Genomic DNA, 71,268 nt, shown 5'->3' with positions numbered 1-71,268 from the left:
GCACTGGATAATACAAATTTGAAAGACAAACTTGCATGGGGACAGCTTTTAGTTTCGAAAACTCACAAGAGATATATTTTCACCTCTTCTACTCAAGATGGAAAATGCCCAGTCTCCTGAGATGTATTTTTCCTAAATGCTTCATTGAAGTCCTTTAATAAGGACAATGAAAATTCACGAAAAGAGTTCCTCTAAACACCTCAGGCTGCCTTGAGCACTGTCCTCTTTCCTCCAATCCTGAGAGGCGATGGGAACCAAGGGTCAAGTCCACCTGGTTTATCAAGTCCAGAATTAGCTTCTGTCTTATTCTTTCTTCTGTATTAGGCCTGATGAACCAAGAGATCACTGGTTGATGCCCCCATCCCTGACCCCTCTGGCACCTGCCTGGTACACTCCTGCCCTCATTCCTCTGCTGGCTCAGTAGAGCAATTTTTTCGGGGCTGCTGCTCAGTCTTTCGGGCATGATCCTGGTCCCATCTCTGGATCCTGTAACCCTGTCTGCTCTTCTATTTCTAATTCTGCAGTAGTCTTGTCTCTTAAGTGAGCTCTGTCTTCTGATTCTTCCCAGTCCCCCTCTTTGCTGCCATTTGTGAGAAGAACATCATGCTTCACAAGGAGATCCTGAGTTGTGGCATGGAATAGCTTGAACTTTGTTTTTCAGTGGCTGGCGATGACTTGAGCCCTGCACTGAGAGAAGTTGCTCAATCACAATGAGTTTTTAATGTGGTGCTTTGTAATCTCACACGGCGCTCCAACAAGGTCCCAGTGGAGTTTCTTCTGTGGTGACTTATATATACTCACGGAATTTATACTCAGAAAACAGAATGAGTGTCTGAAGAATATCCCATGACACTCACAGAAACAGCAAACCTCCACTGACAATCCTTTCAGATAGAAACCAAAAAAGCAATCACATGTGTCATACCCTTGGGATTCCATGCCATGTTCACCTCACAGTGGCCTGTTCTTTTCCAGAGCTTTGGAGGGTAGTTGAGGAAAGAAAACATATTGATCATGGTTTTAAAAAGAGATAAAGCAAAAAACTAGAAAAAAAAAAAAAGAAGGCACTATACTAAAAAATGCCAGGCACATTGTGAAATAGTGCATGTTTTACAGTTGCCTTCTATGATTTATATTCTGTGGCACACGTTTCTGCTGTTGGTCAGCCTTGAAAAATGGCTCTGTTTAGACAACTGTATAGAGATGACTGGCACTTGGAGTTGCTTCAATATGAGCCCTTGAAAATGCGTAAGCAGAAGCCTTGTTAATATTATTTTTAAGCTGACTTTTGAGACATATTCCTATGGAGGCTGAAGTTTTGTGGTACGTAGATGAGGAAATGAATGGCTGTGTCAGGCTCTTACCACCTTCTCCTCCTCCTCTTCCAAGCTGGTGCACCTTGTCATTCAGCTGGGCCACACAAGCCCTGGCAATGAAACTCCAGGTTTAAAAAAAGGGAAGTGTCACTTCTCAAAGATTCCAGGCAGGACCAGTGCTCAGTAAGTTCATGAAGTGGTCTGATTTTCTTTGGTACCCTTCACCTCCTCTCTTTTTCTCTTGTTCTACCGTCTTGCTACATCCTCTAATTTCTAAGGATGTACCAGCTACCTTTGCCATGTATCTCACCAATGTTTTCCTAATATTACAAATGAGTAGCTAAGCTTATCAGAATTTCTAGATAGATATAGGAAGTTTGAGCTGAGCTTCTCCTTTCTTTGACTCTGATGGTAAAATAGGATAAGAAGTACCTATTTGCACGTACCAGGTAAAACACGAGGATTCTAAGAAATGAATGGCTCATAAACTGAATATTCAATAGGATTTTGCTACCGCACAAGGTTGCATAACCTATTGAAAGTATGAATGAAAGAGAAATGCCTTGGCTTCAACTTGGCCATTCTCCCCTTTGCCAACTTATGAAAAATGGAGCTCAACATTAGTTACTGAACACGTAACTATTATGCCTATAATTTCTCCTTCTGAAAAATAATTGTGTTGAAAAATGTAAAGATTCATTACAGTTACAACGTCTATTTAGTTAGTTGGAGTAGATTAGTAATCTATAACTACATAACAAATTACCACAAACTTAGTGGCCTGAAAGAACATTTGTTATCTCATAGTTTCTATGGATCAGGAGTCAGGCATGGCTCAACCAGGTCCTCTGTTTCTGGGTCTCACAAGGCTGTAGACAAGGTGTCATCCAGGGCTGTGGTCTCATCTGAGACTCAACTGGGGGAGGGTCTGCCTCCAAGCTCACTCACATGGCTGTTGGCAGAATTCAGTTTCTCATTGGCTGTTGGCCAGAGGCCATCCTCAGCTCTTTTCCAGGAGGGCTTCTCCAAGATGACAGCTTGCTTCATGAAAGCATGCTGGACAAGAAGTCAAGACCAACATGACAGCTTGCTTCATGAAAGCATGCTGGACAAGAAGTCAAGAGAGAGAGTGCCACAGAGATGGAAGTGACAGTCTTTTGTCACCTCATCACAGAAGTGACATCTCATCAATTTTGTCTTATTTTCCTTGTTAAAGGCAAGTCATTAGGTGCAGATGACACTTAAAATAAGGGGATATCACAAAGACGTGAAGAGAACAGGGCTTGGGTTACTGAAGACCATGTTGGAAAGATGCCTGCCACAGCAAGGTCTGCCTGCATTTCACCCCAGTTTCTTGTTCTTTAGCAGTTTTCATCTGGTCCTGGCAAGGCAGGGCAGCCTGCTCCTCGATTCCTTGGAACCCTTTCATGAGAACAGACACTCTGGGCTTTTCCTTCCTGCCTCCCTCAGTCCGGAAGTGGGTTGGGAGGCAGCAAGAAGCTAAGGAAGTGTGAGTCCAGCAGCCCCACTGCCTCAAAGGAAGCCCAGGAATGCCTCGTCACCATCAGAACAGATTCTCAGTGTTTGAGACAAACGCTACAGCCTTGGCACAGGGCTGGGGATTTTATGTACCCCAGTAATCCCCATAAAGTCCTGTGTCTTTAATTATGCAACCCACAGAAACTCTTAAAGTGGATGATTAAATAGGAGATAATTAATGACTTTCCATGGAAACCTGCTCATTTGCCAGTGGAAATCATTGGCTAGAGAGCTGCCTGAGTGTTCGTGCCAGCTAGAGAGTCTGTGTCCTAATCTTCCAAAAGGCTGGGAACCTCTTGCTTCTGAAGCCCCTGGCATCTTACCCCTGCTGCACCCAGGTTGAGCACCACTGTGTGGCTCCATGGGCTGGTCCCCTTGGGAAAGCCTGTGAGGCCTCTGGGGCTCCAGGCTGACGTTGTCACTGCTCCACTAACAGCCCAGTGGGAGGGGGATGCATTGCTGCTGCAGTACACACCAGCAAGCAGAGGCCAGAATGCAGGGCTTGCCAGGGAATTGCCTGGTTCCCCACAACCCAGAAAACCCTTGAGCAAACTTTTCACTGATAATGGCTTTGCTTTAGACTTTGGGATTGAGCCTTCACCTGTGAAAAGCTTAGCCTACTTCTCCACCAATGGAAACAATTGTGTGTGTGTGTGTGTATGTGTGTGTGTGGGACATACACACAGTGGGAGAGAGAGAGAAAGATTCAGAGACAGAGAGAGATGGAAGAGGTAGAGAGAGATAGAGATGGAGAGATAGAATCAGAGAAAGAGACAGAATCAGAGACAAAGACAGAAAGAGGCAGACATAGAAAGGCATAGAGACAGAGAGAGCAGAGACAAAAAGAGACAGTCAGAGAGAGAAAAAGGCAAAGACACAGAGACAGAGATAAAGAGAAAATAGAGAGAGAGAGATGCAGAGACAGAGAAGGAGATGGGGAGGAGAGGAGAAAAAGAGAAAAGAGAAGAGCAAGTGAGAATACAAAAGAAGATGGTTGTTACCAACCTGTGGTGTTTTATCCCAGCATTATCACTGATGCTGATAGAGGGTGAGCCAATGTTCCTGAAAACAGCCCTGGGGCGGTGCAGCCCCTCCTGTGAGTAGCTGGCTACAGTTGGCATTGCTTCAAATTAAAGGGCAATTGTGACACAACTGAATGTATCACTGTTACAATGAAAGGCAAATGCACCGAGAATCAGAAGCAAAGGCGTCTGCATATGATTCTTCTGGAGAACAGTCTATTTTTTTTACTCATAGCTATTATCCTAAATGGGGCCTCTTAGTACATGAAAGTCAAGAAACACTAAAGGTTTCACATAAGTGTGGCAAATCAACACATTACACTCTGATAGACGTTTGCCCACTGGTTCAATAACATAACTTCCTAGGCAGTTACTCCTTATTACTTTGTGGTTGATCAGCGGAGTTGTTGATTTGCAGACTTAAGTTGTGATGACATTTTTCATGTAGCTTCTGCTGAGTTTTTGCTCAGAATCTTAATTCTGGCTTAGAGGAGTCATGTTAATGCAATAAACTGAAATGCCCTTCCCTGCAGTTAAACCTGTCCACACCATTGGGCCTCTCGTGCTTTCTGCACAGCCTGTGTCCTGTGGGTTCGCTTGGTCATTGTTGCCTTCTCATAGGAGGAGTGAATGATTTGGCCTCAGCACCATCCACTATGTTGGAAGATGGAGGGAATCTGCCTCTCCTCTTGCCTCAAGCCCCCCAGGTCCTGAGCATTTGACCCTTTCTACAAGCAGAGGAAAGCTGTGCACAGAGCAGCTTCTGCAAAAACCCATTGTGCTTTTCCTCCATGTTCACTAATCACAGCTTGGCCTACTGCAATTCGGGATGAAGCCTGATCATAGGGGCTGCCAGGTAGCTTCTAGGCAGCACCCATGGTGTGGGTCCAGGGGAAGGGAGGGGAAGCTGGTCTTCAAATGGAAGCGAGATTTGAGTCTAGTTATCCCCAGTCACCCAGAGTGTCTTTACCACTAGTTATGTGCAAGGCACGAAGCTTTGTGGCAAGAGGAAAGAAGTCTCTGCCCTCAAGCAGATTTTAGAAATGGAGGAAATCCTATGTAATGGGAAGGTGCTATTCGTTATTATGCCTGGGGCAAGCTCTTCTCTGGAACTAGCACAGGGCCAGTGTCCCCAGCCAGGTGCACAAGCTTGCCAGGACTGCCGCAATCAAGTCCTGCAGACTGCGGGGCTTGGACAACTGAAATTCCTTCTTTCACCATCCTGGAGGCCAGAAGTCCCAGATCAGGGTGTCAGCAGGGTTGGTTTCTCCTGAGGCCGCTCTCCTGGGCCAGCAGATGGCCGTCTTCCCCTGGTGTCCTCTCTAATGTGTCTGTGTCCTCATTTCCTCTTCTTAGAAGGACACCAGTCATATTGGATTGAGACCACCCTAATGAGCTCATTTCACCTTAATAACCTCTTTAACGTCCTCATCTCCAGATACAGTCTCATTGTGTGGTACTTGGATTCAGGACTCCAGCATATGAATCCGGGGATAGGGTGGGATACAATTCTGCCATAATGCCAGGCTTTTTTTTAAGATAAGGAGGTTTTTACAGGCAGGGAAAAAGAAGTAATGTTCGTGGAGCAACAGATAACAGGAGCAGAGGCAGCAGGGTGGGCTGTACACAGTGTGCACAAGGGGCTGCCCTGTCCAGAGCCCGAAGCCCACTCCAGCAGAACAGGGACCTTACTGCAGCCTCTGATAAAGAAAGGTTTTCTTTTGCAACCAAATCATCTTTCAGAGGAAAGCCTTAATAAATAGGTTCAGCATAGTTTGATACCCATTTATAAGAAGATACTAAAACAAAAATTAAAGGTAAAACATTTATTATATCAACATATAATCTGTTTGTAATTTAGACTAATGACAGTCTTGAAACCTGTCATTTTTAGGCCAAAGTCAATACCAACATTAAAGAGGGGAACATGATCAATCCAGGTGTTTCCTTTAGCAGGACAATCTCAGCAGGGAGGGCCCCGCATTTCAAAGTTGTTTAGAGGATGCTTAAACCATGGGATTTGTGTCCAGTGCAGAGACCCGGTTGATAAGAACTCTACGCGTCAAATCCTTGCTTCCATGAACTCAGCTGCCTTCTGCCTGTGCTGGAACTCCCTTGCATCTTATTCTTCTCTGAGCCCTGAAAGTCTCTCATTCTAAAAGCATGTGTGTGCTAACAGCTAAGAGCTGTGAGAGATTACACGGCTCTGACATGCACAGAAAATGCATGTATTTTCGCAGGCCACAGGCCGGTCCCCGTGGGGTAGAAGCGGTCAGTGTGGCTGTGGCCCCAGCCCTATTCTTCCTAGCAGTGTCTTCTCCCCATTCTAAACTTCAGAATTGTTTTATGAGCATGGTTGCTTTGTATACCATGGGTGCGTGTATGTTGTGTGTGCTGTGTATTTGTTCTATGCACATACCACACAGCCATCTGTGCACATGCGTCATTACACACACAGTGTGTGTGGTGTCATCTATACCATGTGTGCATGTGTGTCTATGAATTCCAGGTTATCTTGGCCTCATTTCTCCAGCAGTTGAGATGACGGAGATTAAAATGTCAAAGCTCTGAGCTGACGAGTGGGTTCTCACGGTGCATATCACCTGTCTGTTTTGACAGTCTTTGGCTGTTAAGAGTGATTAATGGAAGGCATCACAGGAATGAATGTGTCTCAATTCTGTCCCATTCTTTGCAGCTAATAGCCCCAGTATATGAAAATGTTAATGTGTGGCTCCCAGGGAAGCGTCACTGATCCTAATATTGTTACTGTCGTGGTAACGTCCATGAAGCTCGTGCTGGAGCTGGAGGAGCTGGGGCCTGCAGTACAGGGTGGAGAAAAGCCTGATGCCTCTGCCTCCTTACCATGAGCCCTGCACCCCAATGTCCTCTCAGCATTTGGGTGTTTGAGAGGAGCAGGGAAGAGGGGCTCTGTGAGAAGAGCAGGGAGACAACAGGAGGCCAGGAGGGGAGTGCTCAAGGAAGAAGATGAGAGCGGGGGACAGAATAGATGTGCCAAGTATTCACCCAAACCAGAGGGCAGCAGGACATTCCGGAGCCACCTTCTTGCTCTTTGGAGATGCATTTGCATGTCTTGCCTTCCTTGGAAAATTCAAGTTGTCATGAAGTCCCCAATCCTCCTGGTACAGGACTGGCTTCACAACACCCCAGAGCGCTCGCCCCGAATGCCTGCTCACTGCGTTCACTCGCTGGAGACAGCACACAGCCTGTGGCTCACCGCGTTCACACACTCTGGAGATAGCACACAGCCTGCAGCTCACCATGTTCACACACTCTGGAGACAGCACACAGCCTGCGGCTCACCATGTTCACATGCTCTGGAGACAGCACACAGCCTGCAGGGTAACTCTATTAGGACCCTTTTCTCCTGCGATTTTCCTGAATTCCCTCTCCTGTGTTTCTCTTAATCCTCAGGTTTACTAGACAAAAAAGAGCAGGAAGAAATCCTAGGCATATGTGAAGGCAACTCCCCTCTTTTCCCTGGGTTTTCTGTGGCCTCTGCTGGAGCACTGGGTCAGGAGCAGTGTCTGCTTCTGTCTCTCAGCCCGACTGCACCCCGGCAAGAAGGGGGCAGGCAGAGGCCGTGCAGGTTACAGAAAGCATCCTCAGAGGCCCAGAGGGGCAGGTGTGGGAAAATCAAACTGTCTACCACATCAGTCACAGTTTATGAGGAAATTGTTCAACAACAACAACACCTCCAGCCCAGCTTCTCTGAGAAGGAGTGGGCTGTCTGAGGCTCATAAGGCAGGTGCTGCTGTCGTCTGAGCCGGACTCACCACTGTAAGTCAGCCTGGTGCTTAAAGGAAAGGTGAAAGCCTCCAGGATCCCCTGGGACCCATTGCAAAGGGCGCACAGAATGGAACAAATAGTGAAGACCAAAATAAAAGGACCTTAAGGGATGGGGGGGACATCAAAGTCCGTGTTGGATTGGATGTCTGAACAAAGGAGACCAAGGAGAAGCAGGAGAGTTGGAAGTCCTGGTCCCATGGGACAAGGCGGGGATGCTGGGGAGGAAGCAGCAGGGCCCATGCGTCACTGTGGGGTAGGGAGAATCAAAGGCTCAGAGGATGCAGCTTCAATACCTCCTGCTGCCAAGGACCTTCTCCTGCTCCGTGCTCCCTGCAGACTGAGGACCTCCTCCTGCTCCGTGCTCCCTGCAGACTGGGACCTCCTCCTGCTCCGTGCTCCCTGAAGACTGAGGACCTCCTCCTGCTCCGTGCTCCCTGCAGACTGAGGACCTCTTCCTGCTCCGTGCTCTCTGCAGACTGAGGACCTCCTCCTGTTCCGTGCTCACTGCAGACTGAGGGGACAGTGGGGTGGTGCTCCTTCTGTGGGGCCTCAGCCGGGATGCATCAGCACATGTGCACCCCCCTTGACAGCTATCCATCTGCTGACGCACGTGGCAATGAAAGTGGCACCCAAAGGAACCTGAAATACACCCAGCAACTCGTCAGAAAGAGAGCTCGCCTCCCAGACACGTAGGCAGAGCTCACCTCTCAGACACGTAGGCAGAGCTCACCTCTCAGACACGTAGGCAGATGTCTTCATGAGGGCATGTAAGAATTAAGCCTTCAGAGTGTGACCAACCTCAGTTTGGAGGCTGCTTCTGTTGATCTCCAGTTATGTGACCTTGAGCAAAGTCTACCAGATTCAGCTTTTCCTCTAAAAAGCAGGAAGAATGACGCTGCCACTCAGAGCTGCGGCAAGGACTCAGCCAGATGAAGCAGGTGAACGTTAGGCATAGTCTAATACAGAATGCTTGCTCAGTGTACAGGTACCCACATTTTAGGATAACAGAGGAAAAAAAGGTTCAGGTAAAATTATAAAAGCAGAAACTACTTTGCCACAAGACTATGCCTTTGAACACTTAGCTAAAAGTTGGAGGATATTTATCAAATATGTGAATGTACACAATTAACATGTTGCATATTTAATCCAGTTTCAACAAGATCGCAAGAGCTTTAAAGATTGCCAGGTCCTTATGCATGAATTTAACTTAAAACCATTTACAGTAAGAAAATAATCAGAAGTGCACAAAATGATTTATGAGAGTGTTCATTGCAGATTGATTAATACTATGCAAAGATTCGAAACAACCTAAATATCCAACAATAAGAGTTTGGATCATTTTTATTTCCTTGGTTATACTTTTCTCTCTTTCTAAAATTCCTATTAGAAATAAAGGAAGACTATTAAAATAACTCAGAAGTCTATAAAAATGACTAAGCTGTGACAAGAAGAAATGGAAGATGAGTTCATACAGTCTTCTGTAGTTGGGTCCAAAAAGTTAACTCTGTTAAAAAAAAATAAGAGAAAAATACTTTAAAATATTATTTTGTGAGAGATTTTGTTTTCACTGACCTCAGTAGGAGTTGTCAATGAGACATAAATTCCCCAGGAATATTTCTTAAAGCCTATTATCTACTCTTCATTTTTGATGACCAAGGCAGTTCATAACATATCTCAAGAATCACATCGTTTCTGGCGATAGAGTTGTAGGAGAAGGGTCGATAAGGAGCCTGAGTAGGTGGAGAAGCCAGGTAGGGGTCCTGGGACCTGTGCCATGGAGATAGCTGAAAGATGCCCCAGAAGAGAAGATACAGAGACGATGGGAAAGGTGTCTTCAAGGGCTAGAAGGGCCGTCACCAGGCTTCTCCTGTCTGGCTCCAGCGGGAAGTCTCCAGAACTAAGGGTGAAAAGTTGTGTGGAGGCGGATCTTGCTGAGCATGATGCTGGCTTCCTCAGCAGGGATCACCAGGGAGGGTGGGGCAGCAGGAGCCCAGAGGCCTTGGGTCCCTCTCCAGGAGGCGTGGGAGCATTTTTCAGGTTTACCCTTCCCTAGTCCCTGTGCTGTGTCAACTAGTGTCTAGACCCTCCATCCCCTTGACCACAGCAAATGGCCAGGGTGAGTGATGCTGATGTGCTTGCTCCCCAGCTTCCAGGCCCGGTGGGTGGCAGCTGGGTTGGGTAGAAGAAGCTACAGGAGCAGAGAGCTGCTCAGAAAAACAAAGAGGTTCTAGAACATAGACAGAAGGTCTTTATCATCTAAGGTCACTCAGCACGGGGAAAAGTTTGCTCAGAAAGAATTCGGTTAAAACATAAGCCAGTATGTTTTAGTAAATAGTAAAAAACAAAACAAAAAACAAAAAACAAAAAACAGAGTCGATTGGAAATTTGTCTAGGAAAAATAGGAAGCTAAAAATATGAAAATATATTCCTTTCTTCTAGTCAACAAAACATGCTATCGTTGTAATTATGTGCTAATTTTTAAAGTAATAAATGAACGAAGTGTTGACTAGCCATGTCATAATCTTCTGGATAAAGTTGTAAGGTAGCATTATATAGTATCCCATACTTCACATTTGAATTTCCTGACATCATCAAAAGAGAGTCTTTTTTTTAACACACAACAACAAAATCAAGAGTAGCAGCAATTTTACCAAGAGGTTCTCTAAAACTTCTTAAATCAATCTCTTCTAAGTGCATATTTTATAACTATCTTTTAAATGTCTTCTCTCCTGTTGTTCATAGGTCAAACTCTGCCATATCCTCATTTGTGAGCTGTGTCCATTTGCTTAGAACGTGAAGAGTTCTACGTCCCTTTCACTGACTTGGAATCTGCCATGTTGTGTCACGCTCTCAGCGTCTCCTTGGAACTGACTCCTGTTGCATTTGCCCTATGTTCTTGGGTGTTTGCAACTTCAGACCATCACTGACTCACCAGCCAGGGGAGACTTTGACCTCATGGATAGAAGAATGGAGGCTACATATTTTAAGCGTTAAGTTCATTAGTGAATGTTTTAATCCTTCGATGTTTCCTTGTTCTGTCTGCAGCCTCATGATGGAAGGAGCTCAGATGCTGGACATGGGGGAATCAGGACCATTTATTTCACCTGCAGGTGGGGCAGGCATTGGAGGCTCAGAGACATACAGGGCCTCAGGTGAAGGAAACCTGTTGTTGATGGAAGACAAAAGCTACCTCCAGTGGGGTTCACTCTTCCTTCTACATTTGAAACCCTTGGGACCAGATGTGTTTCAGAAATCAGAGTGGCTGCGATTTTAGAAAGGTGATAAAGTGCACACAGTGAGGATTATGCAACAAACCCGGAGAATCTGGAGTGCCCCCGAATCAAGCACATGAATTCTTCTGCAAAGAAACCTGAATATTCACATTAAGTGGAATAAATAAAGACTAAAAATAGTTCCGTGTCAGTTCAGAAGAGGATTCACCGAATGAGTGAGAATGTTCAGTGCTTAGGGTGTCGAGGTTGGGCTTCGGGGTGCGAGGCTGTGAACTGGACTGCATGTTGCATTTGAGGACCTCGAGGTAAGAGGATCCTGTGGCCTGTTCCTGTCTATGCAGCTCGTGGTGGAACTTGTGTTCCAACCCAGGTCTTCTGTCTCTGACTCCAGCGCGTTCTCTGCCACACCCAGCTCTTGGGGTCGTATTGACTAAGGTGGGTCCGTAACTGTTACTGCAGTGGGCACTCAGGGGAACCCTGGAAAGCCACAGAGAAAAGCCACTAGCACAACTGCACCTTGGGGAAAGTGCTTCGTGTGTTTGTTTCAGCTATTCAAGGAGTCCTGAGCTCCTGTACAATGAAAATGTTTCTTCATCTCTGACACTTCTGTGGGGCTTCGCATACAATGCTGAGTTACATCGCGAGTTATCAACAAACATTTCTGGAATGAATGATCCACTGAGTTGGGAGAGAAAAGCCAAGGGGGGATTTTAACACAGGGGGCTTTCTAACTGGGACTAGAAACTGGTGACTCCATGCCCCTAGGAATAAAACAAAATAGGAGAGAACTGAAATACAAGGTTACACATCAACAAGAATTCTCCATTTTAAAAAGAGAGAGAGAGATGAAAGATCTAGAGGGGCTGTGTGTCAGACTCTGATGTCTCACCTCTCAGAACGGCCTTCCTAGACTTCAGGCCCCAACTGTCTTAGCAATTCCAAGAAAAGGAACTTCGAAATGAGGACCATCCATCCAGGAAGCGTGTGTCTGGTCCCAGGTGGTCGGTCACTAGGCGTTCCTCCTCTGCCCTTAGAAACATGCCAGGGGGCGTATTTCTCACAGAGCTCCAAGGGCTGGGGTGGCTGAGGGCAGGAGGGTGGGGCCTTCATCTGCAGCATTTACTGGTTTCCACACTGTGAATACTCCCGCCAGGACCAGTGTCACTTAAACTGGCTGGCAAAATTCTTGCACATTTCACACTCAGCTCTCTCCAGTCAGCCTCACACACCACTGGGACCTCTCTAAATCTTAAGGTTTTTTGTTTGTTTGTTCTGAGACAGAGTCTCGCTCTGTCACCCAAGCTGGAGTGCAGTGGCACGATCTTGGCTCACTGCAACCTCTGCCTCCTGAATTCAAGTGATTCTCCTGCCCCGGACCCCAAGTAGTTGGGATTACAGGCGTGTGCCACCACACCCAGCTAATTTTTGTATTTTTAGTAGAGGCACGGTTTCACCATGTTGGCCAGGGTGGTCTCGAACTCCTGGTCTCAAGTGATCCCCTGCTACCTCGGCCTCACAAAGTGCTGGGATTGCAGGTGTGAGCCATAGTGCCCAGCCCTAAATCTCAAGTTTAAGGTGGCATTGCCCAAACAGGGGAGCCATCCCTGAAGCATACGTAGTATCTGAAGGAGCATGCATATCCTTCCCATACACAGTATCTAAAATGAATATGCTGGCTGAATTTGTGTCAGCAAAGACTCTGAATTCTGGACCTCTGGTCAATACTGAAGACATGCTCATGAAGGAAATGGGTGAACAAACACCAGTGATGGCAAGGACCATGCCAATCCCACCGCACGTTTCCACAGATCTTTATTTTTTAAGGCACTTACACAGCTATTAGATCATTGGACATCCTCACGTCTCTATGAAAGGAACAGAGTGGCTATTTATTATAATCATTTGCAGATAAGGACATGAGACAGAAAGACTAAATGACTTGTCTAAGATCACACAACACATTAGTTCCAATTAGGCACAGATTTCAGGTTTTCTATTTCCTGATCCTTTTCCTAATTCTGCCTCCCCCCACCCCCAGCTCCCAACAGGGCTAAATAAGTCATTCTCAAGAGTAGTTTCACTTGAATTTTAATCAGAAAACCTCTTTTACTTCCCAGACACAGTACTTTCTGGTTGCTCTGCAAGGAGGAGAGTGTCTGTGCTGGTGATCTAAGCTGCAGATCAGGCATCTAGATTTCACAGGCCATTTCAGACCCCTCCAGCAGGCCCACGAGCGGCACCCAGCAGCCAGAACGAGGTCCTCGCTCAAGGTCTCTACCGATTCCTTGTAGACTCAACTTCCGGCCCTGTGGCATAATCCAAGCCCTGCAGCAGAGAGAAAGGGGGTACATCCCTCCAACCCAGGCCCAGGACCTCCCCTCTCACCCACAGAAATGCACGTGAGTCCCAGCATCATTGCACTCGGGCCTCGGGCCAGTCCCTCTAGAGTTCTGCCTGTTATCCAAGGCCTCGACACCACAAAGCCGGGCTTCAGAGGCAGCCCAGCCTCGGTATGTTAGGCAGAAAACTGGAAATTGCGATACTTGCCTTCAGAGTAAATCTTTGGAAGCTGCAAATTATTTTTTCACTATGAAAAAGTTAACTTGTGGCCCGGCGAGGTGGCTCACACCTGTAATCCCAGCACTTTGGGAGGCTGAGGTAGGTGGATCATTTGAGGTCAGGAGTTCAAGGTCAGCCTGGCTGACCTGGAGAAACCCATTAGCCAGGCATGGTGGTGCTTGCCTGTAATCCCAGCTACTCGGGAGGCTGAGGCAGGAGAATCACTTAAGCCTGGGAGGTGGAGGTTGTGATGAGCCGAGATCGCGCCACTGCACTCCAGCCTGGTCGACAGAGTGAGACTCCATCAAAAAAAAAAATGAAGGAAGGAAGGAAGGAGGAGTGAATTTGTAAACTGAAGTCTGTGCTTGGGCAAGACCTCATATGCATGGCCTGTGCCTACCTTCTGAATCAGCAGGTGTCTCCCAGGAGCTCTGTGGGGGACACCTGACAATTCCTGTCATGGAGCTCCTAACCCAGAGACATAGAAACATTGAGAAGAGAGATGCACAATTTGGCTTTTCCTCAAGGCTGTGAATTTAGAGAAAGAAGCAAACCAAAGCCAGGAGGTCTCAGAACCCCTCATGGGAGACGTAGGCTCTGGGACTTGTGTGGCAGTAGATAAACACTGGCTCTGGGCCTGTGTCGACCAGGGTTCGAATCCTAGGTCTTTTCTCATGGTTTTGGCAGATTATCCTCTGGCAGAATCCACCCCATAAAGGGCTGTAAATGTTCCATCATGTTTTGCACATTTCATTAATTCTTAAGGCAGGCATTGATAGAAAAACAGAATGCAGACTGGCAGAATGAACGGGAGAGAGTAGCGAGAATGTTGTGATGGAGATTGAAAGTGTCTAGCAGACAGATTTGCCAAAACACTTGTGGAAAAAGAAACCAAGTTGGAAAATCAGGTGACCTGGCTGTGGAGAGGCCCTGAAGTCTGACTGGGGAGACTTCTTGCTATAGAAAGTCAGGAGCTAGAGAAGAGTTTTTGAAGATGGGCGTAAGCATCATGAATTAGGTTACTGCAGTCTACAAGAGTCACTGCAGGCTTTGCAATATGCTCAGGCTTTGCAGGTGTCGTTGAAGCATTTTCAGCGTGTACGCTGACTGATCACTTCAGATGGAGGCTTGTAACTCAGTTGTCTCACTTGTGCAGTCTCATGATAATACTTGCTAAAAATTCTGTCTCCAGTGTGCCATCTTTTCTTTATAATGGGCCCCTGCCCTAGCCCCATGAAAATCTTTATACCATTTGTGTGTGAATTTTCTCTCTCAACCATCAGTTACAGCCATTGCTAATTGGGCATCAGAGACCACAATCTAGCTGTTAGGAGAGCAGGTTCATAAAAAGAGGAGAGCAGGTTCATAATAAGAAGAGAGCAGGTTCAGAAGCAAACTTCCTGGGGTCACATCCTTTGTCCATCACTTACAAACTGAGGGCTGGGCTTGGACAAGTCAGTGGCCTCTCTCAGCATCCATTTCCTCATTTGTAAATGAGGGTCCTGACAGTGCCTCACCTGGGTTGTTGTAAGGATTGAAGCAGGTGGCACAGGTAACCCCACAGCCCCTGGCTGTCATCACCATTGTCATGAGTACCTTCAGGGTACCTTGGCCAGGCAGGGCTGGGCTTCCTAAAACTGCCTACTATTCATACAGTGGCAGAAGCCTAATTCCACCAAGGCTGAAATCAATCATTGTGTGAAGATTAGCAAATGCTGCTCTATTAATGATTTTTAACTATAATTTTCAATACACTTAGGGCTAGTGTGTACATCTAGAGTGAACCAATGAGCTGTTTTGGAGTGGTACAGATTCATACTAAAATTCAAAGATTCACAGTAAAAGTAGTAAAAGTCTGAATTTTTCTGTACCTTATTTTTTGTTGTTCAATTAAATGCCATATCTTCTACATCACCTGTTAGGGAATTTTTTCCTGGAATATTGAATGTTCTTTTTGGCAGAGAATCAATAAAATGTTTGGCATCTATGAATAAAGGGTGCATACGATGTACACCTTAGCTTCACTGCCTTTATGTATTGCGTCTGTGATCACCATTGTCTTAGCTGGGGATTACGACGCAAACATTCTAAACATTGAAGGATTACTCAGGATATCCACTGTTGTGCATATGCATATCGTGTGTAAAGCAACAGGCCTGAAGTTTGAGCAAATGTGCAATGTTAGATCCCTAACTGTGAAAACAGCACGCAGGTGTCCAGCCCACACCGAAAACCTTGAGCCCTGATCTGCTCCCAACCAATGGGGTGGCCGGGGGAGCTGTCTGGGGACTCTGGGCGCTGCAGGTTGACAATAACTTTCATCCACCTGTAATGATCTGGTTTGGTTATTGGCAATGGCCAGAACCATTGAAGAACAGCTCCTTATCTTCTTTCTTTGGTGAATATAGAGAGACCTATGACAAAATAAAGCTGTATATGACATTTTCTTTTGATACTTGAAAATAAAAATAGTTTGTGGTTCTGTTAAGATTTCTTGATCATATTGGGCAAAATACTACATTCAGTGAAGTTATTGTGTTGTGCTTGGTTCAGGCCCATGTTACCAAGAATTCCACTGTGGAGTCCAACATTCAAATTTCTGAGAGTGTGATTTTTTTTTTGGCTTGTCTTTTGGATATTAGAGATTTTCTGATGCCGAATGCTATAAATTCAGTCTCCAGTTGAAAATTTTTCTTCTTTGTAAATATTTGGTCATCAATGAAAAGAATCTGGAGCTTCGGGGACTTTAAATAAATTTCCCTAATTTATTCAACTTAACCCTAATTCCTGAGATGCTCTAGTGAGTGCTGCTCTAGTGAGTGCGGGTAATTTGGCCATGTCTTCTCTCATCTCTCTCTCCGGCACAAAGGGTACGTACAGTAAGTCGTCACTTAACTTCCCTGGGATCCAGACGGCAGTGTTTCCCAGAGAAAGGAAGAAGTGTTGAGTCTCAATGCCCTCTGGAACATTCTGGTTATTCATGAGTTAACTGACAGGTCCCATAAATAAATTATAGGTGCGTTTTTAGAGCACTTTGCTAAGAACAAGGATGGCAGAAAGGATCACAAGGCTGTCAAGTCACATTAAAGCTCGACTACTTGCCATCTCTGTGGGGAAAACGGACAAACTATACTTTTTGTCATGTATTAAAACCTATTTTACTGATTGGCTGCTTGGAAAAGAAATTTATCCATCACTGTTTCCTTCACTCGGAAGCAGCCTTCTCCCAACGGCTTGTTCTTCCTCTACTGTGTAGGGCTCAGTCAGGGACATATTTCACAGACATAAATATCATCCATTAGGGCCTTTAAAAGTGAAGATAATATCATTTTTAATGTGGATTCCATTATGGAGAAAGCTGCCCAGGATGGGGGTTCTGTCTCAGCGCCATCTGCTCGCCTCGGCTGGATTCTCGCTGCCGCTCCTAATGCGGATGCCCCACCCCTTGGAGCCCTAACCTTCAGGTCCCTCACTGTGGGAGCTGGGGTAGGAGTTTGGGCAATTGCACAAAGGAAGTGACTTAGGACATTACCGTCCAAGAAGAGGAGGAAAAAATCAATATCCATCACCATCAGATGGAAGCTTGTCACCATGGCTGTGAGGCAGGCCATTTTCCCTCAGCCCCCACTTCTCATTGCTGTGGGAAATAAACTCCCTTCCTGAGCCCATGGATGCCCCCAAATATCACAGATCCACCAGGTCTACATGAACCTCCCCTATCATCTTTTCTGCCTGTGTCTGAGGCTTTTTTCACTTGCAAATACGATAAGTATTTACCAAGCACCTACTCTCTCTCCGGCATTGTTCTCCAACCCTCACTCTATCGTTAGCTAAACCAGAACTTTTATCTGAGAAACTGTATTTTTTTCAGCTACCTCATACTGCATGTGTAGTCTGACATGTGATAGGGATGAATTTTTAAAACATTAAAATAAAAAAACACAAATTTTTAATGTATCCAACGTGGTCTACAATTCATTCATTCGATCTTTCATTTATTCCACAATATTTACAGTGTCTCCACTCTTTAAAAGCTTTTCTGCAGGAAAAAGTCTCCTTCAGATACTGATGTCAGGTCTGGGGTGGATCTGGGACCCTGGGAACTGTAGGATCATTTAGAACAGAGCGCTCAATAGGGTAGGAAGGGTCTAGGTAAGAAGTGGCCGTGGTCAAGAATTTAGCTCCTGGAAGCACAAATAGGGAGAGCATAAAAGGAACCTGAAAAGAGCTGATGGGTGTCAGAGTCCTAGACAGGTTGGATCTAAGACGCTCATTTACTGCACAGCCTGCGGCTGGGGAAGAGCAATGACCTGAGGCGCAAGAGGAGGGACAGATTGGGACTCCCAATCTGGGATCCTGGGTGATGCCAAACCAGGCCTGGAGTCTGGCTAAAAGTATAGAAAATTTCCCCAAAATATGGGCAAGAGGATCAGAAACCCACAAGCACTAGCCGAGTCCTGTGATGCTCCGGGAACTCGGCACAGCCAGGCTGGCGAGGGGGCTGAGCTCGCCTTCCCTTTTCTGTCTCTCCTCCAGCGATGTTCTCTTCCTCTTTTCCAGCCTTGGAAAATGAGAGGGTTGATTCCAAGAAAATGGAGATAGCAATCTGCATCAGACTTTGTTTTCGCCTCCGACCTTGGCCTTTCTCCAAAGATAAGGAAGAGAAGTTTCCCAAGAGCAATTCTCACCAAACAACCGGCCAAGCTGGAGATAATCCTGTCTGGTAACTTCCAGTTCTGGGCCCCTTCCCTTTGCCACCGATGCAGAAACGTGAAAACACCCGTGTCTGAAAGGGTGGATTTGAAATCTGGGAGTCCCCTGTTTATATTTTTGGGACCTGGGAAGATGTTGATCCCACTGGGGCTCTTTTTATGGTCAACCAAAAGGAAAAGCTTCACAAGCCTCAGCATGTGGCTGGATTAAAATGCTTCTCCACCGGAATCCGGTCAGGTCTTCCTGAGTGACATAGCTTACTGGTGCTTCCTGCCACGATCAAGAGTTAAGGTCACCATGAAGTGCCCATATTCTCCAACCTGGATCGGGGTTAAAGATCCATTCCTCAGGAAATCTCTCTCTTTCTGAAGAATCTTAAGGCCATTGCTTCTCTTCCAGAGGGTGGTACCCCGTGTTAGTTTAGGCTCTGTTCTGCAAGCCACAGGAATGAATTCTAACTTATTAAAAAATTGAGAAAATCAGAAAAACCAATGCTTGGGAAAGGGAGGGATTAGGGCAGCTCTAGGAATCTCTGCAGGGGGATCCTGTGGACTTCCCATTAGGTGCCACCATCAGATGTGTTGGCACTGACTGTCTTCTGTTTATTTGCACTCAATGTAAAAGTCCCATGAGAGAATTCTACTTCTTCATTTCCTCTGGTGCTCACCCAGTGGGCCTGCCACCTGATTGGGGAGGTAAGATGCTATGATCAACCCAGTGAGTTTCACATGCCTGCCCTGTGGCCAAGAGATAGGACTTGCTACCTGAATAGGGTCGGGAGGGGTTGCTAGGAAGACTAAAGACACAGCCATGGTATGGTCCACGGCTTGGCCACCTAGCACATACCACACTCTCTTCTTCGTGTTGATGTCCACGTCACCCCCACCTCCACCTGCAACGTAATGGAGTTCTGCTGCTACAACTGCAAATGTGCTCACTTTCTCACCCACGGGAGGAAAACCCAAGGTTATATACAACCCTCTCACCCACAGTTGGTGCCGTGGAGTCACAGCTCTCCAGGTGGACAATCTCGGCTGATGTGCATCCCATTGTGATCCTAGCAGGATCCTGCCTATGGAATACGTGGCACGTTTTGCCAACATCAATGCATTATATATATATGTATATATATATATGTATATATATATATGTACATACACACACACACGATGTATATATATTTATATAAAATTATGTATATATATGGGTTTTTTTGAGAGAGAGTCTTGCTCTGTCGCCCAAACTAGAGTGCAGTGGCACCATCTTTTTTCACTGCAGCCTCCGTCTCCCAGATTCAAGCAATTCTCTTGCCTCAGCCTCCTGAGTAGCTGGGATTACAGGCGTGTACCACCACGCCCAGCTAATTTTTGTATTTTCAGTAGAGACGGGGTTTCACCATATTGGTCAGGCTGGTCTTGAACTCCTGACCTCAAATGATCTCCCTGCCTTGGCCTCCCAAAGTGCTGGGATTACAGGTGTGAGCCACTGCACCCAGCCCAATACACAATATATTTTAAAATGGTAAGCAGAAAGAAGAAAAGAAGTACTTTTTAAATTATATGAAATAGCAAGGAAGGTAAAGCAAAATCAGGAAGCCTAGTGATGACAGCTGGCTTAGGCTACAGCCAGTATCAAGTGCATTCGTCCTTGTCCTTGGCTCTGTCTCTTTCCTCCTTCTGTGGACTGGGCCATTTTGCTTGGCGGGGGCTGCAGCATTTATTCCTACAGGGGCTGGGTCTTGGCCATTCTTCCTCAAGAGGGCTGCGGTGCTTTTCCACTGCTGTGATCATTGAACACGATACTCTAAGGAGAGACCTGCAAGAGTCGCCATATTTCACCATATACTTCCCATCGATTTTGATTCAGAAATTGTATGTCGCTTTGTTTGGTCAGGAATGAAATCACCCTGGTTAACCTTGCACCACATGCATCGTCCAGTGGCAGACTGAGGTCCCAATTCAGTGGGGAGAAAGAGTCGCATACCCTGGAAGATAATCTCTCTGTTGAACACCAAGCCGTCTGGAAAAGAGAGCTCATAATTCCAGGGCCGGGGGCACAATCCTGGAAGTTTTTTCAGTACTTAGCCATGAGACAACCATCGCCTCTTCCACCAACGTGACTTGTGACCAAAACAAGGCCAGAGGGGAGTAAAACCAGAACACTGGGGAGTCTTTCACTGGGGTGGCAGCCCCTCTGTTTAGTGACCTTCTCTTCCCTTTAATGGTAACCTTCAGGAAAGGAGGAATTTGATGCCAACTTCTCACCACTTGGAGAAGAAAATGGTTACCAATATGTTCCATCTCACTCAGAGCGTTTCCTCTTTAAAGCCTTCTTCAATTATGGAAAACAAAAAAAAAACAAAACAAAAGTACCTGTTTCTAGTTAAAGAAATTTCAAATACCATTGATCTGGCAGGAGAAGAATTTAGAGGCAGGGGTGAAGCTGGATGACACAGGCTGCCACTGTTTTGCCTCTGTCTGACTCCGGCTGGGCCTTCTCAGCTCTGTCTGTGTTGCTGTTTTTGCTGTTGTTATGATGTTAAACCGAGATCCACGCTGCATTGTGATTAGACAATGCAGGGGCAGTGAGTGAGGTGTATGTCTGAAGAGGTGAGTGGGGAAAGTACGTTTCATCCTTCCTCAAACAGTGTAGGGGACTTCTCACAAAAGAGCCCTGCTCCTGCATGTTGTCCTGCCGGTCATCACAGAAATCACAGATGTCTATGGCCATGACGATGACCATCTTTACACTCTCAGCACACGCCTGCATTCAGACAATTGCCTTGCACTTAGGAAGTAAATGCAGGCTGGGCGCAGTGGCTCACGCCTGTAATCTTAGCACTTTGGGAGGCCGAGTTGGGCAGATCACTTGAGGTGAGGAGTTCGAAACCAGCCTGGCCGCAGAGACGAAACCCTGTCTCTACTAAATATACAAACAAATTAGCTGGGCCTGGTGGCAGGCACCTGTAATACCAATTACTCAGGAGGCTGAGGCAGGAGAATTGCTTGAACCCAGGAGGCGGAGGTTAAAGTGAGCTGAGATCACACCACTGTACTCCAGCCTGGGCCACAGAGCCAGCCTCTGTCTCAAAATAAATAAATAAGATGCAGAGTAAAAAAAAAGAAATCAATACTCTATATAAGGCACATTAAAATGGAGCATTGGAGTAATGAAGACTCTTCTGTTAAGGAAAAAAGTAAATTTGGAACTGAATTATTGGGACTGAATAGCTGGAATGGTCTGATCCGCCAGACAATGTTCTCCCAGATAACTCTTCTCTCTGCTCGGACAGAAATGAGTGGGCCCAGTACCACAGAGGACCAGGCCAGAAGGCATCTGCCGTTTTCAGGTTCCACGTGGTAGAAAGAAGCTGTCATTAACGACCTTTGGAAATCTGTTTAAGTGGAGCTTCATTGTCCTCTGAGCTAGAACCTGAACCAAACTGGTTCCCTCCTTGCTTTGATTCCCATAAGTAATTTGAGCCCTTTCTCAGAGCCCAGGAAACCACTTTTCCACTGCCTCCTTATTCCTTCTAGGATTTCTGTGGCTTTTTATTAGTTTTAATTTGTGCAGTATTCTGAAACTTTGAAGCAATTTGAAACACGTTCTAGGTCTGCTGGAATTGACAGAGTAGGAAAATATGAAGTCAGGGATCCCCATAGGAGAAAGGGCTGGGAAGGCCAGTTGCGGTGGCTCACGCCTATAATTACAGCATTTTGGGAGGCCGTGGGGTGCGGATCACCTGAGGTCGGGAGTTCGAGACCAGCCTGATCAACATGGGGAAACCCTGTCTCTACTAAAAATACAAAATTAGCCAGGCGTGGTGGCACATGCCTGTAATCCCAGCTACTCAGGAGGCTGAGGCAGGAGAATCACTTGAACCTGGGAAGTGGAGGTTGCGGTGAGCTGAGATCGCGCCATTGCACTCCAGCCTGGGCAACAAGAGCAAAACTCCATCTCAAAAAAAAAAAAAAAAGAAAAGAAAAGAAAAGAAAACAAAGGGCTTGGGAACCAAGGCAGAGGCTATTAGGGGATCTTCCTGACACGACGCAGATTCTGCTTAGAAATGCAGGGAGAGACGAATGGCGCGCAGAGAGGGTAATGAGAACTGACAGGCTAGGCAGTGAACATACATGACACATTCTAACAGGAGAACCACTCAGGGTTGAATTCCACATGGACTGGGAACTATTTACAGAAACATTAAGCTGCATTGGTGGAAAGGACTTCTGAGGTCAAGTCGTATTAGGGAAATAAGAGCTTATTCAGCATTGACTCAGGGGCCTTCCCTTTCAGGTGTGCATGTGCCAGGGTGGATCTGTGTGGTTGGCCATTGGGTAAAGATGTAGTGTTCTTTGTTTAATGCCAGACTGAAGGCAGACTGGGGTCTGGGGGTGCAATAATGGTTAGAAGCACGGTGCTCAGGTGATGGAGGGCTCAGGCACTGAGATGGAGGGGTGATGGTGAGCGGTCCTGTGCTCAGATGTACAAGGTCATCATATACAGGTTGGGCATGGTCAGTCTGTCTTGGGCTGACTTAAACTTTGGTAGCCCTGATTTCACTCTTAACTAACTTTGGAGTTATCTTGCCCTATCAGGCACCCTGTAGTTCTACTGCTTCTTCAGGTACACAGATCTCTATAGATGGACTGTTTGAAAAAATTACCATGGGTTCCATTCACAAAATCCCATTGTTTTGAGATGGATAGGGGGTGAATGTGGGTTTGAGTCAGGAAAGCTTATAGGATGCAGTAAGGGCTGAGATGAATTTGACTGTGTGACTGCAGGTCAGCAGTGGATTCAAGAACCTTTGACTCAATGGATCTTTACATAAGGTATAAGGATTTCCACAGAAAAGACCTGGGTCTGCTCCTGAAGCCCCTCCCTCCTTGGGCAACAGGTCTCTCTTGAGCAGCCCAGCCTTCCCGGCCTCCCCCTTCCTCGGAGTGAGAGCAGTTGGGCTATGTAGGCCTCTGGAAATTGCCTTGTGTGTCCATGGACAAGATGGCTTGATGGGCCCGGGCCTTGACTGAGGCAGGGAGGATTTCTCACCAGTCTCCAGCTGTCATCCACCCCGAGCAGACATATCGTGAGCAAACCCAGACCCTGCAACAGGGCGGGCATCCTACTGGGGTGAGAGATGCCTCTCCTTGCCTATGTTTTGCTTCTCGCTTTGGGAGCTTGGCCTCATCGGTTTTGCAGCAAAGAGGCTCCCGTTTTCATCTCTTCTCCATGGAGTGAAGACATGATGGTGCCATGGTGAGGACATTGATACCTCCCGGGGTCCTGCTTCTCTCTCTCCAAATGCTCCCTTCGGGGCATCTTCCTGCCTGTTATTCCAAACCCACGAAGGTCAAGAGCTCAGAGAGACGTCTCTATGTGCCTGGCCTCTAAGCACCAGACAGCAGAAGGGAAGCTTCCCACAGCCAATGTCGTTGTCCAAGACGCCAAGTAGAGCTTTACATCCTGGGGATCAACGGAGGGCAAGTTAGGCGACGCTTTACTGAGCGGCCTGGAGACCTGCGTCGGAATCTCCCTTTGATCTTTCGGGGAGAACTGGTGTCGTGCTCTTCCCTTCCTGAGAATTGAACAAAGGCATTTGAGCATGGTATGTTTCACAGGGGAAAACAAAGACACGATTACAGACTGAAATGATCCTGGTAAACAATTATTTCATAGAATTATGAATATACAAAGATTTCCAACTCACCTCTCCTAAGACTATTAAAGTGCTGGAATTTTGAATAGTAAAACAGACAATGGGAGATATTCAGAAGTTCAAATAAATAAAAACAATCATTTTCCTTTGCAGCGGCAAATAGTTCAGTAAATATATGGGAACGGTGAGACACTCCCAGGAAAAACATTAATTAAGTAAATTCTATGGGGCTGGGGGTGGGGAAAGCAGACTCAGAGGAGGAAATCTGGGCCTCGGGGACACCTGACTCTTCTTTAAAGGCAACCCACCCCGCAGGCGGGACCAACAGGACTACGCCAGCCACAGCACCACTTTCATCTTAGAAGGTCCTGGGTTCCGCAGACCTCAGAGATCCAATGACACCGAAACTCAGAAGATGGCAGAACATTCTAGATGGGAGGGGTCTGTCAAGGGGGATAATCTTGTGTCATAAGCACCCAACTGTGGTTGGGGTTGGTCAGGGCTGTGCCAGGTGCAGAAGAGCCTATGGGGGTTGGGGCACTGCCTCAGATTTCTGTAGAACACGATCAGAATACATCCCCCTAACTTTTCTTATGTACAAAGCACTGTGCCCATGGAGGACAAACAAGAATTCCTGTTTTTTCAATTTAAGATGACATCTGCCTCTTCTTTCTTCTCATATTTGATGTTTGTCTTTTCTTTTTTTGTTAGCCCTGCCAAAGTGACTCTTCCCATCAAAAGCCAGATCCTGGGCTTCCGTCCTCTAGAAACCCCTTCCTCAGGCTGGAACCTGGCTTGCTGTTTGGAGATAAGTTGCTGATGACTAACTAATGGCCATACATTTTTCCCTTGCACATAGCACCATCTCATTCGCGGGAGCGTGCTGAGGGTCAGTAAGGAGAGGACTGGGCTGGAGCCTGCAGCCTCTGCAGGTGTGGGAACTCCCTCAGACACCTCCTCGCAGATGTGGGCCTGGCAGATGTGGCTCAGACATCTATGGTAGCCACATATGCTGTTTTACTTGTTTGTACTTTGACTCTTTTAAGCGACATCTTAGACAATTAGAAGCTACCTGTCACAAAACGCTCATTGCAGTAATCTGCCAGCCGGCGGATTTTGTTTTGGAGTCAATGAGATGATGGAGAACCTTGTGGCCATCTCTTTCCTGGAGCGGAGCCGACATTCCATAAATTCATCAGCATTTTGACCCAGTGAGTTTTTACTCCCATGATGGTAATGCTTCCCTCTCCCTCTTTCCACTTTCTGGTTGATAAGACCCTAAAAGTTCTTACTGGAATCTGCCGCTGAAGATTCCAACAAGATTTAAGCCTTGATGGATCTGAGCTTCTGAAAAGCAGGCATCCCTGTCGTTTGAGACACACTGGGAGCCTGGAGTCTGGCATCTCATGTGTGCTCCGTGGGCCTGCACTATCTGGAGCCCAAAGTACAGTCAGAGACCAGGTGAGGCTCCTTGGGGAATTCCAGAAACTCCCTTTGGTCTCACCAGAGGTGAGGCTGGGTCTGCTGAGTAGAGGTATGGGACGAATTATTAACAAATGTTTGTTGACGACCTGAGTGACAAGCTCTCTCATCATCCTGCAGCAGGCAGTGGTGTGGTGTGCAGAGCCACCTTGGACTGGCTCCTGACACCCAGTGGGGACATACACTCTAGAACGTTTACACCACAGGAATCAGCAATGTGCTACAAACCAGGGGGCTTTCTCCCGTCGAGAGAGCTGTCACCAGCACAGCACTGCGACTCTCAGAGATAGAGTCAGGGTGGAGTTCAGAGCTCAGGTCAAATGAAGCCGGCCCCTCCGGACTCTAGCAGAGGGGGTCGTTGGGATGCTCCAAAGGGCGTGGTCTGATCTAGGCAACATCCGTGTAAAAACAAGTTGTGTAATAACAGGCCTCCAGCTTATTTCTTAAATCTCAGCATCTCTTTAAGCCAGCTTCCTGAAGGTGTTAACTTCAGGATAAAAGGTGAGGGAAAAAAGTGCAGCCTTTCATCTTTTGCCTGTCAGAAGTCCTACATTCCCTCTGTGAATTAATATGTCCATGTTTGTTTTTGCTCTTTGGCCTTAAATGCATAACAAATATTTTCTAGAGACAAACCAATAGGAAAGGATTTAGAATACTGTTTGTTTTAGAACCAGGTAGCACTCAAGGACAAATAGACGTAGTGTTCCCATATATTCTTGGGAAATTCTTAGGGTTACTTAACATCCTCTAGTTACAGTTAATTAAAGCCAAATAATTCTGAACCTTCTTCCTAAATTATCTGGATATTTCAAATACACACAGTATTTGGATCTAAGCTATGTGGTACAATTCACTGGCCCACATTATTTTTCTTGTGAAGAATTAGTAAATGAACCACATGTGGATCTTTTGTGCTTTACTAGTCCTTCTATGTAATACTCTTGACTAACTTCCCACAAGACAAAAGCTTTCTGAGTCAATCTTAGTCCCCAGAGACTTGCTGTCTTGTTTTTGATTCTCCTTGTAACAATTTGGGGTTGGCTAATGGAAAACCCACTATTCTTGATTTCTGACTCCCCAGCTCACCAGCATATCAAAATAGGCCTGCACAAATAAATGTCACCATGGGGCCAGTTGCTGGCACCAAAACAGAGCCACTTGGCCATCAAGAGTCAGACCCGAGCCCCCGCTCCCCTTGCTCAGCTAGCCGGGAAACTGCAGGACACCTACCCTGTGCTGCCCCCTGAGCCAAATGGCCACGCTCCCCACTGCCCTGCTCTTCTCCAACAAGCTATGTGGAGAGGGGTGGCTGCACTCTACCTTGTCTTTAAGGAAACATTTTGATGCTTTCTCCTTAGGAAGATTAATACATGAGGCCACGGAGTACATGAGGCCATTCAGCACAAGTCCTGAAGTGGGATCAAAATGAAGTGTTTGTGGGCTGCAGTGATCTGAGGCAAAGCAAGGGTTTCCCCCAGGCCAGAGAGATGGTCCTCAGGGTGGGTGCTGCTCCCTTGACACTGCAGTGACCTGGACAGTGGCACTCCTGGGCAAGGCGATGGAACCTGCTGTCAATACTCAGGTACAAAGGACAATAGTCATCGAAATGGGGGGGACTCACTCACCTACAAGCAAGCTCTAATACACAGCTTCAGAGAAGAAGAAATCCAAGGATGCACTTGCAGTTCTCTGTGATCCTCTTTCCCCAACAAAGGAGAGTAAAGTACAGGAACAGCAGCCCTGGCCCCTGGAAAAGAGCCTAGGGCAGCAACTACAGATTCATGTGGATCAGCTGCAGAAAAGGAAAGGGTCGGGGATGTGTCACCCACAGCCAGGAGTCACCTGAACTACAGCTCAGATGTGGAGACCCAGGTGGAATCACATTGCTGTGGCTGGGGACAATTTATTGGCCATATGACAGCACTCAGTTTGATAAGTCACTTGGCATTCTTTATAGGATTCAGTACGCCATCCTCATGCTGCCAAAATAGATTAGGACAGAATCTCAAATGACATCAATTCCCTGCTATCCCCCAAGAGGTAGCAGGAAGGACGAGGAGTGCGACATCTGCCTGATAGCTCACTGCAGCGAAGCAGGAGTGAGACACAGATGCGCCTTGAGGATGAAATGTGTTGAATTTGTCCACACACCAAATGAGGGCTCAAGGCGAAGATTTAGGGACCTCTTTCGTGAAATGGGAGGAGCACTCACCTGATGTTATTAGGAGCCAACATTTTATAAAGGACCTAGTATCTTCTATAGGTGCCATAGATAGAAATTAAAGTTCTGTTACATTTCTTCGTCTGGTCTTTTTGGCTCTGCACTTTCTGAAACAGTGGCTCTTGAATTTAGCTTGCAACAAATTACCGGAAGAGCTTGTTAAAAGTATAGATACACAGGACACATCATCAAAGAAACTGACTCCATAGGTCTGGGTGGCACAGAACTCTTCACCGTTGTGGGGCTCTCAGTGAGTTTGGAGACCACCCTTTGAGAAACCCAGCTCAAACACAGGGATCTGAATGGGATGCTTCAGGGAGATGTCACAGGGCAGGCTCCCCAGGAACCAGCTCCGGAAGGGAGCCTGGTGGCTAGGAGATGGTCCACACCTGCAGGTGGGGCAGAGGGAGAAGGTGAGCGGCCTCATGGGCCCCCAGGGAAACTAAAGGCTGGAGGGCCCTTCCGAGGTGTCCAGAGCTGTGGAGCAAGGGCTGGGTAGTACGAAGACCCCAAATGGACTGATCTAGGATGTAGGCAGCTCCTGGAACTGTGGCCTTGAGTGAGGCAGTTTTGTTCTTCACCTGAGACAATTCCCAGAGGTGACTGTGAGGACTCAAGGAGCAGGGACTCCCATGGCTGGGGACACAGCACTTCACCCCAGGGCAGGGGTATCGTCGAGGTACTCTCAGTGAGGCTGTATGTGGAGGCACTGCCTCTGTCGGGTGTTCTCCCCACTAGGCCTGTCTGCCTTCCCCTCTGTCTCACTCTCCCTCCTCTTCCCTTCCTTCCTTCTCTTCAGCTTCTTTCTCTCTTTTCTCCCTAGTCTTCTAGACTCACATTTTCTTAATTTAAAATTAACCCCTTACCTTTTGTTCAGAGTTCCTCTTTGCACCATCTTCTTCTCTTGACGGCTGCAAATAAACATCCTTATCTCTCCTATGGTTTCCTCGAGCTATGAGTGATGTGTAAATTCCTTATCACTGATCATACAATGCCATAGTGCAATCATTTATTTATTTGTCTCTGGTAGGGTCCTGTTTTCTCCAGGAAAGGACGTATGCTCATTAAAATCCAGACTTAAATTCTGTATTAGGAAATCTAAAGCCTGCTCCCTTTAAGAATAAGCCAAGAATACCTGCTCCCCTGAACTGGCGCAGGACTTGGGCTGACCCGGGCAAGGCCCACCCATGTGGAGCAGGTGAACTGAGGACACCTGGGGGCAGCTCCCCTTGGCTCCTTGTGGTCCCGGGAGATCGCATTGGCACCTGTGTTTAATGAGTCACCTTATGGTAAGTCTAGCTTGAGTCATTGACAGAAATAATCTAACAAAGCATATGTGGATCTCATTAAGCAGAGGGGAGCCCTGATGGGCACTTTCGGGGAGGCTGAGAACGCGTGAATCACAGGCATGCCAAGGAAGAAGATGCAGACTCAAAGCAGAATAAAGGCAGTGACTTGTGCTGGGAAAGAGTCCCTCCCGTTCTGACTTTTCTCAGGGCATACGCCTGAGGCACCCCCCTAGTGTCCTCCACTGTCACTTTATTCTGTTCCGTCGTTCGGTCAACACAGCGTTGGAGCCCTTACTGTGATGTAGGCACTGTTCCAGGGGCTGCAAATCCGGAGGCTTCGGCACAGAGAGACTGCACCTGGGCCCAGGGATGAAGGTGGAGATGGCCCCACATGTGACCCTGTGGCTTGTGCAGAGCTCCTGCGGCAGGATTACTGGAGGAACACCTGGAGAGAGGGCTCAGGGCCCAAGCCATCACAGCTGCTTCTACTTTTTATAGTTTTCCCTAAACTGAGAGCATCCTAGGGATGAAGATAGAGTGGTTCTCACTGATATGTTTATTCTACAGATGGGGAAACACAGGCACTGGAGCTTAAGGGACTTCCTCATCACACAATTCTTTCCTACTAGGGCCGAGACAGATGTCATCATGGGTGGCATGGTGTCCCCCACAACTCTCTGCTACCTTCCTACTTAGAGATTGGAAATTCAACCTCCAGCAGTTGTTGGTGAGACAGGTCATTCCTGGGACCACAGTAGGCTTGGGTCAAAGTCAAGTTCCTACAGGAGACAGCTTGTAAGTAACTTAACTCATACAACCCTGACGGCACTTGGCATTTGCAAACTTGTGTTGTTATTATTATTATTTCTTCTTTATAAGGGTGTCCTGTATCCTAAGCTATGTCCTGAGTCCGAGGGGGGAGATGCTTTATGTTTCGACTCCTATCAAGGTTAGCACCTTCTAAGGAGTGGGTGTGCAGTGCCGATGTCCAGGCATAACTTCTGAGAGCTGAGTTGACTTGTTTCAAATCCATTCGCACAGGACGTGCCCAATGTTGTTAATGACTGTAGCACAGGGAGCGCTGCTCAGAGATCACCACACACAGCTGGAAGCAGAGCTCAGTGATACCAGGAGGAGGCCGTAAGCCAGAGAAGGCAGGTGGCCTTGAGAAGCTGGGAGGGGCAAGGAGACTTCTGCCCTGGAACCCCCAGGAACCAGTCCTGCAGCCCATATTAGACCTCCGGCCTCCAGAACTGTAGGATAAGAGACTTGTGTGGTCTTAAGCCACGAAACGTAATTCGTTACAGCAGCCGCGAGAAGCAAATATGCCATCCGTTTTAACAGAGCACGAATCATATGAAGAACCCGTTTTATTTTACAATACAGTGATCCCAGTGTTTCCGTAGTTTCTTGTAAATCACACCGCCTTCCCTGGCTGGGAAAATGGGTAGATGCTTAGATTTGGGGCCATCATTGGAAAGTGTAGGTGGATTTTATTTTTAGTTCGGGGTGGTCATGTTGCCTACAGAACCATTTAGAAGAGAAAGAAAGAGAAGCTAAGAAAAAAATGAAAATAGGAAGAAAGGAGCAGGAGAAAGAAAGAGGAAATGAAGAGAGGTGGGGAGAGAACCTGAAAATGAAGGGCCTTGGTGTGAAACAAGCGGGAGGAAAGCTTCCTTGTCCTCTGAGCGTTTGCTGATGCAGGCCGCGGTTCCCCACACTGGCCGAGGCCACACCATGTCGTGATGGCAAGTGTGGCCTTTGCAGCATGACCAAAACCTCAGACCAACACTGGACTCAGTTTCCTCCTCTATAAAATGGATCTAGTGACAGTGTATATCTCGTAGGCTTGCTGTGAGTATGAACAGCACTTAGTGGTGTGACTGGCACATAGTAAGTCAGTGGAAAACGTTGGCTATTACTTATTTAAAACAAACAAACAAACGAACAAAAAATCATGAGCTGTGATGACATTTGACTGTGCTGAGAGATTTTTGCAAAGAAGATCCTTGTAGAAGGTGGACCCACCCCAGCACCAAGGAGTATAGACCATCAGATGTAAGGAGACACGGCGCACATTCCAGCCTGGAAAGGGGCTATTCTCTTGTCACACACTTTGAATAGGTTTCAGATGAAAAAACCAAACAGCAAAGAAGCAGTGGAATGGGCATGCATTCGTGTGAGTGAGTGTGTGAGGGTGCATGCTTGACTTACTGTGGTTTCCAAAATGCCTTGTAGCAGACGCTTTACCCGTCCAATAGACAGCTTCGGCTTTGGTTTTGGTCAAACTCACCACGCTGCAAACATCTACTCCTGCTGTATTTACTCTTTCACTCTTTCCAATCCTCTGTTCATGTTGGCTGCAAGATAACACAAAAGGTTAAGTTTACAGTGATCCACAGTCGTAAAGTACTGTGCCAAAGTAACAAGATTAATACCTTTTTGACAGAGTTTAATAATATGGTTTTATAATATTTAATTTTGTTCAGCAAATATCTCTCAGTAGGAAGCCTTTTTTCCTTTACTTACCTAACATTGTTGCTTTAAAACAATTTAATTCCTATTAATTGTTTGTTCCTGGCACAAAGAACTTATTATGTAGACATGTTGTGATCTGATTCTTATAGGCCTTTGAGGGATGGATTAACTTCAAGTTAATTTGGACATCCAAACAATTTTGACAGGCAGAGCTGTCAGCCTACTGCAAATAAGGGTTGTTAGATCTGGGTGTATCTTATTTTATGGATAACTGACAGAGAGAAACATATTGTTTTGCTTCAAACAACAGGGGTTCTTTCCAGTTGGGTTTTCCGGGCATTGGAGGTGGGCATCATTAGCCCTGTTTCCTTGTCTCCCCTGTCGGTTTCTGAATACAGCTCACACCTAACTGCCCCAATTACCTCTCTAACCCCCCAAACAGCGATTTACCATCCATTAGGAAATTCCTAGTGGAGTCTTCTTGCTAATATCCTAGTGACAAAACCAATAAAAATAAATTGGTTCTGTGGAATATACTCTGATGAGGCTACAGTTCTCTTCCTACAGTGAGAAGGGGGAGGAATTCAACTTGCCCCAAAGGGCATTGTCAGCAGTTGCAAACAGCCTCTCGTAAGTGTGTAAAATGACTTTTTTGAATGATCTACACCGTGTCCTCAGAACCATTATACTTAAGGGAAAAAACGGACTCTGGACCCGTGGCTGCCTGGCGTCCTCACTCCCGCCCTAGCTCTGACACCCGCAGTGGCACTCTGTGGCTCCCCGGGGCATGGCAGGAAATAGATGCCTTACACAGCTGGCAGGAGGGGCAGCCCTGGAGACCAACAGGGAGGTGCCTGAGACCCGGCCATGGCTCTGCACTAGTAACGCTGAACCTGGTAATCAGATGGGACCTGGCTCTGCCTGTCTCTCCCTGCTCATCTTTGCTCCCCAAATCCTTTTCAACATGTAGCCCCATTGCAGAGGCCCAGCTGCGGTCATTTCAGAGGAAAACTCCAGTGAAGATATCAGGGTTAGGGAAAAAAGAGCAGAAAGAGGCCAACAGGATTTCTGAGTGACAAGACTCTAAGATTTAACTGCACTTCTAAACAGGGTGTAGGAGCACGCAGTGACCATACATCACTTTTAAATGTGTATAATAGCAGCTTATGTTGAACTCTTCCTATGAGGTACTGGCACAGTGCAGAAGGTTTCATACACATCATCTCTGTCTCCCTCAAAAAACACTATGGTTTACATTCTATTATTATCCACATTTAATTGAAGGGGCAATTTAAAAAGATCACATGAGTAGTCAGTGAGAGAACTAGTTTTTACGTGAGATATGTTTATTCCAAGAAGAATAAGTACGGAAAAGAAATGAGTAAACACATCTAGCAGTCTCTGCATGTGAGCTCCAGCCTTTGGAGGAGATCGCTGGGTCACCGTGGAGGGGATGCTGCCTGTCCCACCCAGATCCTCCAAGCAAGATACTCATCTCCAGCCTGTGGAGTCCTAGAGCTCCCCTTCTCCAGGAATTGTCCCCCAATGAAGGAGATGACTTGCCAGGGTTAGGGCCTCTCCCCAGGGGCACCCACATTCACTGACCTACTGCTACAGGGATTCAAGGCCCCATCCCACCCGGATTTGGAATAACTCTGTAGCGGGTCAACTTCTCTCTCGGCCCAGTTCTGCTTCTCTTACCTTTTTATAGGTGCTATTCCCAAGAGCTCTCCCACACCCCTGCACACCCATCTCCATCTCAGAGTCTGTTTCCTGGGGAATCTGACTGAACAATTCATGGGCGGGGCAGTCGTAGGTCACAGACTCTAAACTGGGATTTTGGAATTGGATCTCCTGCTGGCCAGCTGGAAGTGAGAATGTACCATTGGTGGTGGATGAGGTGCTGATGGCCCTGACATGCAGGGGGGCATTGCTAAAACTGCACCAGCATGAACTGGGGCGATGCACCATGGAAGAGAACCATACGTGCCACATCTCAGGCGTGTGAGAGGTGCTGGGGCAGGAGTAATGGTAAGGGGCATGGAATTGGATGACTTCTGCTGGGAGTCACAGAGGTATCAGAGGCAGCCAACGAAAGCCTGGAGGTGCAGTGTGAGTGCTGCAAGGCCTCCTGGGAAGCACACAGAGTGATAGGGTTTGGCTGTGTCCCCACACAAATCTCATCTTGAATTGTAGCTCCCATAATTCCCACATGTCACAGGTGGGACCTGGTGGGAGGTAATTTAATCACAGGGTGGGTCTTTCCCATGCTGTTCTTGTGATAGCGAATAAGTTTCATAAGATCTGATGGTTTTATAAAGGGCAGTTCCTCTACACGCACCCTCTTGCCAGTTCCCCTACACATACCCTCTTGCCTGCCTCCATGTAAGATGTGCTTTTGCTCCTCCTTAGCTTTCCACCATGATTGTGAGGCCTCACCAGTCATGTGGAACTGTGAGTCCATTAAACCTCTTTCCTTTTATTTATTTATTTAATTTATTATTATTATACTTTAGGTTTTAGGGTACATGTGCGCAATGTGCAGGTTAGTTACATATGTATACATGTGCCATGCTGGTGTGCTGCACCCACTAACTCTTCATCTAGCATTAGGTATATTTCCCAATGCTATCCCTCCCCCTCCCCCCACCCCACAACAGTCCCTAGAGTGTGATTTTCCCCTTCCTGTGTCCATGTGTTCTCATTGTTCAATTCCCACCGATGAGTGAGAATATGCGGTGTTTGGTTTTTTGTTCTTGCGATAGTTTACTGAGAATGATGATTTCCAATTTCATCCATGTCCCTACAAATGACATGAACTCATCATTTTTTTATAGCTGCATAGTATTCCATGGTGTATATGTGCCACATTTTCTTAATCCAGTCTATCATAGTTGGACATTTGGGTTGGTTCCAAGTCTTTGCTATTGTGAATAATGCTGCAATAAACATACGTGTGCATGTGTCTTTATAGCAGCATGATTTATAGTCCTTTGGGTATATACCCAGTAATGGGATGGCTGGGTCAAATGGTAAACCTCTTTCCTTTATAAGTTACCCAGTCTTTATTAGCAGCGTGAGAACAGACTAATATAGAGAATCTCATCTCCCTCCAATTGCACAGCATCCCCTAGGAACCCTCCCTCTTTTTCTCCTAGGCCCTGGACCAGTAGCTAGGATCTGGGCTCAGCATATCCTGGCCGTGAAGGTTCTGGGCCTCGGAAGGGAAGAAGCGCATGACCCAGCAGCACAGCCGAGAGCTGAGTCAGCAGGGCCAACAGAGGCTGGAAGAGATGTGGACATGGATCCCTGGGGGCCGGATCAAAGGGAAATTCAGGATCTGAAGTTGGGCAAGGAAGAGTCTGGCAAAGATAAACCATGTTGATAAACCCCTCCCTGCACTGATCAAAAAATAAATTCCCAGGATCAGGAATAAAAGAAAGATTATCGCTACAGATCCTAGGGAATTAAGGGGATAAAGAGGGAATATTATGAAAAGGTTTATGCCAACAAACTTAACAACACTTAGATGGTAGGAACAAGTTCCCTGAAAAACTATAAATGCCCATAGGGAATGTATTGGGGAGCGGACGTAGGAATCTCCGAGAAGCTCCTTGGTGACCGTTCTCAGTAGGTCTGCCCTGGCAGAAAGAAGCCCATCATGGAGCTAGACGTGCTGATAGCAACGATGCAACCAGGAGCAACAGAGGCCAAACGGCAGCACTCAGGCATTTTTGTTACTAGCGGCCCATTTGGAGGGGTAGCTCAGGGCCTGAACTACAGAGAGTGGTTTTAGAGAAACATGTACATTTTCAAAGAAATGTAGTATTTAAGGCTGGGTGTGGTGGCTCGTGCCTTAAATCCCAGCACTTTGGGAGGCAGAGACAGGAGGATCACCCGAGGTCAGGAGTCTGAGACCAGCCTGGCCAACATGGGGAAACCCCATTCCTACTAAAAATACAAATATTAGCCGGGCATGGTGGCAGGCACCTGTAATCCCAGCTACTCGGGAGGCTGAGGCAGGAGAATCGCTTGAACCTGGGAGGTGGAGCTTGCAGTGAGCTGAGATTGCACCACTGCACTCCAGCCTGGGCAACAAGAGTGAAACTCCATCTCAAAAATAAAAAATAAAAAAAAAGAGTATTTAAATAGAAAATAAATGGGGAGCCAAGGAGGTGCCACACAGTTTGTGCTATCAGAAGAAATCCAGGGTGGCTGGGTGCAGGTCCTCCAAGCAAGCATCATAGCTTCTCTCCTCATTTCTGGGCCTGAGCCCATGGACAGAAGAAGAGGGTGGGGTCCCTGAAAGAGGCCTCCCGTAACCCAGCAGATGTTCCTAACAATGATTCCAACACATCCCATAGGGCTCTGCAGCCATTTGCCCAGGCGGTCACACCCTGAGGAAAGAGGAATAGCAAGGATGTGACAACTTCCAGCGGGCACAGCCAGGGGAGATGTTTTGCCCCCAGGGACTGAAGCGTCATCTGTGTTAGAATAGGGGGTGGAGATCAGGCAACACGTGGCGTCCTGGCCGAGGACTGGCTCACCTGGACCCCGGGTCCACAGGCCTGCCTCAAAGACATATTCCCAGCCCCAATGTACAAGGGGACCAGGCACAGTTGGCCATTTCGCTTCCCCTCTAAGGAACTTCAAGTGGAAGACTCAAAAATGTCCAATGACCCCCTGACCCCGGCCATGCAGTAAATAAAGACAGTATCGTTTCCCAGTGGAGATGGTGAAAATCAGTGCCACTCGTAAAGATGGCAAGGTTGAGAGCATAGTGGCCCCAGCCTATCTCCATTTAATTCCCCAGTCCCTTCCCTGCAAAACCAGACAGAGGCTGGAAGCTGACAGTAGACGACCCTGACCACAGGCCTGGCTGAATAGTGGCCCCATTGCAGCTCCTGGGCCACAGGCGGTATCATGACAAGATAAAGGGTGCAAAAATTTCCATGCCTGCTGCAGCGTAAAATGTTAGGCAGTTCAATGGCCAAGGACATGCTGAGTGTCCCATTTAAAGTAAAGAATAAACACTCCATCCTGCCACAAGGAAGCAGGTGCAGTGCGTAGTAGGCCTCCTTGGATTCCACAGGCAGCATAGACTGTACCTGTGAGCGGTGCTCCCCCCACCAGTTTTCTGTGGATCCCAGAGCAGGAAACAGCTATTCCACATGCCCAGGCTGTGGCACAAGCAACCCAGCACTTGGCAGCTCCCATGGCATTAGAGATGTCATTGCTGGGAGAAGATGCAATGGGAGAATCTCAGGCAATCCTCTAGGATTCCAAGAAGGCCATGCCCTCTGCAGCAGAGAATTACATGCCTGTTGACAAACAGCTCCTGGTGTTCTACTTGGTTCCAGTGGAAACAGAGCACCTGGCCATGACACAGAGTGACCTCACAGAGACAACTGCAGGTCACAGACCCACCAGATCAAAGATTCGCATGAGCCCAGCAATCCATCATGTGGATTGTGCATATGAAGAACCACAGGGCACAAGCAGGCTGCACAGGCAGGGAGCCAGGGTCCTGGGACTTTCGAGACTGTTCCAACACCACCACTCCCTCATCCCATGCTTAGCGCCACGTGGAGGGTCACGTACAACCAGCTGGTGGGGAGGAAACGCCTGAGCACTCGCTTTATGAATGAGTTGCTTTGATCCCAATATGTAGGTTCCACCCAAAAGTATCCGAGCACTGCACTTGGGTCTTCTGCCTGAGTGATGTTGCATGATCTGGCCAGGAATGTCCTCCCAGTGGGCGAGGCTGCAGGGAGTCCATGGCCGTCCACTTGATGTGGAACAAGAAGTGGCTCAAAGTAAGAATAAATTTTGAGAAAATGAAAAGACACTGGGCAATGGCAAACAGTCTGGCTGGCTAGTCAGGGGCTTGGAAGGGGAGAAGCCGGAATACTGGGGACAAGGAAATCTTGGCTTGTGGCTGGACATATGGAGTGGGCACAAAGTGCAAGTATCTTTGTGTGGAATATTAGTATTCAACAAACAACACCCATCAGGGAAGAGGTACTAAAACCTAAAGAAGACACAAAACCACAATGCTGGCCCAATGGCACCTGAACAGGGGAATGCTATTGGCAAGGGTGGGAGTCATGCATGGGCCCCAGGCTTCTAGTACAGCCAACACACCACATCAGCAACAGAAACCCATGCTTCACCCCCCAAAAAGGCTCCATATCTTGAGGACACTTACCAGCCACTCAGTGGCAAGTTGACTGCACTGGATTCCTTCTGGAGGAGAGGGGCAGTTATTCATCTGGACTGGGATGGACACACATTACAGATATAGGATAAGACTGCCTTCTCTACCTGCAGGCTAACATAAGGCTGGATCCGCTAACACAAAACATGCCATCATATCTCCTTGGATGAAAGCCACATCTCACCAAAGAAAGTCGGCGGGAGGCACAAGATCATGGCAGCCACTGGTCCATCCCAGTGCCATCAACCTGATGGAGAACTCGTTGGCTTGAAGATGAATCCCTGGGGCATCTGTTGGAACTCTGCCCAGCTTTGATGGTAAATGGGCAAGCACAGCAGTTACATCCTAAGAAGAGCATGATTATCACAGGTGGGAATATGGTTTTCTCCACATCGATAAGCCACCCAGGGCAGCAGGGGTGCTGGCCAGGGCTGAGGGCTGCCATGCGTGTGTGGAGTTGCCTCAAGACCACTGCAGTAGCAAAGGTCAGAACTTCTGGGGGCTGATTCTTGGTGAACCTATCTTATGATACATGATTGGAGCTGCTTTTGAAAAATTAGAAATACCATTTCTGGAATTGTTATTTTATTTATTTATTTATTTATTTATTTATTTATTTATTTATTTGAGATGGAGTGTCTCTGTCACCCAGAGCTGGAGTGCAGTGGTGTGATCTTGGCTCACTGCAACCTCTGCCTCTCGGGTTCAAGTGATTCTCCTGCTTCAGCCTCTGGAGAAGCTGGGACTACAGGCGCCTGCCACCATGCCCGGCCAATTTTTGTATTTTTAATAGAGACAGGGTTTCACCATGTTGGTCAGGCTGGTCTTGAATCCCTGACGTCAGGTGATCCACCTGCCTCGGCTTCCCAAAGTGCTGGGATTACAGGATGATTTTATTTTTGGTTTATTATAGGCAAACCTCAAAATTCCTGACTGTGTCTCTGCCCAGATACTTAATCTGTAAATCTGAGTAGAGAAGTTCCTGGCCCTAAGTCTTTTTCCTGGGAAACTCCCAACTTACCTAGAATATCCACTGGACAGACTCTTGTCTCAATTCCTGTGTTGTTCATCCCGGACACACTAATATTCACACAATTTGGATTCATTCATTCACCAACTTAAAGCAGCAAAGGTGCTCGCTGCAGCTGAGTGACGAACGGGACGATTGGCACCAGAGGCATAAGCCAAGCAATTCTTTCTTCTCTTGGGGCACAAAAAGTAAGTTGCGACCTCCAATGGCCATCCATTTGATAATTAACATAGTCAGAACTATGCGATTTAAAAATATGGCTACGCCACTAATTGTGTAACATTAGCTAACAACACCACTGGTAATGCAACTACGATGATCTATAACACAGAAGACCTCGTATGGAGTCGCATTTTATGGTTGATGAAAGGCTTTTAAATAATTATCTCCATGGTTTTCAAAATGTACCCCTGAATATCCAAGGGGTGAATATGCAGGAGAGTCTTGGAGTTTGGAAGTGTGGGTGGACTACAGGGACAGGTTCCGAGGATTCCACCTTAAATCTACCTGAGTGTCTCTGCTATTACCTGCTTCCTATGTGGGGATTCCTTATAAGATTTCCTCTAAAGAGAGCCAGTTTCCTGATGACTCCAACATTCAAGATTTTGGGTGGACTGAGCATGAAACTTCTACCACTGCCAGGGCCCAGGGTGGGATATGAGCCCCTTTTGTCTAAAGAGTCTCTTGAGTGTTCTGTCCCCCAAGTGACTTCTGAAAGTTCTAGTGTTTTTCAGTGAATGTGAACAACGACTTTGCCAAAAATCTTTCATGATATCCTTGCACAGCTAGGTTTTATGTGGCCATTATCTCTGATGCTGCATTGTGGGCATGTGTGCCCTCGATTGCTGAAGCAGGAGACACAGCCAGTGGGGTGAGTGGAGGAGAATGTGGTTCAGCAAAGTGACATTTACAGGGATCTTACAGGGAGTTTTTGGAATTGTATAATATCTTGTTGCTTAAATCAAACTCCTTTATTTTTCATAGAAAATACCACATGCATTGAAGAAAATTCTATCACTGGATAGTTTTTAGCAGTGACTATTAATTAGAAGTGGTTATTATTGCAGTAATGCCTCTAAGCACATAAATGCTCTTTGTTAGTAATATTAATAATAGTCCTAATAGTATCAATCATCCATTCAGTGCTTAGATGTGCCAGGCACTGTTCTAACTGCCACTTTATAATAATTTAATCTTCATGGCAGCTCTCTGAGATAAGTGCTATTAAAAGTGCTATGTTGTAGGTAAGGAAACTGAGGCATGGGAGTAATTGCCTGAAGACACAGGGCTAGGAAGTGGTAGAGTCTGGAACCGACTCCAGGTGGTCTGACTAGACTCTGCTCACAATCGTAATACGGCAAGCAATTCTGCTCATATTCAGTGGCCCATTTCTTCTTATCTGAAGAACAATGAATTCCAGGATAAAAGAAGAGAATGTTGGTCTCCCTGGTTTAACTATCTGTGCATCTCCTTTAAAGGGGAATTATAAGCAAAAGAATATATTTGATAAAAATCAAGTTTCAGATGTTGCTGATGTTGCTTTGTCAAAGCCCAGCACCCCCTGGGGACTGCAGTGTTGCTGGAGGGCACCCCAGGGCTCAGTGCCCAGGGAGGCAAGCCCACAGCTGAGCAGCCTGCTGCTGGGAGTCACACGTGTAGAGTGACATGAAGGACTTCAGGCTCAGACACACACATGACACTCGTGGGTTGAGTGGAGCTGTGCTATGCTGACTGGCTTACTGTAGATAGTGCAGGATGCCCCCACTTCTTGTGTGGTCTCCAACTTATATTTGGAATATTCATAGTAAACAGTACCAAGCCATGCTGTTGGTACTGCATTTAAGTAGTCCAAAGTTTCCTCAAGTCCCTCACCCCTATTCCACTGCATCAGTAGCCAATGCATTGGTGATCCCAACTCTGTTCCAGGACTTTGTGTGTTACGATGTCAACCTTTATGTTTTCTTCATTAGACTGTGAGCTACTCAAGGCAGAGACTCACTCATGAGGCTTATGTCTTTCTCAGTGGAGAGTCCAAGCCAGTGTAGATACTCAGTAAATATTTCCAGAGTGTCTTAGTCTATTTGGGCAGCTATAACAAAATACTGTTTGTTGTGTAGCTCATAAGCAACAGAAATTTATTTTTCACAGTTCTGGAGGCTTGGATGTCCAAGGTCAAGGCAGACGTGGTGTCTGGTGAGGGCCTGCTTTCTGGCTCATAGACAGCACCTTCTCCCTGTGTCCTTACATGATGGCAGGGGTGAGGAATCTCCATGGAGTCTTTATAAAGGCACTAATCACATTCATGAGGGCCCCACCCTCATGACCTAATCCTCTCTCAAAGGCCCCATCTCCTAACAGCATCACGTTGGTGATTAGGTGTCAACTTAGGAATTTGGGGGAGACAAAAACATTCAGACCATAGCACTGAGTAAAATGAATTAATGAGTGAAAGTTCAGTAGAGAAAGAGATCCTTGGAATTTAGGGAAAATAACTTTATGGATGAGGAATATGAGTTCTAAAATAAATTAATATAGTGGTGTTTGAGCCAAGGCTTCCCTTTGGGAAGGAAGGTCTACTTTCTACTTAAAGGTTTCTTCAACTATCATAGACTACAAGGATATCCCTTTTTAAAATTCCTACATCAATTTAAGAGGGAGCTCCTAAGATTGGCTGCTGAATACCAACTCAAGTTAACAAGAAGAGGTCTCAAGCCCTGGTGGGAAGGATTTTCCCTTCTAGATATGGTGGAATAGCTGGTTTTAGGCTATCCTCCCACTAAGGACAACTATACAATATGCACATACTAAACATCTGTGGGCAGGCATCAGGAAATAGTTAAGATAGACAAGGCTAAACAGCCAACATCCTCAAAGAATCCACATAAAATTGAGGTGAGCACTCAGCTGGTCTGAGTGCAGTGGTGTTTACACCTAATTGATCACAACCAGCTACAGATTTCTTTGTTCCTTCTCCACTCCCACAGCTTCACTTGACTAGCCTTAAAAAGATAAACTAAAATTGAGGTGAGCCCAACATTTCCCAGCACTATTTCTCCTCAGAAAATTTGACAATTATTAATACAAAACATTGTATCTGTTAGGGTTAGGGTTAGGGTTAGGGTTGTTAGGGTTAGGGTTAGGATTAAGCAGACACTGAAACAAAATTGGGAGTGCACGCAATTGTTTTGAGGATGATTCCCATGAAATACAAAAGATAGAGGAAGCAGAATAGGACCAGGATGCATGTATGAATCCCATAAAATTAAGTGGGGTGGGAGTAAGAAGGATTTGGACAGGGAGAGCTGCAGGCCTGACAAATTCTTGGCCAATCCTAAAGGGAGCACAAGAGAAAAGATTTCCCTGTAGAGGAATCCTGCATTAGGTAGAAATGGCAGGTCATCAGCAGAGGACTTGGAAGGAAGAGCGTGATGGTAGACTGAAAGCTGAAGTGGATCCCGGAGACATTGAACTAGGGCCTGTCAACTAAATGCATTCATTTTGGATGACTTGCAAGTCCTTCTTTTGAAAGGAGATCCAAGAAGCCCACCTCCATGGCTGCCACAGAGGTGACAAAAAGATCTAATGTGTAACTAACTAGAGTCTAAGAAGGATAGAAAAGAGAGATTAGGGGAATAAGCGTATTTGAAGAGAGATTGGCCAAGAATTTTCCAAAATTGATGGATGGCAACAAGTCACAGATTCATGAAGCCCTAAAAAATATTAGCAGGAAAAAAATAAAGACAATCACACTCTGTACATCAGAGTCAAAGTGCTGAAAAAATGGGACAAAAATAACTCTTAATAGAAAGCAGAGAAAATAAGTATTGCTTTCAAACAAGCAATAAGATTAGAAATCGCTGACATTTCAATGGAAATGATGGAACCAGGAAGACATTGGGATTGCATCTTGAAAGAGGGATGTTGTAACAGCCTACATCTTGAGCTGGGTGGTAGTTACACAGATGTAATAGCTTGGCAAGAATTTGCTGAGCTGTACAATTGAAATTTGTGCACTTTAGGTATGTATGTGATACTTCAATAAAATTATCTAAAACAAAAACCAAAAAACCTGTGCAATGTGAACACACCCAATGGTAAAGTAAATGAAAAACACAATCCTGTTTACAGTTTTAAAATACTATTCTGAATCCTGTGTGGAGAATGGCTTATCACAGGGAACATTTAGAAGCTGAAAGCCATTTAGGAAGCTACTGTAACAGCACAGGAAGATCAGGGTGGTTGCAGCAATAAAAAGGGAGAGAAGCAGAAAAATAGATAAGTTTTGGCAGGACAGTGCACAAGGTTTCTGGATGTGGGATGTGAAGGAAAGAGTGAACATAAGAATGACTCCTAGAGTTCTGGCTTCAGCCAGTGGATGGAAGTTGGTGCCTGTTACTGGGATGGTACCAACTTTGAGAAGAGCATGTTTACATGAAAAATAAAGGATTCCATTTTTGACATGTTTTGTTTCAAACAGATTGCTATTGGACATCCAAGTGGAGATGGAATATCAATTTGGAGTTGGTCATTTTTTCACTAACTTCTAAATTTAATTTCTATTGAATCATACACATATGCTCATATGTGCAATATATAATTTTGTGAATGCAAAAATGTGATTCTCTAGTATGTTATTTTCTTTATAGTGGTTTCTTTTCCTTTTTCTTTTTAAGCTTGACTCCTCCTCATTTGCCTCTATTCATCATACTTCACTATCCTTCAGTAACTGTGGTAGCAACCCAGTAGTCTCCCTTCCATCCTCATGCTGTACTCTGATGACTACATCTGACAGGCGATCATCATTGTGCAAAGACTGGATTACATCATACACTTTCCAGCTTCACTCAGTGACTCTGTATGGAGATCTCACCAAGTGACTCTGCTTACCTCTGGTTTATTAATTTAATGGTTGCTTTCTATTCCATAGGGTGGGTGCTATCATTAATTTAACATTTCCTCCATTATTCTTGTAAAGAAGGGGTCTCACTGCATTGCTCAGGCTGGTCTCCAACTCCTGGTCTCAAGTGATCTTCCCAACTTGGCCTCACAAAGTGCTGGGATTACAGGTGTGAGCCACTGCACCCAGCCAACAATTCCTCTATTGACAGACTTCTCTTTCTTCCTAGATTTTTTTTCTGCTGTGAAGAATATTGCAATAAACATTCTAGAATATAAGTCCTGACATGACAAAGTCTTTCTTCTGTGAGAAGTTCTCAAGGAAGAATCTCTGGGTCAAAGAGTAAATGTATTTTTAATTTTAATGTATGCTGCCATATTGTCCCCACTGCTCCTTCCAAAAAACTGTAGAATTTTTCTCTTTGTATGATTAACATATGTATGCCAACTTACTAGCTTTCAAATTAATTCTAGTAGTTTTTGTTTCAATGTAACTTCTTCAGGATTCCGGTATACAATCAATCTTCAGCAAATTCAGCAACCAGATATGACTTCATTTCTACTTTTCCCAACGTCTATACAAGTTAATTCACTTTCTTGTCTTACTGAATTCAATAAAAATCTCTAAGATAATGTTAAAGTGTAATGCTATTATACACAAACCTTCTAGTTCCGGATTCCAATTTCAATTATTTCAATATTTTGTTATTTGACATTTAGTATTGTAACATTTGCTTTTGTTTTCTGTTAAATAATTGATATTTATGTTTTTTCCTTTTTTGTATTTTACATAAAGTTTCCATTAGAAATTATGGCTGTATTTTTCAAATACCTTTTAAGTATCTATTGATGTGACTAATTTGTTGAGGTAATGGTATATTGATTGCTTTTTATGTTGATATAGTCTTGCATTCTGCTGGGTCATGGTGTGTTATTTTCTTAATATAGTGCTAATATTATATTTACAATTTTGACACATATTTTAAAGTGAGATTAGTTTATACTTTTTTATATATTTTTTATCATCAATGGGTTTTTGTATTAAAAGTCATGCTGCTTTCATAAAATGAGTTTTCTATGTCCTGAAATGGTTTAAATGACTTTAATATCACACATTTGTCAAATCTTGATTCCACTCCTATAATGTCCTCTGTCTCAAAGTACGCTTAGTTTTTGCAGTGGGAGACTTCTTAGAAGAAAAATGTCATAATCAACTTCATAAGCCATTTCTTAAACCATGATGCGTGTTTATGTGTGGTAGGTTGTGTGGCAGACAGAATGCTAAACCTGAACCGAGAGGGTTTATTTCCAGGACTGACATTATCTGTTCTAATTGTGTGGCCTTGAGCCTTAGTTCCCACAGCTGTAAAAGGGAATTTAAAAAGCCACCTCACACAACACCTCACAGGCAAAGAAGTGAAAACAGGAGTGCCCCTCATGCCAAAGGCTTCACATGTCTTAAAACCAAACAGACCTTGGGTCCCATGAAACTTACTTCTTTACAAAGTTTCCTGAAACCCCTGCAAAGTTCCATGCAACTGCCATGTCGGCAAATCATTTATTTATAACCCAGTGACTTCATCTGTGTCTATTGGGAGTTTTAGATATTCAGTAAGCTTTTATTGATGGTAATATGTAGAAGGCAGGTAAAAAGGGAGAGAGGGAAAATCACCTTACATTTTTCCTCTTTTATAGCCAATACCTGCATTTTTTTAAAGGTGATTTTAAATCTGAAGGTCAGGTCCACTGTGATGGTTCCATTAAAATGTTCCAGAGCCTGTATTTAAATGATGGCTATTTCTATGTTAGCCTTCCCTTGTATTTTAACTACTCTCAATCTCAGCTTACTACCAAATAGTCTAAAGGCCAAGCATAATGTATACCTGCAGCAAATGACACGTCTTCAGCTGCACACTCAATGCATCTCCATCACGCCTTCCAGGAGAGCTGTCATTCCCACTAATGACACAGCTCACATTCCACTCCGCCTGCTTCTCACCCAGCCGGTCCAAGGCTAGCATTCAGAAAACGGCTCAATTAGGACCAGCTTTCGGGTGTTTCTGCTGGATATCTGGAGTGGTGAGGGGTGGGGAGACAGAAGAATGTGCATCGTTTTTCACCTCCAGAAAGTTCGCCCGTTATCACGATGAGTAATTTTCTCTTAAAGTCAGACACATTCAGGGGGACGGAATGAGCCAGTAGTTAGGTCTCGCCCTTGCTAAGGCAGAAGAACGTAATGACTCCATCCACAACCAGATGTGTAAACACTGGGAAAGGGGAAGCGCACTGGGTGTGGGTCTTCAGGAGGCTGTTCAGACTTTCCCTCTAAGGGAAACACGTGGTCAGCAGGGGGCAGGGAGCACTGAGGCTGAGTATGTGCACGTGAGGTTTGCGTATGCTTCTAAAGCTGTTTAGGAAAGCAAGTTTCTCTGCATCCACTCTGTCTTCCCACCTTCTGGCTCTAAAAGCAACATTTGCTCCTGAATCCTGAAGCATGAATGGCAGCAGCTCTGACTCTGTCCCTTTCCCCGGACTCTCTCATCCTCCTGGGTGTTGCTGCTCACGCCTGGATGGGAGAAGCCTGGAAATCCTGTAAAGCTTTGGTTCCATGGGACTAACGTTCCGTTGATGCTGACATCACATTAATTGAATGCCTTATGGGATCTAAACCCCCAAACCAGGTCTTATCTGTGTTATTGAAGGTGGCTGCGTGGCATAAAGTGGAGCAGATGAGCTGGAGATAGTATCTGTTTCTGTGTCTTCACGTGCAAAAGCCACCAATGGGGACATTGATATTTCAGTCAGCTCAGAAAACAAGGTGCTGTGTGGGCATTTGCTCTAAAAGAATCCAAGGATGGCCACATTACTAGATGCTTTGAGCCAATCATCTGGACACGTTGGAAGTATTTCATCCTCTGAGCTCCAACCCTGACATGTTAGGGCACTCCAGTGGCAGGAGTCAGTCTCATAATGTGGTGCTTTTTTTCCAGGGCAAGGAGCCGGCCGCGGGCTGGAGGGTGTCTTGGTGCAGAGCAAGGAGCCAGTCGCGGGCTGGAGGGTGTCCTGGTGCAGAGCGAGGAGCCAGTCGCGGGCTGGAGGGTGTCCTGGTGCAGAGCGAGGAGCCAGTCGCGGGCTGGAGGGTGTCCTGGTGCAGAGCGAGGAGCCAGTCGCGGGCTGGAGGGTGTCCTGGTGCAGAGCGAGGAACCAGTCGTGGGCTGGAGGGTGTCCTGGTGCAGAGCGAGGAGCCGGCCGCGGGCTGGAGGGTGTCTTGGTGGAGACTGTGAAGGCATTGCTGTGAGCATTTTGTGCCTTTGTGCTTTCTGTTTCTCCTCATTTCTGCAGACACTGCCTCTTTTTGGCCTGGCAGGGCCCAGGCCCTCCAGCTAAGGCAAGTCGCCAGGGGAAGAAAGCTGACTCTCTCCTAGAAGAGCCATGCTGGTGACAGGAAGAGGGGTGATGTGCCACAGATTCCCAAGGATTGAAAAGTGCCTGTGATACAGGGAGGGGAAGGTAGGCAGGGTGGGTAACAGAAGGTCGAGGAGTTTCCTGAAGAATTTGTCCACCCACCACCCTCCCCTTTGGGGACTGTCAGCCCCCGGGTGTTCGCACCTGTGCAGGTGAGCAGGCTTCTCTGCAGGCTGCCTCTGCGGGGCTGCCCTGGCTCCCACCCTCCTCCCTGAGGCTGCTCACTGCAGAGGCAGATCGGTCCCATCACCCCTGCTAACGACCTTCTCATAGCAGCCCATGCTTCTCAGATTCGAGTAACAGTTCATTTTATTTTATTTTACTATTTTATTTTATTATTTTATTTTATATCTTATTTTCATCAACTTTTATTCTAAGAATGGTCAGGGCAGAGAGGGAATCAGGTTAGAGAAATCAAGAACTGTTATGGCACACGTCACAATTCTTGATGTCTCTCACCCGATTCCCTCTCTACCCCGGGCGTCTCGAATCACCTTGTGCTTTCCACCGCAGGCCTCTCGCACACATCTGGCCCTTCTATGTGCTTCTCCGTCAGAGTTTCCTCCTCCCCTTGTCTTCTCCTGGCATGGACGTCTTCCAAAACTAAGCAGAGCTGTTGCCACCCCAGGAGAGTCTCCTGAGCACACTGGGTTGCCTGCCTGAGCCTCGGCATCTCCTGGTCATTTAGACGAGTCCAGTGGCTCGCAGCAACCCCAAGGCGGCCGGTTCCACAGGTCTGCACAGCAAGGTGAGACTGCGATGACAAGAACGCATGTGTAGCACATCCCCCGGGAAGGGTCTGCTGAGAACCTGCTGTCTCTTTTGAATGTGGCTGTCTTCGCTCACAATACTTTGGGGAGTCGTTTTACAGCGCGGCTTCAATGTGTACAGCATAGCATTTGAATATTTCCACAGCAGCAAGTATTGATCCTTTAAGTCTAGGTTTAATTTTCGGAAATAGTAAAAATCACTCAGGAATATGGCTGGGGGATGAATTGGGTGACTTTATTTGGGATGAACTGCGGCTCATGGCTGTAAACAGTGTTTCTGAGGACAGTCCTGCGAGGGCGATTCTGTGAGCCTTACTATCAATGAGAACATCGCTGAAGTTAGTATGCACCACTGTCAGGTGGTCTCCACTTTAAAAAGTCTAAACCCGGGGCCTTAAAGACATCCTCGCCTACATGTCACCTCTGGCCAGGTTTCTCCATCACTCAGGGAAACGTCCTGGAGTCCTAGGGCATTGGAGGTTTGTTTCATTTGGGAGCCAGCAAGGCTCAAGACGACAGGAAGGGCAGTTCCCATGCCCACCTCTGGCCTGCCTTCTAACCCAGCGACCCTGCAGATCCTCAGGAACAGCTCCTGCCATCTCTGATGTGTCTCGAGAATGTTCTGCTCCTATGGGGCTGTAGCTGCTCAACCTGCCCAAGTGGGGCTGGAAGGCTTCCCGTGTCTTCTGGTGCTGACATTGCCAGAGTCCCTTGCCAGGACTGGAGAACACACGGGAGACACGTCACACAGGCTGGAGAGCCTTCGATCTGCCAGCTGGGAGCTCCGGGCAATGTCCGACACCCCCTGTCTCTGCGCCTCTGGGCCCCAAGCAGCTTCCTGTTGCTCTCAGCTCTGTGGTCCCCCTTTTCCACTGTGGGGTATGCCACAGGGCCCTACATTTTCCCAGATGCCTTTGACCTCCGGCTCCTCTGTAGCTTTGGCTAACAGGAGGCACAGGTGGAAACCTGCGGCGTGGCGGAGAAAGGAGCCTGTGCCACTTTTCCCCCCGTCCTCCCTGCTGCCCCGGCCTCTCTGCAGCTCTTCTTCCTGGCGAGGGCCCTGACTACAGGCTCTAATGATGCCAAAGGGTGCAGCGGCCCCTCTGTGGGTAACCTCAGGGCCTGCATCGACTTTATGAGAACGATCTGTATCAGTTTTCTTCCTGAAAGACCTATTGGGCCTGGGCCTGGATTCCTCCTGCACCGAGTGGAGGCCTGAGCTGTCCTGCCACGAGGTTTTTATAAAGGTCTATTGACGAATGCACTGAGCACACTTTTGTGCAAAGGGAGATGCTATGGAAGAAATGATTACCCTTATCATGAATCATCAGGAAAGCCTGTGGCTGCCTCGGGTCCACGACATGCTCCCGCCATCATCAGCAACACTAGGGGCCAGATTTCAACAGACAGCAAGGAAGGAAGGTGCCCCTTTAGTTTTCTTTTTGCGAATTTCAAGTTCAGCTTCTAAGAAGACCCTGCCACCTCGGTTTTCCCTCCCCACCTTCACCTCCTCTCTCCTTCCTCTGCCTTCACTCTCAAGCCCTCCCTTCCTCGCCCCCATCCCGCCTCTCCCTTCTGTACGGACTTCAGCCTGGCTGGTGGGGAGAATGTGCCAAAGCTCAGCAGAGGAGTGCTGTCCTCCTCCCTCCCTGTCACCGCAGGCTCATGCTGAACAGTCACCCTCCGGAGCAGGACGGCCTGCAGAGGCTGCAGAGATGTCCCCGGAGAGGCCTGCTCCTTCCCCGTCCCCACGCAATGTAAGCGTGGATCTTCTCAGCCTCCGTGTGTCTGAGTGTGCAGCGTGTGCATTCTCCTGCTTTTCTTCTTCCTCTTCCTCTTTCACTTTTTTATTTTTTTCATTTTTATTTTTTAATTTTAAATTTTTTATTTCAGTAGGTTTTTGGGGAACAGGTGGTGTTTGGCTACATCAGTAAGTTTTCAGTGATCTCTGAGATTTTCGTTCACTCATCACCCGAATACTTTTCTCTTTTCTTCTCTTCTTCCCTCTCCTCACTTTCCCCTTCTTTCTTCTCTCCTCTTCCCTACCCACTTCTCCCTCTTCCCCAACTTCGGCATCCAAATCAAAACCAAATGCAATAAAGAATAAAAGTCCTGCGGTTCCCCAGCCCTCTCCCAAAGTGGGGAGAAGGGCACGTCTGAAACTCCCTGTCTGCTGACAAAGGAAAAGGTAGTGAAAAGCTCCCTCTTTCAAGAGACCTGGCCGCCGCCGTCATCCTGCCTTAGAATTAGACATCATAGACATCCAAAACAAAAACAGCAAATCCAACGCCATCCACGAGATACACATTCCCTAATTGCTAATGTTTCCTTTTGATAACTAAAAAGACTGTGCACATTAAATAAAAGGAGATTTAATTTCTAGTTTAAATACAGCTGCTGTGATTCTTATGCACCACACAGCTGTGGTGAGGCTGGCACGAGGCCACGACGCGGAGGCCCCTCGAGCCGGTCCGCATTGTCTCTGACACGCGTACACAGAGCATCCTGGAGTGCTTAGGAAAGATTTTTATTCATTCTCAGGTCTGCACTGCATCACGGGGATGAGCCTCACGAGCCCACACCTCGGGGCTCCTTGCACCTGTCAAATCATTTTATTTTTCTCCCTCTGGCAATGTTTTTTCTGTAGGGGAAAATAATTTGTTTCACCATTTCTCTTCCAATTCTGGGCAGAGACAGACCTAATCGAGTGTAATATTTCTTAGTCTTCCTAAAAAATTTCTTTTCAATAAAAAGGACTGATCACATGTTTTTATTTTGAAAACCACGAGAGCAACATTTGGGGTTGGAGTCTTAAAGAGACATTGTCAATCTGGGTCTGTGTCTCTTGGGGTGGGGAAAAGAAATTCCTGCCAACTGGTGTCATTCCCGATTCATTTCAGAATGAAAATAATCTTAGAAGATATAGGAAAAAATTAGAAATATTAAAGTCTTCAAGGACATTCGGGCCACTTATTTTAATTTAGTAGCTCTCCTCCAGGAGGCCTGAAGTGTTTCCTGCTCTGTTCAGTAAATGAGGATTGTTGCCGTTGGATTGCCGTGAGGCCGGTATTTCTTGGAGCCCTCCAGAGTCCTGATGTGGGACCATTCTTGCTTTGAGAGGATTTAACCTCAGGAAGGGCCTTGCAGCCACCTTAGCCTTTGAGCATTTCTATGGCTCCCAAAGTGTAGAGACGACCCACCTCCTTCGAGGCCCCCTCCTCCTGGCCACAGCTCTGCAGGCCCCTTAACGCTACCCTCAGCCTTCGGTCTCCAGACTCTGACCCCGTATCGTTGAACATGAAATGGACTTCCCAGTGCAGCTTGCAGAGGGAGGGTGTGAAGACTGCGGCCCGAGGAAGAGCCAAGGTGGCATCCTAGCCTGTGAGGTGGAGACCTGGGCCTCACTTCCTCTTAGGAACGTTGCCAATGCAATCCCCTCCCTGCAGACACGCTGTGAGTCCCCCTGGGGCTGCCATAACAAAGTGCACAGGCTGGGGCTTGAACAACAGAAATTTATTTCTCACAGTTCTGGAGCCTTGAAGCCCAAGATCAAGATGTCGGCGGGATTGGTTCCTCTTGGGGCCTCTCTCCTTGGCTTGTAGATGGCTGTCTCCTCCCTGTATCCTCACACAGCCTCTCTGTGTGAGTCTGCATCCTGATATTCTCTCCTCATCAGTCACATTGAACAAGGGCCACCCTAGTGACCTCACTGATTCCGTCTGTCTAGATCCCATTTCCAAATGCAGCCACCTTCTGAGGGACTTGTGGCCTTGGCTGCAGCTTATGACTCTGCGGCCACGGCACAAGCTGAGCCTGTAGGGAGGGTGTGCAATGAGGACCTTCCAGCCAGAATGCAGGCCAGGGCCACTCCAGGGTGACAAATATGTCCCCCATCCCTTAGCCCAGGCCATTGGAACACAGCCACTCTGACTATACTGGGAGCGAGCTCACCAATGGCAAGAGGAGGAAAGGATAAAGTGACCGAGCAGAGGTGTGGACAGGGACCCAAGACCCAGCTCAGCTATTCACAAACTCATGTGGCATGAGAAGATTTCTTCATTTCTCTGTGAAAGGAAGGGGTGGGGTAAGTGACCTTGGAGGTCCTCGACACACCCCATGTTGACCAGATGCAGGAAAGAACATAGAGTCAGCAAACTGCAGCCTGAGGGCTGCATCCGGCCCCCCATCTATCTTTGTAAATAAAGTTTTATTGGAACACAACCACCCTCATTCACTTATACATTATCTCCATGCCACCATGCAGAGTTGATGGAGACTGTATGGCCTGCAGTGCCTTAAGCATTTCTATCTGGCCCTCTAGAGAAAACACCATCCAATCCCTGGACTAGAGCACTGAAATTTGGCAATGATTGACTTGTGTTGGGAGGGTGGCAGTTTGGCAGAACTGATTTATTAAGCTTCAGTGGGATGCCCATTCATTTGCCATGATGTACAATATTTGCTTGAGTCTGTGTGGGTGAAAGTTGAAACTTCGTGGAAGAGCGGGCCACCCATTGTGGGCCCAGAAACTCTCAGCCATGCAGGATTTCTATCCCCACTCCCCTGGGCCCACCAGACAGAGTCAACAAAAGGAACGGGAATGGAGAAACAGGTTGAAGGCTGACAGACAGGCGTTGTGGTGGGGGCCCAGCACTGCCCACCTCAGGCAATAGAGTGTGTGTCTGAGATTAGAGGGCAGGGGCTGGGGGCAGCAGTCATTCAGGGGCTGAGAACCATGCAGGAAGGGAGTTCCATTGGTGCAGAGGCACAGAAGGGTCACCTGCACCCCCATAGCTACACTCCCTTCGATGCCTCTGCAGTGAGGATGTTCAAGGCCTCAGCTGGTCCACAGAGTGGTGCCACGTGGATTGGGAAAGGCCTGACACAGCTCAGGCTCAGGGCTCACTGAGTAGCTGTAGCCAGTCTCCAGTTCCTGTCTCTAGGGCTGTATGAGATGTGGTCCCAAGGGGCAGGGCTGTTGAGAGGAGCAGAAGAAAGATCTGCTGCCCAGCACTCGGCTCAGGCCCTTCCATCTGAGCACCCAGGGCCCCTGCACCACTGGAGCCAGAGCCGGGCCCAGCTTCTGTATAGAGGGGATGCCCCAATGCAGCCCCTGACTCTCTCCACACCCACCCACCTCAGGGAAACGTGCTCTGGTAGATAGAGAACTGCTGAGGGTGTTTCTTGGATGTTCAAGATTTCACTGTGGTTTGAGGGATTATTTCTTCCCTTCAACGCCAAGAGAGGGAATTTAGCCACGTCCATGATGGCCGATATAGCCTATCTGATCTGGGAGGCGTCTTGGGGCCCCAGCCTCCACTCCCTCCAGGACAGCGTGGCCAAGGCCCGCCTGAGTGGGTTTGTTCATGCCCCCATTCTTCTCTGCTTTCTGTAAACTCCTGTTCGTCATGCCAGAGAGCCTGGGTTCTGCTCCCCGACCTGTGAGCCGGCAATCCAGAGTGGCGTAGGCCATGCCTCAAGTGTTCTGTCCCATTCTCCCTCTGCTCCCCGTGCTGTGCAGCCCAGCTGCGCTGGATGGGAACACTGCCCCCTCCCAGGCGCCCGGCCTCTGCCCTTTGCTCCTCTGTAGCCCCTTTCTCTGCCAGCCCTCTCTGGTTCCACCTCCAAGTTCCAACAAACTCAAAGCTGGCCGTGCATTGGGGGTGTTCTGCTGACATCTCAGCCCCTTCCCAGGGCTGGCAGGTGCACGCTGTCAGGATTCTGGTGGGAGGGGGGCCTCCCTGGCAGAAGGGCCTTCTGGAAATAGCCCTTGCTGCCTACCACGCAGCCCTAGGGTGTTGGGCTCAGCATGGACAGCTGTAGGAAGCCCTACACCTGGGGTCCTCTGGAAGCTGAACAGCAGTGCGAGTGTCTTCAGCAGCAGGGCAGGAAAGACGAGCTGAAGCCAGGATACCCCTTGGAGTCAACACTTCACAGGCTCACTGGTCCGTGACAAGGTTTATGGAGTGCCCACCACGTTGAAGGCCCTGGGATCCCGCATGCCTCAGAGAAGGTCTCAGCTGACTGCGTTACGGGGAGCCCCGTCCTCACCCTTCACTGTCGAGAACCACCTGGCAGCTGTCACCCGTTCAGCAATGTGCTCTGAGCCTCTCACATGAGCCAGGCACTCCTGAGGGCTGGGGACAGAGCCGCCCCTAGCAGAGCGGGGGTTGCCCCCTTGGGAGTGGACACACACTTGCACACCCACGTGCACGTTCAACACAGACACACACGTAAAAATGAGAGACAGAGAGGAAACTGGAGGTCCAGAGAGAGGGGCTGGAAGCTTCGGACTATGTGTTCTGTGAAAGGGGCAACAGGACCTGGACAGAGCAAAGCCAGGACTTTGCTCTTTCCTCAAATCTGAAAGCCGGGCTGGCCTTGTCTCTGGAGGGCACTGGTGTTCACAGCCAGCACCGTGCTGGTCTAGGACAACACAAAATGGCCTGGCCTGGCCCAGCCTCAGCTCAGAGGGGTGGAGGGTGTTGGGCCAGCAGCACGGGCCAGTCGGGCCTCCCAGAGGAGACACGGCAGCAGCTTCAAGGCTTTTCACTGCTCACTTTCCATTCTCTTTTCCTTTCCCTCTCTCACTTCCTCTCACTTCCTCCAGCCTCAGCCCTGCAGTGCCTGTCTCCTCAGGTTGCCCTGTTCTCCTCTCGGAGGCCGGAATGACCCGTTATCTTGATGTCTCACCCAATCTCACACCTATCTTGGAGAACCAAGGAAATTCCAGAGGCTGCAGTCTACTTTTGACAGTTCAGAGTAGGACAATCACTGTGGGGACAGCCTGGCCCTTGGGGAAGAGACAGAGAGATAGGCTTTGTTCTCTCACCTTGGCAAGCTGCAGAACTCTAGGTAACACATTCCAGGTCTTGAACTTTAGGGAACGAATGAGCCAAGAACCGGTTCAATATCAATGATGAAAGGGAGTTGAGTCCCTTCCTAGGTACCCAGGTCACCTCTCTCCTGGAGAGCTATGGGCTCATCAGACATTTGCTCAGCAAGCCTTCACTCAGGGAGCAAGAGGACAGGAGGGATATTCCCAAAAGTGTGCTGAGCCTGCAGGATCACTTCTCTGTGACCGAGAGTACCTTTCGGGTAGCTGTGTGCTTGGGTCCGCCAGGTACAGGCTTTCTCTTTGCTGGTCAACACGGACCACCTCATTCCGTAACTCTCATACTGAAATATTTCCGTCTTTCTCCACCCTAGCAATGCAGTCCAGGCCTGGTGGGGGCTGTTGTCAGGGGTGTGTTGAGGTGAGGCATCTGCCTTACCTTCTGCGGCAAAGCAGGAGGCGGAGGCTGTATTTATAATTTGGGGGATTTTTGAAATCATAACTCTTTCATTATAAAAATGCCTTAAGCTTTCAGACAGCAATCAAACACAGCAATATCCGGTGTTGTTAAAGAAGGACCTGTGTGTTTTTAAAAGCATTATCAAAGAGCATAAGTCTAAATGATGTTCACCAAAGGAACATGTTGACAATATTTATGACTAAGAGGTGCAAATGTACGTATCAATAGGAAAGAACCAAAGCATTCATAACTGTGGATTATTTAATGTTCCTAATATCAGAGTCTTCCTTGGTGCGATATTATTTTTTGACATGAGTTTATAGATGTGTTCTAATGCCTCTGGTATAACCAACAATTTACAACTCAACCAGACATCTACTCTATGGAGCAATTCAGGAGTTTTGCCTTTGAAATCCCCTCAGGAGACCTGAAAAACTAGTTTGCTGTGTCTTTCTTTAAGACTTAAAATAAACTAACATGGAACTGAAAGATGCTGAGGTTCATTTGCACACCAGCCTCTTCTGCAAAATGTGTTTGTACATTCCACTGAGAAAGGCCTCTGCTATGCTCCTTGGACTGCTTTAAAATGCTCCAGAGTTTAAAGAAGAGCAGGTAGAACCTTTGCCACTTGGAAATGATACACAGTTCGCTGGAATGAGTGAGCATCCATTTTGCTCATGTAAGTTCCTGGGGAGAAGAAGGAATCTCCCGTTTGTCATTCCCTGTGGTCTCCTGCACACTTGGATAACATTTGTGGACTGAGTGGCAGCTCTGGTGTTTTAAAAGCTCAGGAAACTATTGCACATATCGTGGAACAGGCCAATGATGGAGCAAGTCTTTAAGTTACTGGGAGCCAAGGCAGGACTGTCTAAAGCAGACAGAGCAGACACAGGGATTTGATGCATACCTGATTTTTAATGGCATCCCTGAAAAATCAGTGCCAGAAAGTATGATACCTAAAATAGGACAAGGGCAGCCACAAATTGGTATGCATCATGGCAAAGTATGACAAAGAACTTACTGAGTACTCTGTCCCATTTTCATAAAAGTTCTTTCAGGTCCTACATGTGAGATTATCCTGTGAAAGCTCATTTTTGTCTTTCCCAAGAATACTCTGGTCTCGAGCTGCACTCAGTGTGGCTGCCACCCGCCTCCGTCGTCCCTGAGTCCTGGAAAGGTGGCCAGCCCAAACTGGTATGTGCCATTCTAGGTTTTGAAGACTTAGTAATAGGAAAAGAATGTGACCCTACCACTGAGAGTTCTTGGTGTTAATTCTATGCTGAAACCTAATCTTTTAGGTTGTTCAGTTTCAAATATATAGTATTAAAATGAATTGCACCTGTTTTTTGTTTTTTTTTTTTAACTTTCAACAATGTGGCTACTAGGAAACCTCCATGTCACACACAGCTTGTGCTGGAAGCTGCCCTTGATTGTCTGAGGACAGTGTCGGCCTAGAACAGAGAGGAGCACACAGCTCTGTCCAGGAGGCCACATCTGAGGGGCCACACTAGGATCCAAAGTGGTAGGTGCTCTAGGAGTTCACAGCAGAGGGAGCATGCTGGGACCCGGGAAGGCAGAGACAGCGTCCTGGGAGGGATGTTTCTTTTCAGCCTCATGAGTAGCTGGGATTACAGGCATGCTCCACCACACCTGGCTAATTTTGTAGAGATGGGGTTTCTTCATGTTGGTCAGGCTGGTCTCGAACTCCCGACCTCAGGTGATCTCCCCCGCCTTGGCCTCCCAAAGTGCTGGGATTACAGGCGTGAGCCACTGCACCTGGCCTCTTTTTCAGCTTTAAGAATGAAGATGATCTAAGAAAATGGCCTGGAAGTGGTGGAGTAGGCAAGAAGGGCCCTTGCAGGTGAGCTATGAGCACAGCGATGAACGTGTGCACGGCTGAGCGTGAAACGCAGGGACTTAGCAGAGGCGTTGCTACTCCCCGGGCACTGCGCATATCTGCTTCTAGGCTGTCCTCACAGTGAGCAGTGAGTTGAGCACCAGCCATCTCCCATATCACAGATCAGGAAGCCGGGGCTCAGCAAGGTGGACGGACCCGATTGAGGACGCCCTCTGAGAGGAAGGCCGGGGTTCACCTCCGGCTGTCTAACTGATTCCAGGGCTTAGGCTCTCAGCAATTAAGCCTTGAAATGGATATTGCTGACGGTTACATTAGGGCAGGCTGGGGGCCACCTCCCTACCTCTCCCCTAAGCCCCTCAAGGAGGGACGTTGTTTGATCTGTGTGGCCGTGCAGGCCCTGGCAGGCAGACATCTCAGAAGGACCTGCCGCGCTGGGCTTTGGCCACCATAGCGTCCAAGCATCATTTCTGTCCCTGCCGGCTGTCCTCACGCAGGGTGAGGACACAGAGCCAGCTGCAAAGTCCTGGAGCAGTGGCTGGCGACCGGTGGAGAGGAGAGCACTCCTGCCTCGCCTGGAAGGAGCCAGGCCTCGCTAAGGACAGGCAGCGCCGCAGAGCTGGAGGGCCTGTCCCTGTGAGGGCCTCTGGGGGTGGGAATGTGTCGTTTCTTGGGGTGTGTCCACGCGGGGTCGGGCCCAACACTGTGCTTTTCCAGCCAGGCTGGAACTGCCGAGCCAGGGCTCCTTGCAGAGACGCGGCTGGGCTTCTGTAGAAAGTGACCATGCGGGGAGGGGTGGGGCAGGCGTCTGCTCTGTGCTCCCCACTGCCCTTCCAGGCCTGGCGTGTCCCAGGGCGGCTCAGGGCCCACTCCCCACCGACATCCGCTCTGGCTCAGGCACAGCTGTCCCAGGCCACCAGGAGCAGGGACCCCCGAGGGGAGCCTCTTCCTGCAGCGCAGCAGGGAGCCCCCACTTCAGAGGAGGGTGTTTGCGAGACTCTAAGGGTGTCAGCCAGTGGCAGCAGAGGGGTCCTGGGCCACCTGCGTGGTGTGGATTCTCCAGCATTGACCCCAGGGGTCGATGAGAAGGGGCTGGAGAGGGACGGAAGCTGCTTCCCCACTCAGTGGCAAGGGCGGCCCCCTGCCCGGGGACCAGGGAGGACCAGGCTGCCGGAAGCCTGAGAGGCACAACCAGCGGCAGGAGAGGAGCTGGGGCCCCATGTTCCCATCAAGGGTTCCCTCCCCAGGAGCAGGGACAGGCTGAGCCCTCCACTTATCCCCGGGACAAGCTGCGGAGGGCTGACCTGTGACCCCGTGAAATAGAAAGAGGTGAAAGTGCAAAGTCACTTAGACCATCTCAGTTCCTTTTCTTTCTATCAAGAAACACGGATGGAGTCCCTGGCAAGACCGCTGGGAGCATCCCACCCCTCCCAGTGCCCTCCCGCCGGGAACGTCCCACCCCACACACTGCCCCCCGCTGGAAATGTCCCACCCCACCCACCGCCCACCACTGGGAATATCCTTCCCCGCCCACTACCCCCCCAGGAGCCTCCCACCCCGCCCACTACCCCCCCAGGAGCCTCTCACCCCACCCACTACCCCCCCAGGAGCCTCTCAGCCCGCCCACTACCCCCCCAGGAACCTCCCACCCCCCCCCACTACCCCCCCAGGAGCCTCTCACCCCCCCACTACCCCCCCAGGAGCCTCTCACCCCCCCACTGCCCCCCCAGGAGCCTCTCACCCCGCCCACTACCCCCCCAGGAGCCTCCCACCCCCCCACTACCCCCCCAGGAGCCTCCCACCCCCCCCACTACCCCCCCAGGAGCCTCTCACCCCGCCCACTACGCCCCCAGGAACCTCCCACCCCCCCACTACCCCCCCAGGAGCCTCTCACCCCCCCACTACCCCCCCAGGAGCCTCTCACCCCCCCACTACCCCCCCAGGAGCCTCCCACCCCCCCCACTACCCCCCCAGGAGCCTCTCACCCCGCCCACTACCCCCCCAGGAGCCTCTCACCCCGCCCACTACCCCCCCAGGAGCCTCCCACCCCACCCACTACCCCCCCAGGAGCCTCCCACCCCCCCAGTACCCCCCCAGGAGCCTCCCATCCTGTCCACTGTCCTCCCAAGAATGTCCCGCCCCACCCACTGCCCCTCTCTGGAAACATCCCACCCCGCCCACTGCCTCCCCAGGAGTGTCCCACCCAACACATTGCCTCCCCTCCCCCACTATGAAAGTCCCACAAATACCCACCAACTGCCCTCCCAGGAGTGTCCCACCCCACCCACTGCCCCCGCAGGTATGTCCCACTTCACACACTGCCCCCCTCTAGGAACGTCCCACCCTGCCTACTGCCACCCCTCTAGGAGCATCGCACTGCCCCCACTGGGAGCGTCCCACACCACCCACTGCCCCCTGCTGGGAGCGTCCTACCTCACCCGCTGCCCCACTGCCCCCCCCACCCCCCGCCACCCCCATGGCTGGGAACGTCCCACCCCACCCACTGCCCCCCGATGGGAGTGTCCCATCCTCTGCCCTCTGCAGACAAGCAGGAAAACGTGTTCTCTGCCCACCAGGGCACCCCGGATTTGGCCTCGTCCACTCCTCCAGCTGCTGTAGGAAGGCCTCGTGGATGGCAGAGCTCCTGGGCTTTGGGGCCGCGTTGCAGCCTGATTACCCATCAGTCCCTCGTCTTAGATGAAGTAATGGAGTAAACCCTTCACCCGGCAGCACCCCAGGGAGGTAGCCGGGTGTGTCACTAGCATAAGACTCTTCCAGAAAAGTATTGGAGTGGAGTAGACGGTGAGATGGGAAGGGGCCGCGGGCTCCCTGGGCTGGAGGAAGGCCATGCATTGCCGGTGGTGTTTTTGTCGTTGTCATTACTAAACAGCAGTTACTGCGTTCATGGCTGAGTTCTTACCAGGTGAGGATACTGTCCTAGCTGAGTTACCTGGCATAACCCTCGCAACATTCATTTGAGAGACTTACTATTGTCTCCATTTCACAAGTGCAGCAGGTAAGGCTTAGCGCAGGGCAGAAATGTGTCAGATTCCTTAGCTGGGAAACAGGCAGGATTGGCCTGACCCTAGGTCTGGACCACTCCAGAGAAGCACGCTGCTGCCCCACTGAGGCTCTGGACCCAGATGGAGGAAGCTGGGAGCTGGGCTTGTGGAGGAGGTGGATGGAACCCTGAGGACAATTTTGTCCAGAAGGAGCTCTTGGCAGAATAACTGAGATTCAGGTATCGGCTCACTCACCTCCATCCCAGCTGCCAAGCCGCTTCCTCTCTGTCTCCAGTTGCCCAGCTGCGGGAGTGGTGATAATATCTACCCCAGAGGATATGCAGCCGTTTACTCTTACTGCACATAAACTGATGAAAGACCCTGCAGAAGTTCAAAGGCTCCAGAGCTATGTAATTACTGTGAAGCAAAACACCTTTTAGCAGCCCTGAATTAGCTTTCTCTCTGAAATGTCTATTTCTTCTCAGATGTGTGCTTTCTGCATCATAAGAGACTGGAATTTGGCCTTCGTGCCAGCAGCAAATGCAAGCTCTGTAAGGGCTGCCGGATGGTAGCTCACATCCTGTGGCATGTGGCCAAAACGCCTTACCTTGAGTATGCGACACTTCCCGGGTCTAGTGGGCCTGTTACATGTGCACTCGCAGAAGCCACCTTCGAAAGCTTGATGCCCAGAGTTTACACATGAGCTAGAACTCAGCGTCCAGCGTGACCTAGAACAGCTCATTTGGTACCTTTGGTCCTTACTCTCCTCACCTGAGAAATGAGGATGGCAGGTGGGGACCCTTCTGAGGCCTCTCCAGCCTCAAGCCTGGGATCTGCGATTCTGAAGTGGCATCTGTTATCAGAGGTTGCAATGTTTGCCTGTTCTTGGCCCATAAGCAAAGACTGATAAACTGATCAAACTATCCTTCTAATTAAAAGAACTTAGTAGGAAAAAATTTCACTCACTCCCCCACTCTCCAGTTTCACTAGTGGCCGCAGAGTTGCTAAGAACTGGCTGCAGCCAGCACCTTGTGCACGGAGCACGGCTTCCTGAGTCAGGCACCATTTCCTCATGTGTGTCAGGATCCGCACTGCAGAGCGGGCATGTTTGGCAATGGAGGGAAAGATTCAGGCACATGGAGAAGTCGATCCTTGCTGCTGGGATAAGAGAAGGTTTTGGAAAGAAACACGGGTTGAAGAGGGTCTTGAAGAAAACATTGGTGTTCTCCATGTGAACAAAAGGAATGAACTCCATTCTAGGCAGAAGCACGGGCATGTTAATTGCCGGCTGTGTGTTCAGTACCATTGGACACAGGCAGTTTCTTTGCTCAGGTTAGGGTGATCACAAATCAGGACCCACTGTGGGTCTGGTATGAGAGTCGGGGAAGGAGGTGGCAGGGACCCCTGAGAGCCTGTGAATGAGGCAAACATTGGCGGTGGGGTCCTCAAGGAAAACCAGGCAAGGCGGGAAAAGCTGGACCTGAAGGAGGAGTCCTGTGTACCTGGAAAGGATGTGGCAAAACCCCTCAGGACAGGGAGGAGGCATCAGATCATCAGCAAATGTCTAGGACAATCGAGTGTGCAATTTATTGGGGCAGTGTTGGAATTGTGTTGTGGCTGAAGTGTTTGTGTAAGGAAGCAATAGAGGACAAGTCCTAGAAGCAATGGCCTTCCCAGCTTAAGGGTAACATAGCCCTGAAGTTTTATGGACTGAAGCACAGCCAGGTCATTTGCTCAAAAGTTGATGGGGTTAGAAGCAGGCTGGAAGCCAGGGTCTTTACCCCTAAGCCACTGCTCTTTGGGGCCAGATTATAGATTATGGGAGTACAATGTGATGCTATAATATATGTGTACCTTGTAGAAAGATTGAATCAAGACAATTAATATGTCCTTCACCTCAAATACTCATCACTTATGCCTTCTGTCTAACTGAAACTTCACACCCTTTGATCAACACTTCCCCATTGACCCCAGTTCCCAGACTCTGGTAAACACTACTTCTACTCTTCTTCTACAGGTTTGGCCTTTTTATCCTCTGCATAGGAGTGAGAACAACTGGCATTTGTCTTTATGCTTATTTCACTTACCATAGTGTCCTCTAGGTCCTTGATGTCACAAATGACATAATCTTCCTCTTTTTTAAAAGGCCAAATCGTGTATATACCACATTTTCTGTATCCGTTCATTCATTGTCAGACACTTGGACTGATTTGATAACTTGGCTATTGTAAATAGCACTCAATGAACATGGAAGTGTAGATATCTCTTAAACATTCTGATTTCAAATCCTTTGGGTGTATACCCAGAAGTGGAATTGATGGATGGTACGGTGGTTCCCTTTTTAGTTTTTTTGAGGAATCTCCATACTGTTTTCCATAACAGCTGTACTAATTCACACTTCGACCAACAATGTATCAGAATCCTCTTTTCTACACATCCTCGCCAACACCTGTCTTTCATCTTTTTGATAACAATCATTCATGGTGAAGTGGTATCTTCTGGTTTTAATTTGCATTTTTCTAATGATTAATGATGTTGAGAATATTTTATGTATCACTTGAGCATCTGTATATCTTCTTTTGAGAAATGTACATTTAGGTCCTTTGCCCATTTTTAATGGGTTGTTATCTTGGTGTTGAGTACTTTGGGTTCCTTATATATTTTAGATATTAATCCCTTATCAGGTGTATGGCTTACAAGTATTTTCTCCCATTCTGTGGGTTAGCTCTTCACTCAGTTAATTATTTCCTTTACTGTGTAGAAGCTTTTTAGTTCAATGTAATCCCATTTGTCTATTTTGGTTTTATTGTCTGAGCTTTTGGGGTCAAATTCAAAAATCATTGTCCAGACTAATGTTATATTGTATAGTTTTCCCCCTATGTTTTCTTATAGTAGTTGTAGTTTCAGGCCTTACATTTAAGTGTGTAATCCATTTTGAGTTGGTTTTTGTTGAGATTGTGTTGTGGATAAGGCGTGAGAGATATATGGTGAGCAATAAGGGTCCAATTTCATTCTTCTGCATGTGGGTGTTGTTTCCCCAACATGCTCTATTGAAGAGACTGTGCTTTTTGCACTGTGTATTCTGAGTACCTTTTGTTGAAAGTCAATTGACCGTAAATACATGGGTTCGTATTGGGCCTCTATTCTCTTCCATTGGTTGACATGTCTGTTTTTATGTGGAAGGAATGTACCTCAGTGCAATAAAGGCCGTATATGACAAGCCAACAGCTAACATTTGCACTGAATGGTGAAAACTTGAAAGCTTTTCCTCTAAGATCGGGAACAAGACAAGGATGTCCACTCTCACTGCTGCTTTCCAATAAGCACTAGAAGCCCTAGCCAGAGCAATTAGGCAAGAGAAAGAAATAAAGGGCATCTAAATTGGAAAGGAAAAAGCCAAATTATGCTTGTTTGCAGGCAACATGATTTTATATGCTGAAAACCCTAAAGATTCCACACACACAAAAAACCTGTTAGAACTAATAAGTACAGGAAAGTTGCAGGATACAAAACCTACATGCAGAATTTAGTACCATTTCCATATAGTAACAACAAACTATATGAGAAAGAAATCAGGAAAACAAATCACATTTACAATAGCTCCAAAAATTAAAATGTTTAGATATAAATTTAACAAAGGAGGTGAAAGATCCATGCACTAAAAAATTATAAAGCTTTGGAGAAAGAGATTAAAGAAGATGTGAACATATGGAAAGATATGTGTTCATGGATCAGAAGAATTAATAATATTGTTAAAACATCCATACTACCCAAAGCAGTTTACAGATTCAATGCAATCCCTATCAAAATTCCAATGTCATTTTTTACAGAAACAGAAAAATCAATCCTAAAATTCATAGGAACAACTCCCCCGAAATCCTGAATAGCCAAGGCAATCTTGTGCAAAACAAACAAACAGCTGGAGGCATCATATTACCTGAGTTCAAACTCTAAAGCTGTAGTAATTAAAGTAGCATGGTACTGGCCTAAAATTGAGATGTTTAACTTTTATCAATAATTGCTATTTGCGTACCCTTGAGTATGAGTTACATCCTGCACTAAGCCACCCTAAGTGATGAAGATAATGATAATGATAGTAACAACAGCAACATTGTCACCACTTGCATTAACTTCCTTTATATGACAGGTACTACTCTCATTTCTATCTACAGGTGGGACCCAGACTGTTTCAGAGCTTCCCCACAGCCGTACATCCAACAGTGGCTGGGCAGGATCAGACTCAGGTCATCCAAATGCAGAGCCTGTGCCCTCTCTCAGTCAGTTACAGTGGCTGGGCAGGATCAGACTCAGGTCATCCAAATGCAGAGCCTGTGCCCTCTCTCAGTCAGTCACAGTGGCTGGGCAGGATCAGACTCAGGTCATCCAAATGCAGAGCCTGTGCCCTCTCTCAGTCAGTTCCAGGGTTTGCCTTTTCTATTGTTTTAAAATTTAATGTATGATTTGCACACATGACTGCTGGTTCTCATATTGCCTCACAAGGTAGACATAATCATCCCGATTTTACAGATGAGCAGGTTGAGTCCCAGAAAGATATGCTGCTTGCAAGACAGCTCAGTAGTGAGAGGCAGGACCTAGGGATTTGGATCTAGACTGATTCAAAGTGCAGGGTCCTCCCGCTCTGTGGGCTTCCTATAGGCATCCCAAGGGAACCACTGAAGATTTCTAGCTGGAGAATACAATGGCTGAGGTAACATTTTGGATGTCCTTATCTGTGTGCTGGGGAGATGCACACTTCCCTCCGACACAGTCTGGGCAGATCCGGGATCTGCATTCTCTCTAACCCCCTAGCCCTGCATCCAGAGGTACCAGGGATCCAATGAAAAGATCCCACAACACCCCTCTGATGATGATGATGATGACTGGTGATAATAATAATCTTTATGAACAATAGCAATAACTATAATGATAGATTCAAAAATGTGGATGAGGTTTTGCCTGGTGTATCTCCTTTCATCTCAGGATTTCAAAGTACCTTGCAAATATTAATTAAGCCCTGGGAGGTAAATATTATCATTTCAGTTTTATGAAGGGGGAAACTGAGGTACTATGAGGTTTAAGTGCTTTATGACGGACCACCCAGTGGCAGAAATCCAGTGAAGGGGTGATGTTTTTCCCAAATGCTCTTATTTTCTTCAAATGTATTTGGCTCAACATATTAGGATTAAGTTCCCTAAGTATCTGTTTTGTATCTAGATCTGTATTAGGTTATATGAACCATCTAAAATAATATTTATGGTGCCTATCCTCTTATCGAGGGGAAATATTTATGTGTACCTGTAACACAGATAGTATGTAAGATATGCAATCACTTACCAAAGCGATTGTCCAAAGAAGCAAGAGAACAGAGGAAGGACACAGAGATGGTCTCTTAAGACAAGGCAGAGTTAGGGTCGGGGAGGTGCAGAGATGAGAGGACTTTTCAGGTAAATAAGAGAATAAGGCTGGTGGAGGGATGCCAAGGAGACGGGCTGCCCCAGGGGGCATGGGCAAAGGGTGGAGAGCAGCAGATGTGCTTGGAGGGATGATATCTGGCTGGAAACTCTTGACTTGGAGCTGTAAAATCTGGATTTGATGTGATGGGTAAAAGTGGTTTCTTGAAGGCTCAGAGACGAGCATCAGGAAGATGAGCGTGGCAGCCAGGTGAGTGGCCATGGGCCGGCGGTGGGAGTGCTCCCCTCCCCTCCAGGGCAGGGCATAGGTGCCTTGTTTGTGGAGAATTTGCAATCACTGTAATGCCAAGGGGGAGTGAGCCTGTGGTCCTTAGCACTGTGCACCTGCAATTCTGAACACTGACAATGACTTAAAGACCTCCACTAACAAAAGATTCTTTGTTTGAAATGATTACTGTGGTTATTGTTGACTTTTAGTGATATATATGTAAGATTCAAAGGAGTGAATTTTTGTCATTTATTCTTGTTTTTTGTTTGTCTTTTGAGATGGAGTCTCACTCTGTCACCCAGGCTGGAGTGCAGTGGTGCAATCTCAACTCACTGCAACCTCCACCTCCCGGGTTCAAGGGATTTTCTTGCCTCAGCCTCCCAAGTAGCTGGGATTACAGGCACGCATCACCACGCCCAGCTAATTGTTTTGTATTTTTAGTAGAGACAGGGTTTGGGTTTTGCCATCTCGGCCAGGCTGGTCTCGAATTCTCGACCTCAGGTGATCTACCCACCTTGGCCTCCCAAAGTGCTGGGATTACAGGTGTGAGCCACTGTGCCCAGCTATCACTTATTCTTAATTAATCATTTTATTTACATGGAAGTTAATTTGGAGAATTGCCTTTCACAAGGTGGGCCCCTGACCCAATGGGCAAGTTTTTAATCTTTCAGAACCTTTGAGTTGGCTTTGGGTGAAGTCACATCTCCAACTTCTGCATTTAAATAGTCAATTCAGAATAAACAATCATGACATACCCATCAGAAAGACGAAGACATGAAATTTGAGTCTCAAACACTTGTAGTTTTCAATTTCATTTAAAATTTAAAACAGTGAAATGGCAAACCTGTGGAGGTAGAATATTTTTGTTTGGTAATTACAAATTTTTATTCATACATGAGATATTTCCCTGAACGTGAATCATATATTTAAAATGAAAATGTGTTCTTTTTTTTTTTTTCAAGATGGATTTTTTTTTTATTATTATACTTTAAGTTCTAGGGTACATGTGCACAACGTGCAGGTTAGTTACATATGTATACATGTGCCGTGTTGGTGTGCTGCACCCATCAACTCGTCATTTAACATTAGGTATATCACCTAATGCTATCCCTCCCCCCTCCCCCCACCCTACAACAGGCCACGGTGTGTGATGTTCCCCTTCCTGTGTCCATGTGTTCTCATTGTTCAATTCCCACCTGTGAGTGAGAACATGTGGTGTTTGGTTTTTGTCCTTGCGATAGTTTGCTGAGAATGATGGTTTCCAGCTTCATCCATGTCCCTACAAAGGACATGAACTCATCATTTTTTATGGCTGCATACTATTCCATGCTGTATAGGTGCCACATTTTGAAAATGTGTTCTTCTTTTAAAAATGTTACTTGTTTTGACTCTAAAGAACAATCAAGGGAGTAAAGATTATTGATGATTATCTGTGGTTACTTCTAAAAATAATGTGTTGTGCCGAGGAGGGAGGTGTTGAAATGGTCCACGTGAGGGTCAGAAACACTGAAGAATGCCTGGCGGGAGGAGAGGCAGCCGGGAGGAAGGCTGGTGAGGAGGGCGTGGCATTAGAGGAAGGCCGGCGGGGAGGGCGTGGCATTAGAGGAAGGCCAGCGAGGAGGGCGTGGCATTAGAGGAAGCCTGGCTAGGAGGGCGTGGCATTAGAGGAAGGCCGGAGGGGGGGCGTGGCATTAGAGGAAGGCCGGCGGGGAGGGCGTGGCATTAGAGGAAGGCCGGCGGGGAGGGCGTGGCATTACAGCTGGTGGGTGAAGGGGTGGGAGTCGCTCAAGGCAACAAGGAGAGAGAAAAGGAAACCCAGGTTGCTTTATGGTTAAGAGACATCCAGGGTCAGAAGAGAAGGAGAGAGGCTCTTCGTGTAGTCCTACCTACAGCCTGGCAATTAAATTCTGAAATGTCTTGTTCTATAACTGTTGTTTGTTTCCCTCCTTCCTTCTTCCCTTCCCTTCCCTTCCCTTCCCTTCCCTTCCCTTCCCTTCCCTTCCCTTCCCTTCCCTTCCCTTCCCTTCCCTTCCCTCCCCTCCCCTTCCCTCCCCTCCCCTCCCCTCCCCTCCACTCCCCTCCACTCCCCTTCCCTTCGCTTCTTCTTTTTGAGATGGAGTCTCGCTCTGTCGCCCAGGCTGGAGTGCAGTGGCGCGATCTCAGCTCACTACAACCTCTGCCTCCCAGGTCAAGTGATTCTCCTGCCTCAGCCTCCTGAGTAGCTGGTATTACAGACATGTGCCACCACGCCCGGCTAATTTTTTGTAATTTTAGTAGAGACAGGGTTTCGCCATGTTGGCCAGGCTGGTCTCAAACTCCTGACTTCAGGTGATCCACCCACCTCGGCCTCCCAAAGTGCTGGGATTACAGGGGTGAGCCCAGCCGTTTTGTTTTTTTCACAAGCCGCTGTCACTCCAAAATTTGGAAAGGAGCAGAGAACCGAGAAACAGGATAAGCACAGTGTGGAAAGTGGATCCTCAGGAATCCTGTGCCCCGTCATTTATGGAAGTGATATTTAGTTGACTGCAGTAGTACTTTCCGCATCCTTCCTAAAGGTGGCCAGGGAGGGCCTGAAGTGCTTAGAAGTCCAGGGAAAGAAGGAGCCTCACGGCAGGGAGATGTGGAAGGAGCTGTGTGAGAAATATCGCCAGGCACATCATCTTGGGTGCCGACCGTCAAACCTCCGCCCTGCCTGCCCAGCCCTCCAGACAAGCACGGGTCCCGCTGTGTTCTTATGACTGGTTTGGGCCCATGTTCAGTGAGGCCAACAGGCTTGGGAGATGTTTGTGGAGTGTCTGGGAGCCGAGGCCAGGACCAGGGTGGCCTTTGGGTCTCTACAGCCCTTCCATGCTATTCAAATTACACAATGTGTCTCCCTCAGGGAGCGTGTGGCTAAGTCCTACAGGTGAAGGCCCCTTATGAGAACAGCAAAGTTTCTGCAGAGTGAGTTGGGTTTTTTTTTTTTTTTTTTTCACTTAGAAAATGCAGAAATGCATGGTCTGGGGCTGCCCGGGGCTGTATGTCCATACAGGTGTTGGCATGCCCCCTTGGCCAATGGGCCTCATTGTTCCCCCATCCTGGCACTGTCTGCTCTTGTTTCAGGTGCTTCCCACATCCTCAGCTCTGAGCCTCCCCATGCAACTCAGCCCAGCAGATGTGTGAATGGGTGCCCAGGGTATTAGCTAACAGTTTAACAGCGGGGCATTCCGTACTGGGAGAGGAAACTATCTGCCATCAAAGAGTGCCCGAGGCCACAAAGAAAGGTAGAAGGCGGGAGAAGCCATAGCTGGTGGGCCTGGTGTTTTCGGGGAGACACACGCTCACATATGTGTGCACACGCACAGGCAGCCCGCTCCGCTTCACCAGGGAGTCTGACCAAATGATCCATCCCTACGCTGCAGGAGCGGCCACTTGGCCCACACACCTGGGAAGAAGAGCTGCAGCCTCCTGGAGAACCTGCCTGTCGGAACCAGGCAGCGCCTGAGTTTCGTCCTCCCAGGGGCCCGCCATCTCTCCTGAGCACCCCAGCCGAGGGCAGGGTGGAGCAGCCAGCTGATCCCCTCTGTAGGCTCGCTGATAGCATCTAGAGCGCTTGCTTTTCCAATGTTAATAAGTGGGTGCTACAGGTAATCAGCAGTCACCTGATGATATTCAAGGCTTATTTCCAAGCCACATGCAGGGTTGTTGTTGTTTGGGGTTGTTCAAAATCATTCAAACAGCCCAAATCGTACTAATCCCATTCTTATCTGGTGATCAAATAGCAGCCGACTCGGTGATTGGAAACCAAGTGGACACAGTCAGCTTGGAGAGGGGTGCTCCTGCACGCTCGGGGCCTGGAAAGATGATGGGATGTAGGGAGGCCAGGCCGAGGCCTGGCTCCGCCTCACCTGACACTCAGCCTTGGACAATGACACAGGTATTTTATGCCCCATCCTGACATTTGCTCCACCTACATTAACACACAGAAATGATCGTGAGGAACATTACCCCAACACATCAAGGCCATTGTCCTTGCCAGTCCAGGGCTCCAGTACCCCAACATATAGTCCATTAAAGCCTCCCCAGGGCAGAAACAATTAATGATCTAATGATTAATGATGGCATTGCACATAGGAAACCGTGAACAAATTGTGTGTTTGAAAGAATGGGTGAACAGATAAACAAAGGTGCAAACGAATTCCTACCATCTGGGGCAGACACAAGAAGACAGAAGGCTCAGTCCAGGTGGGCATGCGAGGCTGCAGGCCAGGATGGAGGCTGCGTCTGGGTCGGGACTGGGCTCTCACTCCTGGCGTTTCTGCCCACACCCTCCTGTCTCCTGACAATCTCAGAAACACAGACATGATTTTAGAGACCTCCGTGGACCAGCAACGACAACATGGGCTGGCCCTGGAGGGGTCCCCGTGTGTCATCAGGGATACCCACTGGGGACTCTGCCTGTGAGGCCAGGCATCTCCAGGTGGCATTGTGTTCTTGTTGGAGATGCACATCTAGAGAGGGAAGCAGTGGCTGCACCCAGTCAGCACTGTGGCCACACAGAATAATGCAGAGATATGTAGACACATGTGACACCTACTATTGCTGTGGATTTTGCAAAAAAAAAAAAAAAATGTATTTTTCTTCTATAGAAAATCCCATCTTCCCTTGTCGTGGGTAACTCAGGGTTCCTGAAGTGGGAAATGCCTCAAGAGAACATGCTCTTGGATCATGCTGTGTCTGCCTCTAATCTTGTCCTCAGGTACTGCAGATAGTTAGAAACAAAGTGGTTTTGCCCAAGAACCCATGCTTGGTGACCTGACGTAGAGCCCAGCTCCCTCGTCTCTGCCGGGTGGGGCAGAAGTTGAGTGCCTCATGAGGCTCTTCTGCCATTTTGTGGGATCTCCCATCTCCTGTCACATACCCTGAGCCCCTCCAACCATAATACACTTCCAAAGAGGCAGGCCACCTTCACCTCCCACCCTCAGCACCTCCACCCTTGCACAAGACATTTGCCTGTCATCTCAGTAAACTCTGCTGCCCTGGCCTCCGCCAGTCCCTCATTCCAAATGCCAGAGCCCTGGGTCACCAGCTTGCTCAGGAATTTCTCAGGTAATGCAGAGAACAGTGAGTCCTGGAAGTCAACCAGCTGAGGACTTGTTGCTCACCACTGTCTCCTCCTGAGACAAAGGAAGGGGTAGCTGTCCTTGGAGGTTGCCCCACAAGCCGTACCCACGGGCAGTTGCTCACTCACCTGAGTACACAGGTGCTCTTCCCAAGGGCTCCACCACGGCCTCCAGGCCTCCCCCAGGACACCCTGTGGCATCCGGCTCTCCAGAGGCTGCCTCCTTGCACAGCGATGCCTTTGGCTGTACCCGGTAGTCTCCCTCCATCCCGCTTTCCCCTTCCATCTTTGCTCACACTCCTGCCCGGCTTGCAGCAGAGCCTGGTGTGCCCGGTGGTCTCCTTCTGTCCTGCTCTCCCCTTCCATCTTTGCTAATGCTTCTGCCCGGCTTGCAGCAGAGCCCGGTTCCTCGGGTAACATTCTTCCTGTCCGTGCTCTTCTCCCACCCCAGCCGCACCTGCTTGGCTTTCCCCTGCTGCGTGCTGGTAGCATCCAGGTCCCACACGGGATGCCAGCAGTGCTTGCCGGGCAGTTGGAGGTGCCAGAGTGGTCATTCATTGCCACATAATCATTGCTCACCTATCTAAGGGAACATGCGCTCGCCTGCTCCTCTTGGCATTGTCCCCATTCCTCCCTAGTG

The 71,268-nt window shown here is 47.8% G+C and overlaps 1 protein-coding gene across 10 annotated transcripts; it reads right to left on the bottom strand.

Moving 5' to 3' along the window:
- Window positions 1-12,991: 12,991 nt before the first annotated feature.
- LOC129060534 (uncharacterized) lies at window positions 12,992-36,666 on the bottom strand. Of its 10 annotated transcripts, none has more exons than XM_054560063.1 (5): window positions 36,427-36,664; window positions 31,055-31,200; window positions 19,176-19,261; window positions 19,036-19,081; window positions 12,992-13,242 (listed from the first exon to the last, which is right to left on the bottom strand). In XM_054560063.1, the coding sequence occupies exons 1-5, from the start codon at window positions 36,489-36,491 to the stop codon at window positions 13,211-13,213; spliced, it is 375 nt and encodes a 124-aa protein (XP_054416038.1). In that variant the 5' UTR covers window positions 36,492-36,664; the 3' UTR covers window positions 12,992-13,210. The 10 variants fall into 10 exon arrangements, 3 of the variants coding, with proteins under 3 accessions (XP_054416038.1, XP_054416037.1, XP_054416039.1); XR_008527350.1 differs by lacking the exons at window positions 12,992-13,242; window positions 36,427-36,664 and adding exons at window positions 17,425-18,621; window positions 33,020-33,102; XR_008527353.1 differs by lacking the exons at window positions 12,992-13,242; window positions 19,036-19,081; window positions 19,176-19,261; window positions 36,427-36,664 and adding exons at window positions 22,433-23,767; window positions 26,956-27,077; window positions 33,020-33,102.
- Between the last annotated feature and the right edge of the window lie 34,602 nt (window positions 36,667-71,268).

This window comes from Pongo abelii, chromosome 6 (assembly GCF_028885655.2).
Source record: "Pongo abelii isolate AG06213 chromosome 6, NHGRI_mPonAbe1-v2.0_pri, whole genome shotgun sequence".
Taxonomy (NCBI): Eukaryota; Metazoa; Chordata; class Mammalia; order Primates; family Hominidae; genus Pongo; species Pongo abelii.
The sequence above is the reverse complement of the archived record's forward strand: the minus strand, read 5'-3'. Positions and strand labels throughout refer to the sequence as shown.

Excerpts from the sequence above, each read along its gene's own strand:
- LOC129060534 (XM_054560062.1), bottom strand. The coding sequence starts at position 36,491 with ATGTGGAATAGCTGTTTCCTGCTCTGGGATCCACAGAAAACTGGTGGG. Across the intron at positions 31,201-36,426 it reads GGGGGGAGCACCGCTCACAG|CCAACATGAACAGAGGATTG; the intron begins GTACAGTCTATG and ends GTTATCTTGCAG. Across the intron at positions 19,262-31,054 it reads AAGGCATTTTGGAAACCACA|GCAGGATCCTGCTAGGATCA; the intron begins GTAAGTCAAGCA and ends CGTATTCCATAG.